At 36.9% G+C, this 72,089-nt stretch overlaps 1 long non-coding RNA gene across 1 annotated transcript; it reads left to right on the top strand.

The window, feature by feature from the left end:
* Positions 1-48,645: 48,645 nt before the first annotated feature.
* LOC110691171 lies at positions 48,646-51,892 on the top strand. The gene is made up of 6 exons (XR_002505218.1): positions 48,646-49,012; positions 49,113-49,239; positions 50,043-50,102; positions 50,189-50,266; positions 50,382-50,439; positions 51,079-51,892. It is a non-coding gene; the product is annotated as an uncharacterized LOC110691171 (long non-coding RNA).
* The last annotated feature ends 20,197 nt before the right edge of the window (positions 51,893-72,089 follow it).

The following is a 72,089-nucleotide window of genomic DNA, read 5'->3' on the forward strand; positions in this document are numbered from 1 at the left end:
TTGAGAATTCGTTTCCATCTATATCAGTTAGTCTTGCGACACCTCCTGATAGAATGGTTTTGACAATATATGGTCCAGACCAATTAGGCCTAAACTTGCCTCTTGGATCCAAAACATTTTTCCTTAATTCTTTTAACACCAAGTCTCCTACTTTGATGTTTCTTGTCTTGACTTTCTTGTTTAAGTGTCTATCCATACGAGCTTGATAGCATTGAGCATGATGTAGAGCTTCTAGTCGCTTTTCATCGAGTAGGATTAGCTCCCATATCTTGCTCTAGTCCATTAAACTTCTCCTAGTTTACTTTCCAACTCAATGCGTGAGGAAGGTATTTCTAGCTCTGCAGGTTGTACGTCATCCATTCCATAGACTAAGGAAAATGTCGTATTTCCCGTTGACTAGCGAATTGACGTGCGATAACCCTAAAGAGCAAAGTGAAGTTTGTCAGGCCAATCCTTATAATTTTCTGTCATTTTCTCAATGATAGTCTTTAAATTTTTATTGACTGTCGTAACTGCACCATTCGCTTGAGGTCTATATGGGGAAGAGTGATTGTGTTGAATGCCATACTTTTGTAGCAATTCTTTGCATTTTGCATGAAAGTGAGTTCCATTGTCACTTATCATTTCATGTGGGACTCCATATCGACAAATGATGTGTCTTTCGATAAAGTGTGCCACATTTTTTGCCGTGAGTTTTGCGTATGATGCTGCTTCAACCCATTTAGTGAAGTAATCAATTGTAACTAAGATGTATTCATGGCCTCCTGTTCCTGGAGGAGTAATTTTTCCAATGATATCTTTTCCCCATGTTGAGAATGACCATGAGGATGTGTAGGTGTAGATAAGAGATGGAGGAACATGATCAAAGAAGAGTCTCTGAATATTCAAAGTTTCCTTACTCCCAATGCCAATGTTGTTTCGAGGCCTACCACGCATACTTCATATTCTGCAGCATTGGTGGTAACGTCAAAATCTAACTTTATGGAGATTGGAATATGTTCTTCTTTAGGTGATACTTATAATACCACGACACCACATCCCTTTTGGTTTGAGGCTCCGTCGAAGTATAGAGTCTAAGTTTCATCTTCTGTGACCATCAAATCTTCTTTTGGAAAGTCTGCTAAGAAGTTCGAGATCACGAATCCTCTCATAGCCTTTTGGGGCATGAATCGTACATCAAATTGGGCTAAGTTAACTATCCATCCTGATATTCTCCCATTTAGTGTAGATTTCTCGAATAGATATTTAAGTGGATCCATTCGTGATACTACAAAGACTGTGTGAATGAGCATGTAATGTCTTAGCTTAGTCATGGCCCACACTAATGCGAGGCACAATTTCTCAAGTGGTGTATAACGTATTTCATAATTAAACATATTTTTACTTAGATAGTAGATGACATTCTCTTTTCCTTCCACTTCTTGTGTGAGCATAGCCCCCATTTTCTCTTTGGTGACTGTCAGGTACAACTTAAGAGGGATTCCTGAGAGTGCCGGTGCTAATACAGGAGGATTAGCAAGATAGGCTTTGATCTTTGCAAAGGCCTTTTGGCACTCGTCATCCCATATTACTGGCACATTTTGCTTGAGCTTCTTAAATATTGGCTCACATATTGTTGTTAACTTGGATATGAACCTACTTATGTATTGTAATCGGCCAATGAATCCCGGAATTTGCTTCTCGGTTTTGGGAGGTGGCATTGACATGATTGCGTTGATCTTGGTTGGTTCTATCTATTTTTCTCTAGAGCTAATGACGTATCCTAAGAGTTTTTTTGAGGTGACTCCGAAAGCACACTTAGATGGGTTCAACCTCATATTGTATTTCCTTAGCCTTTCGAAGAATTTTCTTAAGTCTACTAAATGGCTTGGATAATCTTTTGATTTTACATTCATGTCATCCACATAGACTTCAACTTCCTTGTGCATCATGTCATGGAGTAAGGTAGTCGCTGCTCGTTGGTAAGTGGCACCCGCGTTTTTCAGCACGAATGACATTACCGTGTAGCAATAAGTGCCCCAAGGTGTTATAAATGTCGTCTTTTTCATGTCTTCTTCTGCCATGAGAATCTGGTTATAACTTGCATATCCGTTCATAAACGAGAGAAGTGCGTGATTCGCTATATTATCCACTAGAATGTCGATGTTTGGTAAAGGGAAGTCGTCCTTTGGAGTTGCCTTATATAGATCTCGGTAGTCGACACTCATTCTTACCCTTCCATTCTTCTTTGGAACTGGGACCACGTTTGCGACCCATTCGGGGTATTTGGATACCTTGATAAAACCTGCAGTTATTTGTTTTTGTGCCTCTTCTTTTATTTTAAGAGCTACGTCAGGTTTCATTCGACGTAACTTTTAATTTACAGGTTTCATTCCTAGAATTAGTGGTATTGTGTGTTGAGCTATCTCTCTATTTATTCCTGGCATATCTTCATATGACCAAGCAAATACAATAATAAATTCTTTTAGTAGATTAATTATATCGGTTGTTTTTGTCTTTAATAAGTGCTAGTCCGATTTTCACTTCTCTTTTAATGGTTGGATCTTTTGAGATATAAATCGTTTCAGTATATTCAATTATCGGTGTTTTACTCTCAAGTGTTTCCATTGATTTTATTATTTCTTTGTCATTTACATGTTATGTAAGCAATTCTCGTCATCTTGAGTTAAAGAGTGACACGAGGAGTAAGCAAATGAAGACATATTATTAAACTCAGAAACCATTACATCAAACAAAGATATTTCCGCTGGGACTTGACTACTAACTATTCTAGGAGAAGGTGCTAAAACAGAAGAATTGGGGGAAGGTGCTACATCTAAAGACTTACTCTATTGGGGAAGACTCTGACTCAGACGACTCTTCGAGCATTTGTCTTTGTCCTGTTGTTATAGAGATCTTTCTTTCACTTGGAGTAGTCACCTTTATGGTCTTTCGCCATCCTTGAACTAATCCCTCTGCTGGAGTGATAAGTTTCGAAGGGTCAAAGTTATCACTTTATAGTACCGTTTGAATGAGCAAGGAGTTATCCTCAATATATGTTGTCTCATTCTTATCGTGCCCAAAGAGAAGTCCCATGACGTTAGAGTCAAAGCATGGAGGTGCTTTCTCCTTATGGATAGGAGTTGGGATATCATCTAGAAAGTTGCAATCCAAGAAGACTTCAAACCCAGGTTGTCTTATCCCATTCTTGACAAAGGGTTTAGGAAATTCATGGCATGGATAATCCTCTCCCTATTTTATGAATTTTCCATTTAGGGTGAGAGGATAATAATCCATTGGGATTTCTTTCTTTTGGGTACGAGCATTCCTACGTGCATTGGCTTTTTCCTGGGCTCGCTTAATGTCTTCTAGAGTCGGTTCAAAACCAAGTCCAAAAGTGTTCAATTTAGGGAGGCCAGGTGTAGACACCCAATTGTGTCTCACCAAAACCAAACCCAGTGATGAATACCTTTCACGTTATTTGATTATCGAACAAAGTGAAAGTGTAAAAGTCTAGTGATGAGGATGTCTTTATTAAAATATTTCTCATTCTGTTTTCAAAAATATTTCTTTTCTTACCCTATTTATAAAAAATATTCAGTCTAATTTGGTTTGGTCCATGATAAAGGTCCAATAATAGTGTAGTTGGATTGTGCTTGAAAAGAGCTTTGCAATGATATATTATAATATGCCCAATTCCGATGAATTATGAGGAAGTTATGGACTAAATTAAATTAAGTCCAGTGATATTACATGTGGCCCAATGATCTAAAGGAGGGCCTATTAATTATTATTCCTAAAGTGATTAGGATTGATTTTAATCTTCTAGGAATATCTAGAAGGTTTTTTTTTTTTTTTTTTTTAAATTCTAATAAGATTAGGATTGATAATTATATTTTTTTTTAAAAAGATAACTTATTTTGAATAAAAAATATTATTTATCACAAATTTGATTTTAAATTTTTTTAGACACAGAATTACTTGTTAACAGGGCTAAAAGATGATTCCGCGTACGAAAGCGCGTTGTACTTGTGAATCAGCGCGAGACGACAGAGACGTCGCTTAGTGCTGACAGCTGTCGCCTGGCGACGATCTTGTCGTCTGGCGCTGACTCCTGTCGTATTTCCCTGTTTATAATCATCATTCACAACCATCTAACTCTCTCTAAAAGTTAAAAGCTTTCCTTCTCTCTCTTCTTTTTCTAAGCCTTGCCTCTCTCGAAATTCCTCACTCATTAGTCCTAGACGCACCTAGCCAAGTTCAGAGTTGCCTTCGCACTAGACGTGAAAGGTTTGATATTTCCGAGGGTTTGGTCCCAAATCCCTATTTCAATTATTCTTTAATTTAATTGTTTAATATTTTTCTTGAAGTTACTAACGTGTGTATTTTGTTATTAGAAAGAGATACGAGGGATCGAAGTAAGTAATTTAATTGCTTTATTGATCTTTTGATAACAAAATCATGCTTAGATTATTTTATTGATTCCTAATATCATGTTAGGATGTTTGATTGATTCTTGATATCATGTTTAGGGTTAACTAAAATTTCTAATATCAAGTATGTTTATTATGATGCTTTCTATTTCTTTCCTAATATCATGTTAGTGTCATGTTAGGGCTAATTGATCTTTCATGTTTAGTGACATGCTAGGGTTTGTTATTAATCTTGTTAGTATCATGCCTAGGATTTTGCTATTTTTATTATTATTATTATTATTATTATTATTATTATTATTATTATTATTATTATTATTATTATTGTAATAATAATAATAATAATAATAATAATAATTATTATTATTATTATTATTATTATTATTATTATTATTATTATTATTATTATGATGATGATGATGATGATGATGATGATTATTATGATTATTATTTTGATGATGATTGATATTATATTGTTGCTTGATATTTATTTTTGTTGTTGCTTGATCACGCCTTTTATGCATGTTTAAAGGGAATCTGTACTTGTAATCACGCTTAATAAGATAATTAATAATATTGTTTAGGTTTATTTGATTATAATTTAAGTGATCTCCAATAATAGTTTTGTTTGTGCATTAATATTAAACCAACGTAGATTAAACAGGTTTAGGGTAAACTTATTGATTGCATGTTAGTCAGAAAGCGCACATAAATACGAGAAGAATAAAGTAGAGGCCTATTTTTAGGGCAGGTTCAATCTCTTTTAGGTTGGATTTGTACCTTCATCCCCAAACTTTCAGTCATGGTTCTAGACCTATTGGAGTTAACGATCTCCTGGATCGTTAAGGGGTGTAACCTTCACCCTGTGAACGGTTTACAAGATCCTAAAACTTGTTGGCGACTCTTTTACTCTAGCTTCCTTCCCTTTGGACGCCACCATGCTTAAATGTATGATCACAGTGGGGCTCAAGTGTGGGATGGCTTGAAATATTCCCTACAGTTTTTTGGCCACTCCGCTTGGGAGCATTTCTATTTTAATTCCATAAATTTATTTTGGCAATGATTTAGAATGAGTGGATGAGACTTGAAAAGTTCTAAGTATTTCATGTGCGTAATTTTGATTAACATTATTGGCATAAGCATAAAAAGGTTCGCATTGGAAAGACCATCCATAATGCGTCAAAAACATAGGATTTTTACACATAGGAATCTAGGGAAATATCTTTCACAACTAAGGTCGAAATAATGCTACGAAAAAACTGGAAAAATCAAGAACAGAAAGCTGCCGAGGCATGTAGGAATAAACGCTAAGAAAACAGCGTCAGCGCCAAACCATGCTGTTGTCTGGCAACAGTGCTAGCGTCTGGCGACATACGCTATTTTCTCGCGCCGAATTCTTTCAATATTGAACCAGAAATATACCTTCTTGTTTCGACTAGTTTTCTAGTACCGTTTGCTCAGTTTTACTTCCTGATTGAGTTTTTTCCCTTTTTTCTGAAACCCATATGTGCTCTACATATGTCTATAACCCTCTGAGAATTCACGCTCCATCTACCTAATAGAATGCTCCTGGAAACGAAGGGTACATCCGAGTTTGTTGAATTCACCAAACCATGGAAGCGAGTTTAACTCGCGGGGTCCCATCAACTCGCACCAACCCTTCCAAATGTAAGGCTTCCGCGTGGTGCATCCGGACTCATAACCATGAACCCTCTTTGACTAATTCATATCCTGAACTTTAGAGAACTAGAGCCATGGTTAGGTTGCAAACTCATTGCATCATATTGTGACTATATGACTACTTGTGCATTATTTGTTGTGCATATTTTTATATATGTGTTTCCCCTAAGCGTTTGTTTGACTTGTGAATGAGTAAAATAAATTAATTAATGACTAAAGGACTTTTCTAATTTAAATAATTAATTAATAAAAGATTAAAGTCAAAATAAATTGATCAAACTTGACATAGTACGACTTTTAGGCTTCTCCCTTTAGAGTAAAATACTCCTAGATCGATGTTCCACTAATGACGCAGAGATTTGGACTGTGGTGCCACGCGCTAGAGATTAGCGTCAGGCGACAATCTTGTCGTTTGGCGCTGACCTTCAGCGTCCGGTGATGGTCCTCTCGTCTGACGACAATCCGTATTTTTGCTCGAGTCTTCACGACGAGTCTAAATAATCAATTTGCTAAAACGATTTAGTCGGTTTATTAATGGCAGTAATCTTCTTCAGTCCTTAATTGAGTCTAGGCACATAGTCTCATGGTCTCACACAAGAGTTAAGGTATGTCGATCACATTCACTATCAAAGCACATACCTAATATGTCACATTTTGACCATGTCTAGAGAGTCTCGTATGCGCATATTTTCCGTCATTTGAGATGGGGGTCCACGTTATTCCTAAATTCTTCTAAATATTCCCATCTATATCTCTTTTTCAGTCTCTACATACTTTGTCCATACCTATCATTCTCCCCTTTCTTACATGATCACTTCCCATCATTTGCATGTTGAATTGAGTTTGAGTTAAAAATGAAAAACTTACCCCTAACTTCCCTTTCTGTAGCACTTGATTGAGGAGAAAAGAGTGTTTAACCAGGAAAACATCTTTTTTTGTATCACTCTTTGATATAAGAAAAAGGGTCGTAATAATGGCTAGTGAAGAAGAAGTAGTTTTCTTAAGTAATAACGAGGAAAACTCATCAAGTTTGGAAGAAGTTCATTAATTACGCAATACTGTTGTCACGCTTATATGTGCAATAGAAGGACTAGCAAACCGGATAATGGTTATTGAACAAGGTTCACATTAAATGTAGGTACAAGCAACCTTTACAAAAGATTTGAAGCAAAAGGATGCAAATGACTTAGCAAATCAACTATAGTCTGCTTGATCGCAATTAGATTGACAATCAACCTCATTGTTTGAGCACTTGTAGATTTTAATCAAGCACCTCGTTTGAAATGGATTTTTGACAGATTTTCAAGACATAGGAAGCTATCACTTCTAAAGAGCAAGCGAGCAAGGACATTCCTGGATTTTCCGCGAATATAAACGCATGAAATTCTTCCAAAATAAGAGGAGTTTGAGCAAACCTACATGAATTGGTAAATTATAGATGAAGAGATTTAATTTTCAAAAGATTTGAGAGAATTTGGTTGAAAGGAAATGACCAAGTTGAAGGTTAAGAGAGAATCCGAGCAACGAACAATAACAGCGGCGGAAATGGAGAAGAAAGGAGTTTTTAGTTCAAAAACTTGACTCTGTCGCCAAACGATAAGATTGTCATTTGGCGCTTGTAAGGAGGGTGATCCCATCGTAGTGGGGTCCTTCCTTAGATGCCCATGGCCATTTAAAAGTGTAGGACTTTACACTTGTTAAGGTGTAGTAGGATTTGAATTCTTGAGTGTTTGGGGGACCTTGAATTAGAATTGATTCTATCATTATGCTTTTTTATAAGAAACAAGTAGGAGTTGCCAATGAGTTTTAGAAAAACTCATAAATCTCGTTCATGCCTTTCTTCCATGTGGAGTTAATGGAATAATTAGCACGAATCGTATGTTTACCCATGCCCAAATTGGTCTACATAAACCAGAAATGAGTTCGGGAGCGAGGTTACTAAAATAACGTTCCCTTTAGGGGGGAATCACTATCCTAGCCCTAGTACGACCTCTACTAGCTCTTCCTTTTTTATAATTTCATCACCAAACAATATATGCAACGTGATACCTAAAACTGAAATAGTTGATTTTATTTACACACATGAATTCACGTAGGAATTACATTGCGACGTCGTTATTCTTTATTTAATCAAATTCGTGAATAGGACAAGAAATAAACAGTATTCGCCTTGGCTTAAGTGATCAACCAACAATTAATTATTCAATTCTAATCTTATTTAACGCATACTATGTGGAATTTATTAATTAAACCTTTTAAAGTGATCAAGGAACACTAATTAATTGATTTAAAGTTCTTTTAAACAAGAAAATAAAAGTGATTTATCTTAGTGCTCGGGAATTTACCACTTCTCTTTGCAAGATCTTCGTTTAGAACACTTATGGACTCCTTCTTGTTTAGGAACCTCCATCGTAGTAACAAAATATCAAAGGGGTGAGTGTTTAGGACAAGAGGGGTTAGGTAGCACAAGTTCACAAGTTTTCAACCCGAGTTTCGGGTTAATTTCTGTCTGTTTAAGCCTCTGATTAAGCCTTTATTTATAGGGAATGGGTAGGTTTAGGGTTTTGAACATTCTGTTGCAGCAGGTGTCGCGCGCAACGGGATGAGTTGTGCACGGAAACCCAGCGCAAGTGATTGAGTTGCGCTGCTATAGGTAGCGCAACTAATTGTCTTGCGCGCGGCTTTATGGAAAGATTCGATTTTCCAATTTTTTGAAATTCTGAATCTTTCACGAGCGCAACTCTGGCAGTTGCGCTGAGTGTCACATGTAACTGAATTAGTTGCGCGCGCTAGCCCAGAGCGACTCCTTGAGATGCACGAGTTATTTTCTGCGGCAGCGCTTATTTTAACCTATGCGCTCCTAAATCCGTCATTATTGGGTTTTAAGCACGGGCTTAAGCCTAATTATGATCGGATTTAGTTAATTAGACTTTGTTTGGCTTTGTTTCTTGGTTTGGGCTAGTCTTTTGTGTTTTGTGGTTTAACTAGTTATCCATAAGCATTCTTCACTTCGATCCAACATGAAGATGGCTTTATTTATCGTCATTGCACTTCAGGCCAAAAGTAGATGTTTACAATTAGCCTCCACTTTGATCGAGTCTAGAATAGACGAGGATCAAAGTAGTCAAGGAAATAAATCCAAGACTCATTCTACAAAGTTCTCAAAGTAGAGAATTTTTCAGAAATGTTAAGGATGTATAAACGATCCTCGATTCGATAAGTGTACGAAACAAGTAGCTTTTATGGCCAGAAGAAGTTATTACTAGTCTTAACTCGCTAAAGAATATAGATTGATCCTTTGCTTCTGTAGAACATTTTTATAAGTAAAGGTGTTCTGGGTGATGTCAAATCATGAGAAGAGACCGGTTTAAAAAAGGAGTAAAGGTGATGATTTCCTCTCAATCATGTCATCGTTGGTCTAAAGTCCCTCGATATGTCATTGAAACTTTAGCCTGACTTTAACAAAGTAAAAAGATGAAAAAAGATGTTTTCGGCATTCGAGCCTAAACGTTTTGGCATTCGAGCCTAAATTTTTGGAATTCGAGCCTAAATGTTTCGGCATTCGAGCCTAAATGCTTCGGCATTAGAGCCTAAATTCTTTGGAATTCGAGCCTAAATGTTTCAGCATTCGAGATGGATGTCCACAAGATAGAAATACATGTCTCCGGACTGGAGGCACATATCCAAATCCAGTGAGAGAGAAGAAAGTTAGCAACTCTCTCAGCAGTTTTGTCCGCAAGATGAGTACACGTGTCTCAGGACATGGGGCACGTGACTACATAGGTGCGACATCGTCTCGTCACTCTTTATATAGGGGGTAGACGGACACCCTAACTGCTCGGTAAGCCAGTAAGCTCACTAACTACCGTATTTGCTTCCAATCAAGAAGTGTCTGTTCCTGATGGTTCGGCACGCCTGTCTATTGGGGTTTGGTGAGTCCGACTCACCGCGGAAACAAACCCAAAAATAAGACCGCATTCGCAATAATAAAACCATAAAGATAATTAAATTAAACACAAGATTAACATAAAACGATTACCTTTAGGAGCGTGCTTCGCCTAACCGAATGGGCTCTTACTTGAAAGCTTTACCCCAAAAACATGAGAGCCTCCGACGGAGATCCACCCGCAAAAACAACTATCGACTTTTAGGTCCGTTACCTCGAGGTTAGCGAGGTCCGACCAAAACCCGAGTATTATATGAGTTTAAGAGTTTTTGCAAATGCAATGCTCACCATTCCCAAAAACCCAAGTTGGGTATTTATAGGGAATGGTGAGAGTAGGACTATGAAATTCCACAATTTATTTTAAAGCTAAAATAAAATAAATAAGAAAACTAATAATAAATCTACAAGTGTTATTAATACATGTAAAGGGAAGTGAGGACCGGAGAGGGGGGACCAAACTTGCTTCCCATTCCTTTCTCTCCTTGTGCCACATGTCCCTCACCCCTCACATGCTTCCCATATCCACGGCCGTAGCTAGCCCGCGCCATGCCCAGCCACGGCCCAGCCTTGCTTTCGGCTAGCAAGACACGCACTCCAAGTGCGGGCTGCAGCTAGCATGCCACGCATTCCAAGTGCGGGCTGCTAGCAGCTTGCTGCCCATGGATGCCGCGACTGCTAGCAATGGCGCGCTAGCACGCATTAGCCAGTCTTAGCTTGGCTTGGTGCGTATGCTAGCCACCATGCTTGTGCATTATGCCCCTAGCATTCGGATGCTTAGGGCATTCTGATGCCAGGGGTATTTTGGGAAATATTGTCGATTTATTATTATTTGCGCGTCTCGTCATTTACTATTTTAGACTCGACTTTCGACGCTCGATTTCGACGCTCTAAGCTCGAATTTCCGACGTCTAAATATTTAATACTCGGGCGACTCATTAATTTCTTTCGAATTAATTCGTCGAGTCGATTCGTTCATTGCTTGGGTGTGACCCAAAGGGTTCAGTTAAGATTAAGTTGTAATATTAAATTTAAATAATATTACTGATTGGAAGCGGCCTCCACCTAGGAATTTCGATCACTTGACCTTACTGAATATATTAGCTTTCTAATAATTCTGAACCCACTATCAGAATAATAAACTTGTTCGAAGGACACCATCCTTTCAATCTCCTACTTGTCCTTCCGGACAAGTGAGCATTCAGTGTATAACCCCTTTCCTATGTCTCTTAATGTCTTTTCATGAACTATAGGGTAAGATTATTTATCATCCCTGTTACGTTCAGAAGTGTTTCTCAAAATTCGAGTTTGTCTATTTATAAGCAGATGATTTCCAAAATCCATCTGATCACGGCCATGCATTTTCACAGTCTCGCTCTTCGAGAGGCCTTGTAGACAGCAAGACATGTTCCCTATTATTAGTAGGGGGACATTCTCAGTCCTGTAATGAAGCTTCTCTTACTAAGAGGACCTAGCCGCCTGATAGCCGTCGTTATAATCCTCAATTATGGTAGACGTTTGACCGACATCAAAAACGGACTAATACTCAAACAAGAGACCTCACAATACTCATGGCCAAGAAAAAGAGTTTCGATAGCAATAATGAGAAATATACTTATGACGATTTTGAATCTCTTAAATTATTCTCATAGGTCGATCCAGTATAGTTCTAAACCAATACCTGTGCAAATGATTCATGACAATCATGTCCTTGTGGCAAATGAAACGGTGCTATAAATCAAACTACACACTAATCTCAACTGGTCATTAATCGTCCATCATTTAAAAGACCTCGATTAGGGATAATTTTCGATTGTAATATTCAACGTTCACTTAATAGGTGTTTCCTTATAAAGACTGGTCTTGATACCGTATTTTTAATATTCCAATAATCGAATGGACTCATTATTTAATTCTAAACCACAATTAAATAGCAAACGGAGTGATAAAATTTGCATGGAATTTTAAATTACACTAAAACCTAAATGGTTCATGTTATGCTAAATGGTTTTTCCGAATGTTTTAACAGTATCACTCTTTATAAAACATCTATAGAAATCACACCCATATCCAATATGCTTGATTTCTTTCTTGCAATTATGAATGTTGTCGTTCACTTAATGCATAGGTTTAGTTATAACTACTTTGTTAATCTTAGCATCTTCATTACTGATCAATTTTATAATAAGATGATAAAATTTGAGAGTATCATGGATTATATGTGATTTAGGATTAGTCCAAGTGATGGCTCCCACTCATTTTCATGATTGAGACCTTCAACTTGACAACCTATAATCATTAACGTTCAACAACGAACTTTCCATAGAACATCTTCTTTATTATCGCCATTAGGGCAATAATATTCTCAACATATATTTTAGTAGACTTCCTGATGATGCTTTGCTTGGGTCTCCCAATGATTTAGGATACCCTAATCACTTGTGATCATGGAAATTTACTTTAAATTCTTGCACATTACACATGGATGCATGTTCATGTTACCATTCTTAAACCACGACTTATTGTCAGCTTGTGCTTATAAACGGCTTCCTTGTTAAGGATCTAATCCTTGTTAAGGTTTGTGCTTGCAACATCAATTCTCAAATTGTATTTGTTTCCACAAGTCAAGAACTCATCCTGTTACTTATCCAAGTACTTGGATGTTCTTGGCCATAATCTATCGATCTATTACACAGATTCAGGTTGATTGGTGACAAGGACTAGGTCGTTGAAACTAATCCTCCCTCGATCAAACTAAATTTATAAACACTTAACAAACTTATATACAAGTATAGAGGAAAGTCAAGGGTCGAACCCAAAGGAACGGTAATGTTCAAGAGCTCCCAATTATGCGCCTAAGCTAGGTCGAAGATAAAGATAAAGAGAGAACACTAACCAACTACCAAATAAAGAAACCAAACAAATAAAGCACTAGGAACAGATATTGTAGGCGTCGTTTGAAGTGCGCCTACGTTAAAAGCATGTTGTGAATATGCTTGGCACTCATAGGAAGTGGGAATTGACATATACGATTAGGGACAAAAAAGTAGGGAGCCGCCAACAAGTTTTTAAGGAACTTGTAAACCGTTCACGGATCATAAAAGGCAACCACGATAAAGGGACAACGAAGGCAACAACGATTGACCCGTGAAGGTTACACCCCATTCATAATCCATGAGATTACTAACTCCATATGGTTCGGAACCACGAAAGGAGGATCGGGGATGATGGTACGAAGTGAGTCATGGAGTCACATTCTCCCGTATTGGCCTCTACTCGATTCTTATATTGAAAAGCATTCCTGTGACCTCAAAGGCATACAAACAAAATATTCAATTCTCTCCAAACTATTATTTAGCTAAATTGGTTTAAAATTAATGCACACATAATTCTAAAAATTTGGTTATCACTTGAATTAATAATAAGATTAAAAGGATCCTAAACCGGTTGTCCAAATTATCTTATTAGTCGTGATTTTCAATTACATATTCCCTTTAACATTCAATATGGTGATCAATAAAATAAAATCAACATTAATATTCAAAACCAATTTAATCACAATTCCAACAACATAAAAATCGTTAGAAAAATAATAATAATAATAAAAAGAGCATGATCCTTACTTTGAATCTGTTTGTTTGCAACTACAAAATAATAAACGAGTTAGTAACTTCAAGGAAATAATAAAACAATAACTAAATTAAATTAAATACAATAAGGTTGATTTTGGGGCCAAACCCTCAAACAATTCTACCTTTCACGCCTTGACTTAAGGACAGAACCTCGAGTAAAATATGGACTCCTTTGAGTGCTTGAAGAAGGAATTTAGAAGTGAAAAGGGTAGGTTGGTGTTTAGACTAATAGCATAGAAGAGAGAAAATAATAATAATAAAATTCTGGTTGCCCCGTACATCAGAAATGAGGGGGTATTTATAGGGAAATGTACTAAGGGAGCACACGGAACCCTAAAATGATAAAAACCCTAAAATGTATCCCGTGACACGGTCAGACTGTACCGTCAGACGGTACACTTTCCCGTGACACGGTCAGTTTTGGAGTGACGCGGGAAATTTTCAGAAAACGGAATGAAAAAATGCGTTAAGGGTTTACGCGGAAAGGACACGGAACATCCCGTGTCACGGCAGACCTCCCATGTCACGGGAAGTCCCACCGTCAGACGGGAAGGTTTCCCGTGACACGGTCAGGCTGTACCGTGACACGGTCAGTTCCAGTCCATTTTTCCGTCTAAATTCATTTTTAACCCTAATTTCTTTCGGCTTTTTAAGTGCTGATTGATAATTTCGGGCTTTTTTCTGACTTTTATTATTCGGGCTAAAATAAGAAATTAATAAAATAAAAATAAATAAAATGTTCGGGCCAAAATTAAATAATAAAATAATAAAATAAAAAGGTTTGGGCTTAAAATTAATTGGGCTAAAATTAAAACTATGCTTTTACCAAACATCAAGACTAATCCATAGACCTTTCAAAAATATGAATTTAATAAAATACGATTTTTTAAGCACTCTCGGGATTAAATATTAAACCCGACCAATAGCGGCGGTGAAAGGTTATTTATCATCGGGTTTGTTTTTGGGAGACATTTTTAGGTGTCTACAGAAGCCCCCACTTTTACTGAGTTTGTAGAAACGTTAGTTTCGAAAACGATAGTCAAAGTAGTCGATAGGGACGGAGAATGATTTAAGACGTTCTGCGATCCTAAATCATTTTGTATACGCCGATACCTGCAGAAAAATGTTAATTCCACAGATAAAAGAGTAACGAGATAGAATACGTATCTGGCACCAGTGTGTCGGTGACAAACGAATTTGGCAGCTTCCTTAGCTTGAAGGAATCTACCGAGTGACATTGGTTGAAACGCTTTCCATGCTTGAGGAAAGCCGACTGAAGAGTTTGGCAGTTTTCTAAGCCTGAAGAAAGCTACCGGATAATACCTTCCATGCCTGAGGAAAGTCAACGAACGAATTTGGTGTCATTCTATGCTTGAAGAATTCCACCGATAATGCCTTCCATACTTGAGGAAAGCCGACAAAGGAATTTTGTGGTTTTCTATACTTGAAGAAAAATCCACTGATGATGCGTTCCATGCCTGAGGAAAGCCGACTTGGCGGTTTTCTATACTTGAAGAAAAATCCACCGATAACGCTTTCCAAACCCGAGGAAAGCCGACTTGGCGGTTTTCTATACTTGAAGAAAAATCCACCGATAACGCTTTCCATGCTTGAGGAAAGCCGACTTGGCGGTTTTCTATACTTGAAGAAAAATCCACCGATAACGCTTTCCAAGCGTGAGGAAAGCCGACTGATGAATATGGTGTCATTCTATGCTTGAAGAATTCCACCGATAATGCCTTCCATGCTTGAGGAAAGCCGATTTGGCGGTTTTCTATACTTGAAGAAAAATCCACCGATAACGCTTTCCAAGCTTGAGGAAAGCCGAATTGGCGGTTTTCTATACTTGAAGAAAAATCCACCGATAACGCTTTCCAAGCCTGAGGAAAGCCGACTTGGCGGTTTTCTATACTTGAAGAAAAATCCACCGATAATACTTTCCATGCTTGAGGAAAGTCAAAAGATAAGGAGCTTGCAAGTCTCTGTGTATCGAGAACCTTGCGTCATGAAATGATGGTAGTCCGATTGTCCCCGGACGTGGGCTGTAGATGGTCTGCTTGTCCCCGGACGTGGGTTGTAGATAAGACATGCAAAAATAAATTTGCCAATGGACTCGTATATACTGTGATTGACTTGACCACTAACTTGACCAAGTTTGACTTGATGTGACATGACATGTGTATGACTTGTGAGTGTGTGTGTGTGTGTATATATGTGTGTGTGCAAAAAGAAAGATACTCCATTTTCCGTCAATTTTTGTCATGAGTGGAGGGTACCGACTTTCTCCCGAAAAAGAAAGATGTGAAAACTGAACTTTTATTTTCGAACTTCCTTTGATGAAAACTTGGAAAAAGTTTTTTGAACTTCCCCAAAATAAAATAATGAAAAGGGAGAAAAGTTTTGAACTTCCTCCTTGAGCAAGACAAAATGAATCGTATGGATTGAATTGCTTGTCCTGAAAATAATGTATGCATGATGCAAGCTCTTAGGCCAGGAGGCTAAGGACAATTACATCATGTGACACGATAGATGAATGAACTTAATTCATGGAGCTAAGCATCATATATGGTGTAAAGAAGCGATTTTGAACGTCACTTAGGTCTGGAAGCTAAGCACGTATAGTGATTATTGCATAATGAACGTTGCTTAGATCAAGGAGCTAAGCACGATATGCTTTGTATGATTAAAAATCATTGATATATAAATGTTTCTTAGCACATTATGCGAAACAATGAACATTGCTCAGGTCAGGAAGCTAAGCAAGTATACAATGTTTCTTCTGTTGTCTTTAAATATGATGAAACATGCACAGTGTTGAAACAAGATTTCATGATAAAGAGCTCTTAAAGGGAAGGATGATTGATATGGATATGGATGTGTGAGTGAAGTGTGTGAATGTGAAACTAAGGTTGGCTGCAAGGGTTATAGCGATGGAAAGAGATGTGAGAAGAGTTAAAGATGATGACTCTTCAGGCTGGGTAAGCTAATGTGATTTGGGTTCAAGCCCCCAAGTCTAGCTCTAAATGGGTAGGGATAAGTTTTGGATATTCTTTGACTCGATCATGTATATATATGAATGTGAATGTGGATATGAATGTGAATGTGGCCACACCTCGATGTGAGGTTGCCTACGTATCCGTTAGGAATCAGGCCGAACGTAGCTCTAACCGAACTTTGCACAAGTGTATGTACACCTCAAAGAGGTCTTTCAAGGGTTGTAATGTGGTTAAGTTGATGGTTTAAGGAATAAAGAGGTAAAAGGCTCAAGACCCAAGAGAAGTCCCCAAGATGTGTAATTGTGAATTTGAAAATTTTGAATTTTGCAAGTTTATTTTCAACACTATTTTTTTTTTTCTTTGAACTTTTTTTTCCCATTATTTTGAATCAATGTAGGCAATCTCAGATCATGCAGTCCATCACTCACTTAGCATTCATGTTTCTCAGGCACGGTACCGAGCACTCGATGAGAGACGCAATTTGAGACGTGTTCATATCAAAGACATTGGAACACTTGCCTTTAGACATTGTTTTATTTTTGCTTTGCTACTTTTTTTTTTTTACTTGCTTTTTGAATGTTATACAATTACACATCTTCCAATCCCAGGGTTGAGTGAATGTGGGTTGAAGAAATGAAGGCCAAACGTTAGACGAGGCTCAAAGTGGTTGATGAAGAACTGGATATGTGATTGAGTGGTTAATGGGGAATGATAGGGTTGCAAAGATGCCTCAAATCATTGGTGTACCTTGTGTTTAGTTCGGCAATTTTTTATTTATTTATTTATTTTTTATTTATTTTTGCTAATCACATGATCGAATGTAAGAAAGAGATGCTCATTTATGAAGAAGGTAAGAAATGTGACACATAGACACATGGATAACGGGAACCTATGCTAGACTTATTGGGGGAGAGGGTTGAAACAAAATAATAAAAAAAAGCATGAAATCTTGCACGAAGGATCTATGTGCCTTGTATTCATTACTTCTTGCCGCCTGGAGGGACAGGAAGTTTATTTCCATCCATCAAGTCTTGAATGACGTCCTTCAAATTCCAACATTGCTCCGTAGTGTGGCCCCTTCCTTGATGGTACTTGCAATGGGCATTGGGATTGCATTTGGCGCTCCTTTCTTCAGGTTTTGGCTCTGGAAATGGCCCAATATGTGTGATCAGGCCTTAACAGTAAAGGCGATCAAAGGCCGCATCATAAGTCATTCCTAAAGGAGTGTAAGTTCTTTTCTTCTTGGGCAATGGAGTAAGAGCTAACACTTCATTGAGATCAACTTGGCTTATATTGTTGGTAGTATTTTTGTGCTTAGAAGACGAAGAAGAAGGATGGTCATTCTTCTTGTTTTTCCAAGTGTTATTATTGTTACTACCAGCAGTCTTTATTAGCTCATCCTCGATATTTATTTCGGTGTCGTATATAGCTTTGAAAGTGTTCAATGGAAGAAATTTGAGATGTTCCCTATATTTATGAGTTAGGTTTTGAATAAAGAGGCGAACCATCTCTCTTTATTTGGGGGGATCTACCAAGAGTGAAGTTGTTTCCCTCCACCTGTTTAGGTAAGCGGTGAAGGCTTCATTCTCTTTCTGTTTGAGAATGGAGAGTTCGCGTTCAGAAGTTTTAGTTTGAATGTTACACTTGTAACGATTCATGAAACTTTCGGTGACATCTTGCCAAGTCGCAGTATGCTTGGCATCTAGGGAATAGAACCATTGTTGGCAAGAATGTTCTAAGGAGAGAGGGAACACCGTAGGGAAGAGTGTTACATCCAATCCCTTAAGAGCCATGGTTGCAGAGAACGCCTTCAAATGGAATATTGGATTGTCAGTAGGCTTGAACTTTGGAATATCAGCAGTGGAGAACTTTTCAGGGAGTCTGTCCTTCACATTCAAAGGAGTGGGAGGCCGTTCCACATAAGTGAGAGCCTCAGAAATCTTACTCATTTGTTCCTTCAGTTTGTCAAGGGTGGAAACAGTGACCTTGTTTTGTTCCATGGTAGTGACCCTAGTGGTAAGGGTTTGCATCATGGAAGACAATGCCTCAATGGATTTGTTAATGTTCTCAATGTTTTCTTTAGTGGCCATTGAAAGGTGATGAGTAACGGAGATGACAAAGTTATCTTTGAACGCCTATTAGATCTGAGAGATTGTTGCGGTATTGGCTCGAACCGTATTGATCTATCTCTGTTCCTTGAACAAGTACTGTGAAATAAAATAATTCACTTAATTGTTTGACTCATTGCTCAAGATAGGAAAGGAAGGAAAAAAAAATAGACATTTGAAAACAGGTTAGAAAACTCCACTCATTTTTTATTATGACGAAAAAAGGGTGCATGAACTTAATATACGATCATAAACGACCTGGTGCACGACTCGAGTCGGAACATAAAGAAAGTGTGTGGATTTGACTCGTGAGTGACTAAGTGATATTATAAGACTCGTGGTATGATCGTATGGCTAGACATGTGAACAATAACCAAAATGACTGACGCGAGGACAAAATTAACACGGAAGACTAAACTGACGCTTTTTTTTTTTTTTTAAATTCCACCGTGTCACGGTGGAAATTTGTCGTGACACGGTAGGGTTTCTCGTGGCGCGGCAGCCATTCTCGTGCCACGGTAGATGCTGACGTGGCACAGTTTTTTTTTTTAAAGGGGGTGACGTGGCACGGGACACTTCTCCCGTCAGACGGGATAAATTCCCGTGTCACGGCAAATTTTTTTTTTTTTATAGGGGGTGATGTGGCATGGGACACTTCTCCCGTCAGATGGGATAAATTCCCGTGTCACGTTGCTTGTTTATTTTTAAAGGGATGATACCATCCGACTTACTCTAAAAAAAAACGACACAAAAACAAGACTTCCCTAAAATACGGTCAAAAACGTGGTGCACGACTTAAAGCAAAAAAGTATGTGAACACGACATGTGAGTGATTAAGTGAGGTTATGGACGCGTGTTTTGACCGTATAGCTAGACACGACTCAAAACTGGACATAGCATTCGCACAAAAATCGAGAACAAGACTGATAGGACACTTTCCTGGGCACCGTGTCACGGTGCAAACTGTCGTGACACGGTGCAGTCTACCGTCAGACGGTAGACTTTCCCGTGTCACGGCACTGTTCACCGTGACACGGCAAAACATGTCGTGACACGGTGCGCAGTTCCAGGTCAGTTTTGTGATTTTGTTAGATTTTAATCGATTTTAAGTCTGTACAAATTGCTATGTGAAAATAAAAACCCTCGGTCATGGGTTAAACAAAAAGAGCAAACGCATGACGGTTAGCACCAAATAACCACATAGCATTTAGGCACGATGATGTAAAAAAAGTTCGCAACCTAAAGTCAAGATCTATGTTCAACTATTGGTCAAGCTTTTGGGTGTCAAAAGGGTACCATGGTTAAGAGTTTGGACGTGTTAGCAAGGCAGCCTCCCTTGAGGGTGTATGCCAACGGGCGGCTCCGCGAGTTCGTGATGAAATCGAACTCAACTCCATGGTTTGGGTGGATTTAATGACTCGGATGAACCCTTATTTCCATGAGCGTTTTTGGATTGATAGAGCTTAAATCCCCCGGGGCTAAGACGCATGTAGAACACATACGTTTTTTCAGAAAAATCGAAGGAAGTCGACTGTGAGAAAAGAAAATAAGCCACCGCACTGATTTTAGGACTGCCGTGACACGACAGAAATTCCCGTGTCACGGTATAGTGTACCGTCAGGCGGTACACTGTACCGTGACACGGCAGACTCTGCCGTGACACGGCAGTCAGAAAATCTGACTGGTGCCCTGTTTGCTTTTGGGCGCAACCAAGTTATCCAATTTTTCCTACGGGACAGACCTGAATACGACGTTAAAACGCTATGCAGATGCAAAAATGCCAAATTAATCACAGGAATATTTTTTCAAGAATCTTTCAAGTCTCATCCACTCATCTTAATTAAACACCGATCACTCAAATCGATAAATAATTAAGAATCCTCCCCAGTGGAGTCGCCAAATTGTAGGCGTCGCTCGAAGTGCGCCTACGTAAAAAGCATGTTGTGAATATGCTTGGCACTCATAGGAAGTGGGAATTGACATATACGATTAGGGACAAAAAAGTAGGGAGCCGCCAACAAGTTTTTAAGGAACTTGTAAACCGTTCACGGATCATAAAAGGCAACCACGATAAAGGGACAACGAAGGCAACAACGATTGACCCGTGAAGGTTACACCCCATTCATAATCCATGAGATTACTAACTCCATATGGTTCGGAACCACGAAAGGAGGATCAGGGATGATGGTACGAAGTGAGTCATGGAGTCACATTCGCCCGTATTGGCCTCTACTCGATTCTTATATTATAAAGCATTCCTGTGACCTCAAAGGCATACAAACAAAGTATTCAATTCGCTCCAAACTATTATTTAGCTAAATTGGTTTAAAATTAATGCACACATAATTCTAAAAATTTGGTGATCAGTTGAATTAATAATAAGATTAAAAGGATCCTAAACCGGTTGTCCAAATTATCTTATTAGTCGTGATTTTCAATTACATATTCCCTTTAACATGCAATATGGTGATCAATAAAATAAAATCAACATTAATATTCAAAACCAATTTAATCACAATTCCAACGACATAAAAATCGTTAGAAAAATAATAATAATAAAAAGAGCATGATCCTTACTTTGAATCTGTTTGTTTGCAACTACAAAATAATAAACGAGTTAGTAACTTCAAGGAAATAATAAAACAATAACTAAATTAAATAAAATAAGGTTGATTTTGGGGCCAAACCCTCAAACGATTCTACCTTTCACGCCTTGGCTTAAGGACAGAACCTCGAGTAAAATATGGACTCCTTTGAGTGCTTGAAGAAGGAATTTTGAAGTGAAAAGGGTAGGCTAGTGTTTAGGCTAATAGCATAGAAGAGAGAAAATAATAATATTAAAATTCTGGTTGCCCCGTAAATCAGAAATGAAGGGGTATTTATAGGGAAATGTGCCGAGGGAGCACACGGAACCCTAAAATGATAAAAACCCTAAAACGTATCCCGTGACACGGTCAGACTGTACCGTGACACGGTCAGACTGTACCGTCAGACGGTACACTTTCCTGTGACACAGTCAGTTTTTGAGTGACGCGGGAAATTTTCAGAAAACGGAATGAAAAACGCGTTAAGGGTTTACGCGGAAAGGACACGGAACATCCCGTGTCACGGCAGACATCCCGTGTCACGGGAAGTCCTACCGTCAGACGGGAAGGGTTCCCGTGACACGGTCAGGCTGTACCGTGACACGGTCAGTTCCAGTCCATTTTTCCGTCTAAATTCATTTTTAACCCTAATTTCTTTCGGCTTTTTAAGTGCCGATTGATAATTTTGGGCTTTTTTCTGACTTTTATTATTCGGGCTAAAATAAGAAAATAAATAAAATAAAAATAAATAAAATGTTTGGGCCAAAAATAAATAATAAAATAATAAAATAAAAAGGTTTGGGCTTAAAATTAATTGGGCTAAAATTAAAACTATGCTTTTACCAAACATCAAGACTAATCCATTGACCTTTCAAAAATATGAATTTAATAAAATACAATTTTTTAAGCACTCTCGGTATTAAATATTAAACCCGACCAATAGCGGCGGTGAAAGGTTATTTATCATCGGGTTTGTTTTTGGGGAGACATTTTTAGGTGTCTACAGGGATCAACAAGTAATCATGACAATTGTAGCAACTCGAAAATACATGCAAGTCAATGGTTTTGAAGACTAATGGCAAGCTTAATCAAAAGAGTAAACAAGCTATCTCCTAGAGATCAAACTAGCGCCAACTACAAGAGACTCTAACTAGGAGCATCACTAATCAAGCTCAATTGACAATTGCAATTCCTAAATCAATGGTCCGTATCATTAGAAACTACAATGCAATCTAGCATAATTCTCAAGGCCTAATCAAATTACACACATGAAAACTTCCATTAATCACTTTAATCTCAACAACTAATCAACACAATCCCCAAATTAAGCACAATTAATCAATCATACAAGTTTCACCCAATCCCTAGCAAACAACTACTCTAACATCATCATATAATCAACAAATAACTAAAGAAATCAAGAATCAACAATATATGAAGAACAATTACACTAATCAACAATCAAACATCAAAATCAAATCAAACAAACTTGAATATTAAACAAAGCAATAAAATGAGATAGAGTTAAGAATGCTCATTGATAATAGAGAAGATCTCCAACATAATTGTCACCATTAAATCTTCAATCTCTCAATCACCATTGAAATTCCTCACTTTATCTCTCTAAAATCTACTCCTAAACTAACCCATAACTAGAGAGATAAGCTCTCAACTAAGCTAAGAATATGATCTTAAATGTGAAATGAAGCTTATTCTAAACTTGACCCAAAAATCGGGAGCCATCACTTGGACTAATCTTAAAGATCCTACTCATTTATTGAGCATGAAAGCTATGAAAAGAGGAAGAAAACAACCTAAATGCTCATCAAATGGGTTCCATTTATGACACCCATCAAATACTCCCAAGTTTACCTTTTGCTCGTCCTCGATCAAAACAAAACCAAGGGAGAAATGATGAGCTTATTCAAACAAACAAAAAGAAGAGAAGAGACAAGAATATACACTAACTCACTTTCGTAGGAATCACGGGAAATTTTATCAATAAAGACAAGACATTTAAACCCCTAGATCGCCCTAGAGGACGAGTGATGCTCTCGTAAAGTTTTCCAAAGAGATTAACCTATAACTCTTACAAACAAGGCAAAGCATGAGAAGGAAATCAAAAGAAAAGAAAAGAAAACACATGTTCATGAAAGGACTTTTCCAAATGTACAAGCACAAATGAATGCAAATCTTTCTAAACAAGTAAGGGAATGCACGTATCAAGATACCCGAGGTTGATTGAAACATAAATATTCTAAGCATAGGAACTAGAGAAACGCAATTAACTTTCGTCCCAAACGGTCCTACCGCGTTCTCCCTACTAGTCTCATATCTTCCCCTAGTGAGCATCTCAAAAGTTCCACGAAGGAACCGGAAAAAGAGATAATTTTGGGCTACTCGACGCCTTGACAATGCATCCCCTCTCCTTATGATTTTACTCATAATGCCCTCCCTCGGTATATGACTTAACCTCTAGGTCGAAAGGTCTTTCCCAATGGTTGTAACGTAAGGGCTAAAAGGGTTAGGGTAGGCTTAAATTTTTAAAATTTGGCGGTATTCCTAATTAGTGAAGCAAAGGGTGATCAATCCTGAACACCATAATCAAGAAGTCACCAAAAAAACAAACTAACACCCCCAAGCTCATTTAAAAATATAACTACAATCATATATACAAAAAGCATAAACGCTTCTCCCCCAAGCTTAAAGGAAGCATTGTCCTCAATGCTTGATAAGGGGAAAAGAATCACCTCAAAATATATATTTTTTTTGTTTTATTTTTCTTATTTTCAATTTTTTTATTGTATTTTCATTTCTTTCAAAGCAATTGTCCATGTCTTTTTAACTTAGGACGACTTTTACAATTTTTGCACGTGCATTGTCCTTGCCCTTTTTTTTTTTTTTTTTTACTTTGGACGGCTTTTTTAATTTATTCATTTTCCATTATTCACACAAATATCACAATATAAACTTTCTTTCAAGAGAACCAAATATCCAAACTCCTCCCCCACAAACTCCAACAATAATGATCAATTGCTTCACAAAAACCAAGAACGGAAACGACAATGAAACAAAAGGCTCAAGATCTAAGGATGTGGCTTGAAAAGAAGGGAAAAGGCTCAAATGGTTAGCAAGAAGGAAAATGTAAACCCAATGAACTAAAAAGTAAGAAAATTAACTTAGAAAAGAAAAATTACCAACCCGAAAAGATGCCTTTGTCCACTATAGATGGCTCGGTCTCTAGTTTGAGAATTATGAGTCAAGATTCTAGATTAGATCCGCAATAGTCAAGGATCCATGCCGCTTGTGAAAAATATGTAGAAGGCTTGAAAAATGATTGAACCTCATATGGATGTAACAAAAGCTTATACAAAGGTGCATAGCATATATGAATCAACATCCCATCAAACATGATAGAATACCCTCCCCAAGCTTGAATAAGACAATACACTCAAACATAAATCATGAAAAACATGGGAGGGGAGAACAAGGAGAGCAATTCAACAAACCAACATACGTCCAACAAGTCATCATCCACTTGAGAAAGAGCAAGGAAGGATAGTATCGGATATTAGGTGGGTGTAAATATACCCGTAAATGACCCAATTAAACCTTTCAAAGCTAATTTCCTCAAGAATTGAACCTTGCCTTCCATATGCTAGCAAAAATAGGATTCAAACTTCCTTGGTTCTTGATCCAAATCGAATCACCAAAGTATATAAAGTCATGTAACTAGCAAAAGGCACACAAACATTTCCATGAGAGAAAATCTATTCTAAAAAGAAAAGAAAATGAAAGCAATAAAACACGGGTTACTTCCCGAGAAAGGCTTGATTAAGGTCTAGGCATGACCGCTCTAGTAAAATAATAATTCAACGCACGCAAGAGCTTGTCAAATGCACTACTACACATTTCGTAAGAGAGAATGTAGGCAAATGACGGGATAAAAACGTGCAACTAGATTGTTGCACGCAAGTGAGCAGGGAGGTGTCAAAAGAAAGAAAAAGAGGGATCAAAAGGAAAAACAAGAAAATAAGAAGAACAAGAAGAAAGGGGAATAAAAGAATGGAAAGAAAAAGAAAAAGGCAAATCCTCACTAAAATATTTTTGGGTGGCAAAATCACCTTTTTCCTTAACAATAGATGAATGAGGGACATTAAGATCATCATATACAGGGGGGTCCCCAATAGGCTCATTGATATAGGAAGGGAGAAAAATAGGGCAATAGGGGATGTGGTCAAACCTTTCAGAAAAAGGGGTATGAGAAATAGGCAAAGGGGTAGCTACTCCCTCAATATAAGGTCTCACATCGCCAATGAGGGCATGAAAATCAATCATAGAGTCCTCAAATGAAGATCTCTCACAATCTACATCTCCCTCAAACTCAAAAACTTCAAAGGAATCAACCTCATCCTCCTTTGCACCACAATAAACAACCTTTCCTTCAACCAACTCAAAACCTAAGTCCTCAAAACCGTGCATGAATGGATGCAAATTAATCTCAAAATCATCTCTCTTCCATGAAGCATCGTCAATGAACTTACTTAAAAGGCTATGGCTATTCCTTTTACACTCAATAAACACATTAGACATAACCTCAAACAAGTCCAGATACTCATGGATAGAAGAGTCACATTCATACACTTGAGACTCATCACAATCAACAAAGGAAGAGATGTCTAGATTCGAAATATCATCAAAATCATCATCACTCTCGACTCCCTTTCCTTCACTCCTATGCTCAACAATAGGATCCTCACACACTCTTGGTTGCTCTAAATTATCATCATCACCCTCAACACACACATTGGATAAGGATTTTTCACGAACAAGCATCAAGGATGACAATTGGCTTTCTAACTCTCCTCTTCTTTTCAATATTTCATTTATAATACCCTCATTCTTTTTAATCAACTCCATTCGGCTCCTTGAAATATCCAACATTTGTCTCTCAAAAGGGGCAGGTTGGGATTGATCTCTAACTCCCTCAATGATACATCAATTTGGTTAAAAGGGAATAAACGCTCATCACAAGAATTTGGATAATGAAAAGATGAAGAGCTTTGAGGATTAAGAGTATAAGAAGAGCCACAACCAAAGGTAGGATCATCATCATTACAAACATGAGCATTTTCATTAAATAGGAGATTGAGATCATTTTCAAATATATGAGATTTGTTAGCTTGAGCATGCACCTCATTATCATGAACAAAAGAGGAAATAGAATTGGAAGCATTTGTTCTAGGTTCACCAATGGGATCATGTGACACATCATGGGAAATCATGCTAGCATTAGGAGAATTAGCACATTGCACATCAAAAATTGAAGCACGATTACCCCTATTATAGACTTCCCAAGCAAACCAAACATAAAAATCCCAAGCATCTTCGATAGAAAATGCTTTAAATCTACCATTATGCATTCCTTCAACTATATCCCTAGTTTGTTCATTCAAACCAAAATAACAAATCTCGCAAGCCTCCCAAAGACTACAACGATGATAGTCAAAAAATCCCTCAAGTCTATGGAAATATTCACAAAAGGCTCATTATTATATTGAGGAAATGATAGACATGCCAATTTTTTCACAAAACAAACAAAAAATCAAATAAAATAAAACTATATACAAAGACCTAGACTCAAGAAATCAAAAACACTCAAACAAAGACACCATTCCCCGACAACAGCGCCATTTTGATGAGGGGTGGAACTAGGCCGTCGAAACTAATCCTCCCTCGATCAAACTAAATTTTTAAACACTTAAAAAACCTATATATAAGTATAGAGACAAGTCAAGGGTCGGACCCAAAGGAACTGTAATGTTCAAGCTCTCTCAATTATGCGCCTAAGCTAGGTCGAAGACAAAGATAAAGAGAGAACACTAACCAACTACCAACTAAAGAAACCAAACAAAAAAAGCACTAGGAACGGGGATCAACAAGTAATCATGACAATTGTAGCAACTTGGAAATACATGCAAGTCAATGGTTGTGAAGACTAATGGCAAGCTCAATCAAAAGAGTCAACAAGCTATCTCCTAGAGGTCAAACTAGCGCCAAATACGAGAGACTCTAACTAGGAGCTTCACTAATCAAGCTCAATCGACAATTTCAATCCCTAAATCAATGGTCTGTATCATTAGAAACCACAATGCAATCCAGCATAATTCTCAAGGCCTAATCGAATTACACACATGCAAACTTCCATTAATCACTTTAATCTCAACAAGTAATTAACACAATCCCCAAATTAAGCACATTAATCAATCATACAAATTTCACCCAATCCCTAGAAAATAACTACTCTAACATCATAATCTAATCAACAAACTACTAAAGAAATCAAGAATCAACAATATATGAAGAACAATTACACTAATCAACAATCAGACATCAAAATCAAATCAAACAAACTTGAATATTAAACAAAGCAATAAAATGAGATAGAGTTAAGAATGCTCATTGATAATAGAGAAGATCTCCAACACAATTGTCACCATTGAATCTTCAATCTCTCAATCACCATTGAAATTCCTCACTTTCTCTCTCTAAAATCTACTCCTAAACTAACCCTAAAACTAGAGAGATAAGATCTCAACTAAGCTAAGATTATGATCTTAAATGTGAAATGAAGCTTATTCTAAACTTGCCCTAAAACTCGGGTTTACAGAGGTATTTATAGAGGCGCAAAAACAAAAACCGAGCAAACAAATACCTAGGAAGGCGCGCCCGCGCAGCAAGGGAGTCGCGCTCGTGGTGCAGGGGTGGCGCGCACGCATCCGTGCATTGCACGCCCTCGTATCTCTGGGTTTCTTCGATCTTCTCGCTGCTTTTTGCGTTCGCTAAGGTCTTCGAATGAACTCATAATCATGATGATTATAAACACTAAGTGAGGTTGTAGGGAATATTTCAAGCATTACCCCTAGCTCGAACCCCCCTGTGATCATACACTAAAGTACGGTGGCGTCCAAAGGGAAAGAATATAGAGCAAAAGAGTCGCCAACAAGTTTTACGAACTTGTAAACCGTTCACAGGGTGAGGGTTACACCCCTTAACGGTCCAGGAGATCGTCAACTCCAATAGGTCTGGAACCATGAATAGTAGTTTGGGGATGAAGGTACAAATCCAACCTAAAAGAGATTGAACCTGCCCTAATAATAGGCCTCTACTTTATTCTGATCGTATTCATGTGCGCTTTCTGACTTACATGCAATCAATAGGATTAAACCTAAACCTGTTTATCTATGTTGGTTGAATATTAATGCACAAATAAAACTATTATTGGCGATCACTTGAATTATAGTCAAATTAACCATAAACAAGACTATTAATTATCTTATTAAGTGTGATTACAAGTACAAATTCCCTTCAAACATGCATAAAAGGGTGTGATCAAGCAATAGCAATAAATATCAAGAAACATAATAATCATCATAAAATTATCATAATAATAATAATAATAATAATAATAATAATAATAATAATAAACAATCATCATCATCATGTTAAAGCATAATAATAGCAACATCCTAGGCATGATACTAACAAGATTAATAACAAACCCTAGCATGTCACTAAACAATAAAGATCAAAGCTTTAACCCTAACATGATACTAACAATCATAAATATTAGGAAGAACATAAAAGGCATCATACTTTTAATCATACTTGGTATTAAAGTTACCGTAGATATGATACTAGGAATTTATTGTTGTCACCCTAAACATCAAATTAAGGAAAACATCCTAACAAGATACTAGGAATCATAATAACAACCTAGACATGATTTATATATCATAATATCAATAAATCAATTAAAGCACTTACTTGGATGTCTCGTACCTCATTCTAATAACAAAATACACGCGTTAGTAACTTCAAGGAAAATAATAAACAAACAATTAAATTAAAAAATTGAAAGAGAGATTTGGGACCAAACCCTCAGAAATATTAAAAAATTTCACGTCTAGGGCGAAGGCAACTTCGAACTTAGCTAGGTGTGTCTAGTGCTAATGTATGAGGAATTGCGTTTGTAAAAGGGTTGGTTTAGAAAGAGAGAGAGAATCAAGAAATTCTTGATTATAGTTGATGAGAGAGAGAATTATAAAATTGATAATTGAAAAAGGGGAGATATCACCACTATTTATAGGGAGAAAAAAGAGGGTCGAAGAATAAGAAATAAATCCGAATTCGAAGTGAAATAAAACTCGATGGACAACAGTTTTTGCGGATTTTGTTTTTATCATATCTTATGATTCAAAAGTCTAAAAAAGGCATATGATATTTTGTTGGAAAGCTCTTGAAGTCTAATTTCCAACCCAAATATATTAAGGTTAAAATATTTTGTATATAAAAAGATATGGTCGAAATAGTGGGACAGTGTCAGTTTTGGATAGAGTTTCATATCTCATTCATATCTTTTTCGTTATAGCTCGGATTTGATATTATAATATATCATTGGAAAGATAATTTCAATATCTATCCAACCATATAAAATTTGGATAAATATTATGAGGCACGAAAATAAAATCTGACTGTCGTTGAACATCTTTAAATTCGAATAGAATTAGGATTTAAGAAAAAGGAAAGTTTTAAAAAAGGAAAGTTTTTAACTCAAATTCTTTAACCTTATCTTTTCAAAAAGGATAATTAAGATCTTTTAGAAACTTATAGAAGCTTCTTATTAATCCTAATTAGTTTAGGAATAGGATTAAACCTTTGGACCCTCCACATGATCATTGGGTCGTATGTAAAATCCGGTTTGGACCCAGTTTAGTATTTTGGCCATAACTTCCTCATTATTCATCGGAATTGGGCTTATAATATATAGTTGGAAAGGTCTTTTCAAGCCCCATCCAACTACACCATTATTGGACCCATATCAAGGACCAAACTAAAATGGAATGAACGTTTTTCAAAAATAGGGTAAGAAAATAAATATTTTCAAAAACAGAAAGAAGAGATATTTTAATAAAAACATCCTCATCACTAGACTTTTCACACTTTCTCTTGTTTGATAATCAAATGACGTGAAAGGTATTAATCATTGGGTTTGGTTTTGGGGAGACACATTTGGGTGTCTATAGAAGCCCCCACTTTGACTGAGTTTGGGGAAACGCAAGTTTCAAAAACGAAAGTCAAAGTAGCGATAGGGACGGAGAATGATTCAGAACGTTCTGCGATCCTAAATCATTCTTGTAACGCCGATACCTGCAAACTAGCGTTAGTTAAACAGATAAAAGAGTTAAGAAACTCGTATCTTGCACCGTCGAGCACACGTCTCTGAAAGTAACCCATTTACTGTTATATGCTGTAGTGACAACCTTTCGCAAGCTAGGGAACGCCATCTTGCTGCTTGTTTTGACGATCTTCCGCAATCTAGGGAATGTCGTCGATTAATGTTGCTACATCTCGAGCCTTTTTTGTTGAATCATAGTGACAACCTTTCCAATCATAACAAAAGTCATCGAAGATCGTCTCATCACGAACCGTTCTTCTCAAATCTCGGTGATAACCTCCACAATCTTAGCGAATGCCGTCGAAGACCGCCCATCTCGTGCCATCTTCTCAAATCTTGGTGACAACCTCCATAATCTTAGCGAATGCTGTCGAAGACCGCCCATCTCGTGCTATCTTCTCAAATCTTGGTGACAACCTCCGCACTCTTAGCAAATGCTGTCTAAAATAACCTCTCTTGAAGTCATCCTCAGTTGTTGCGATAATATTCCGAAGAAAACTACCGAAGACCAACGCTTGTTGCTCCTTAAAGCTCGCTTGAACTTTGCTTTAGCCGGTGCGTCGGCTCTTCTGCTGCTTGTAAACCAGTATGTCGGCGCTTTGAATTGTGAACCTGTATGCTGGTGCTTCTGAACCAGTATGTCGGTGCCTTTGTGATGAGCCAATGTTTAGGTGCTTTAAGCTAAGTGAGACGATCTTTCGTCAGGTCGATCACTTATTTGCGGTTGTAATCAAATCGACTACTCAATCATGTCAAATTTCTTATAGGGGCTAACTGGCGTACCAAGGAACCCGAAATTGCTGTTCTGAGAGGCTTCGAGCTCTGTCATTGCTGAAATATCCCTGGCGCCAAGAATTAGCTCTGTCGCCAGACGTTGGGATCTAGTGCAAGGCGCTGAAATCTGGTGCTAGACGCTAGATGTCGTTGTCTGGCGCTGGAGTCGGGTCTTCCCTATTCTGCTCATGCTGCCGCTGTTGTTCGGTTTTGCTACGAACTTTGAGCTTGGTCGTTTCCTTTCAACCAAATCCGCTCAAATCTTTTGTAAATTAAACCTCTTCATCTCTAATTTACTGATCTATGTAACTCCTCTTATCTTGGAGGAATCTCCTGTGTCATATTCGCGGTTTTTTTGAAAAAATCCGAGAATGTCCTCGCTTGCTGGGATGCACCTGCATTTATATCTTTGACCATATGACTTTGCTTATCTTTCTTTAGGGTTGACCTAAGACTTAGTGTTGCTTGACTCATTGACTTGACATGACTCAAGGTATAAACTTGACTCGCTGTGATTGACTCAAGGTTGACTCGACTCAAAGTGTTTGACACGTGTGTTAGACTCAAATCAAGGTGATATGACACGACATGACTCAATGTGTACATGACTCGTGTATGCATTGTAATGTGATCGTGCGACTCGAAAAATGCAAAAAAGCAAAAAATTTCCGTCATTTTTGTGGAGGGTACCGACTTTCTCCCGAAAAAGAAAGACGTGAAAAAAGAATCGAAGTGAAGTTTTTTTGAAGATGCATGTTGAATGAGCTTAGTCAAATGTTGTTTGGTACTATCTCTCAAGGTGCAAGGATTAATCCATCCTAGGCTATCTCAATGGTTGACTCAATGATGAAAGTATTTAGGTAACTTAGGCGCGGAGGCTAAGTAATTCATACTTTGTGATGCAATGACAATTATGATTGATGAGTGATGTTGATATGACAAGGCATGCTTCAACGTTGTGTTAAGATTCCATGACAAAGGGTTCCTAAGGGAAGTATATTTGGTCATGTATCTGTGATGTGCGTGATAGTGACACTAAAGTTAGGCCGCAAGGGCTAAGTGTGTGGGAAAATATTATTTCAAGAAGAGTCAAATGATGGTGACTTTTAGGCTAGGTAAGCTAATGATGTAGGGATCAAGCCCCCAATTCTAGCTCTAAGTGAATAGGGATGAGCATTGGAAATTTCTCGATATGATCACGGTGTGGTTATGTGAATGTGAATATGAATGTATGTTTATTACGGCCGCACCTCGATGCGAGGTTGCCTACGTATCCGTTAGGAATCAGGCCGAACGTAGCTCTAGCCGAACCTTGCACAAGTGTGTGTATACCTCAAAAAGGTCTTTTTAAGGGTTGTAACGTGGTTAGGCTAAAGGCTTGAATAAGAAGGGGATAAAGGCTCAAGACCCTAGATAAGCCCCCATGGTGTGCAACCTCGCTTTTGAAATCTTTATATTTTTATGCTTGAGTTTCTACTCTTTTTTAGCTCTCTTTTTTTTTCTTTATTTATTTCTGCCCTCTTCTTTTTTTGCTTTTTCATTTTATATTTTTATAAGTGTGGACAATCCCGATCATGCGGTCTATCACTCACTTAGTATTCATGTTTCTTAGGAACGGTAGCGAGCACTCGATAACAGATGCAGTATGAGACGTGTTCATATCAAAGACATGTTCATGTAAAAGATATTATGACACTTGCCCTTTTGTACACTTTTATTATTATTTTTTTGTTTATTTTTTGCTATTTTAATCTTTTGAAGTCACTCAAGCTCTTTATGAAATTGAAAATTGCATAAGTTGCACACCATCCTATCCCAAGATTAGGTAGATATGGGTTGAAAAATGAAAGGTCTATCGTTAGACGAGGCTCAAAGTGGTTTATCAAGAAGAGATTGTATATTTTAAGGGTAAAAGGAAATATGATTTGGCTACAAGGGGTGCCTCAAATCATTGGTATACCTTGTGCTTAATTCGACAATGATTTTTGTTTAATGCAATGTAATGAAATGATCATATGCAAGAAAATAAATGCTCATTTTAATAAAAGGAAAAATAAAGAATCTACAAAATTAATCTAAGGGGAATGAAAAGGTGTCTATGCTAGACTTATTGAGGAAAGGGTAAATAAAAAAGAAATAGAAAAGGAGGTCACGAAATCTTGTCTTGTCTTGTGTCGTCCAAGTAGGCAATCCCTTTTCAGGTGCGGGATCTTGAATAGGTCCAATGGGAGTAATGAGTCCTTTGGCATGGAGTCAATCGAAGGCAGTATCGTAGCTCATCCCAATGGGGGTGAAGTCTTTCCTTAGTTGCTTCTTAGATCCTTGGTTATCCATGATTAAAACTTCACTGAGATCAAAGGTACTAACATTATTACTAGAGTGGGCGTTTTCGGAAGAAGAAGGATTGTTGTTCTTCTTCCCTTTCCAGCCACCTTGGTTACTATTGTTAGTAGTTTTTTTCTTTGTGAGGTCGTCTTCGATCTTGATACCTATGTCATAGACGGCTTTGAATGTATTCAAGTTGTGTTGATATTTTAAGTGCTTTGAATACTTTTCTTGAAGATTCTTGATAAACATCCTCACATACCCTTTTTCGGTGGGGACCTAAATCATCTTAGCGGAAGTTTCCCTCCACTTATTGTAGAAAGAAGTAAAGCCTTCATTCTCTTTTTGTCTTAGCATTTCAAGTTGTCTATAATCAGTTTCGACTTAGATATTGCATTTATACCTATCAATGAAAGTTGTAGGGAATAGATTCAAGCGTTAACTCCTAGCTTGAACCCCACTGTGATCATACACTAAAGTACGGTGGCGTCCAAAAGGGAAGAAGATAGAGCAAAAGAGTCGCCGACAAGTTTTAGGAACATGTAAACTGTTCACAGGGTGAAGGTTACACCCCTTAACGATCCAAGATATCGTCAACTCCATAAGGTCTTGAACCAAATAGGGGTTCGGGGATGATGGTACAAATCCAACCTAAAAGAGATTGAACCTGACCTAATAATAGGCCTCTACTTTATTCTGATCGTATTCATGTGCGCTTTTTGATTAACATGCAATCAATAGGTTTAATCCTAAACCTGTTTATCTATGTTGGTTGAATATTAATGCACAAATAAACTATTATTGGCGATCACTTGAAATTATAAACAAATTAACCCTAAACAAGATTATTAATATCTTATTAAGCGTGATTACAAGTACAAATTCCCTTTAAACATGCATAAAAAGGTGTGATCAAGCAATAAAAATAAAATATATCAAGCAACATAATAAATAATAATAATAATAAATAATAATCATCATCAAAATAATAATAATAATAATAATAATAATAATCATCAAAATAATAATAATAATAATAATAATAATAATCGTCATCAAAATAATAATAATAATAATAATAATCATTATAACAATTATAATCATAATCACGTTCATGTTAATATTAAAGCATAATAATAATAGCAAGATCCTAGGCATGATACTAACAAGATTAATAACAAACCCTAACATGTCACTAAGAAATAAAAATCAATTCTTTAGCCCTAACATGTTACTAACAATCATAAATATTAGGAAGAAAATAGGAAGCATCGTAACAATCATATTTAATATTAAAGCTACCCTAGACATGATACTAGGAATATCATAATAACAATATAAAAATGATTTCTACATCATAACATCAATAAAAACCATTAAAGCACTTACTTTGATGCCTCGTACCTCTTTCTAATAACAAAATACACACGTTAGTAACTTCAAGGAAAATAACAAACAAACAATTAAATTAAATAATTGAAAGAGAGATTTGGGACCAAACCCTCAGAAATTAAACCTTTCACGTCTAGGGCGAAAGCAACTTCGAATATGGCTAGGTGTTTCTAGATCTTGTGAATGCGGAATTTTGTATGTAAAAAGCAAGGTTTAGAAAAAAGGAAAGAGAGAGATGAAACAATCAAGAAAACTTGATGAGAATTGGTGAATGATTAAGAGAGAATTAGAGAGTTAATGGTTGCGAATGAAAACTGATTGTAGGTGAATGAAAACGGAGTTTTTTAATACGTTATTTATAGAGAAATCAGCCAAAAAGATAAAATATCAAAACAGAGCACTTGGCGCACGTAAAACAGAGCTGGTGCCAACCCTGGCTAACTGGCGCCAGGCACCAACACTAGCGCCAGGCGCCAAGCCTGGTTCCAGGCGCCAATGCCTTGAGTCAGGCGCCAGGCCTGTTTTTGACGCGTTTTCGAAAATTAGATAAATTTGCCGTACTGGAGGATAAAATCTTATATTTTCCTAAAAAATGCTATTTGATTTTAATTAAAACTCTGAAAAGTCAACAAAAGTCAATTTATCAATGCTAATTGAATTAGGAATGAAAAGAACCTTCTAGAAGAATCTAGAAGACTAAAACCATTCCTAATTGCATTAGGAATGATAAATCAAATTAGGCCCTCCCCTAGATCATTGGGCCGCACATAAGGCTTAAAACGGGCCCAGTTTGGTAAATTGGCCATAACTTCCTCAATATTCATCGGAATTGGGCTTATAATATATCGTTGAAAAGGTCTTGTCAATCCCCATCCAACTACACTATTATTGGACCCATATCATGGACCAAAGAAACTGGATTGGCTGTTTTCTTAAAATAAGTTTTCAAAAACAGAGAGAAGAGAAAAGAAATTAAAACTATCCGCAACACTAGACTTTCCACACTTTCACTTCATTCGATTATGACTCGACGTGAAAGGTACTCATCACCGGGTTTGGTTTTGGGGAGACACAAATGGGTGTCTACAAAAGCGTTTACTATCGATTCCCAGGTAGGGGTTTTTTCTTTGTTCAGGGAGAAGAACCATAGTTGCCAAACAGTTTCAAGAGATAAGGAAAACAAGGAATGAAAGACTTTCTTATCAATCCCCTTAATGTTCATTATAGTTTCAAAGGCTCTTAATTGAAGGTAAGGATTATCTGTTGCCTTGAATTTTGGGATGTCGTTGGCATTGAACTTATGCGGAAGAAGTTCTTTGTCCACCAATACCCCTTGTGAACTAATGCCTTGAAACTTGTAATCACTAGATAGCTTTCTCAAGCTTTCTTGCATGAGGTCCATCTGTTGTTGCTTCATAGGGTCATTGATTTTAAGGGTTAAAACCTTCAATGCCTCAATCACGGTAGTCAATTGATTCTTAAGTTCGTTGACTTCTTCTTGAGTTGCCATTATCTTTTTAGCTTTCCTCTTTTAACGAACCGGTTTATCAAAAAGTAAGACTTGAACAAAGGTGTTGTCCTTGATTAATCGCCCTTCTCTCCTTGACCAAGTACTCTGGAAAGGGAAATTAGGGATATTCATTGTTAATTATTTGACTCAACTCTATTCAACATGCATAGATGAAAGAAGGTAGGAATAATGAAGGTTGTGATGTGAAGAAAAATGATGTAGATGGAGAGATATGAAGAATTAGGAATGGAATGTACCCCCAACTCAAACGACGGAAAAAACCAACTCATGCATGAACCTAAGACATGGTCATGGTGATATATAATCAAAGTGTGTGCTAAGACTAGTGAGTGTAGGTGACATGTTAAGACTCGTGTCATGACCATGTGACTAGACTCAAGCAAAGACTAAGTTAAGACTTCACGCATATGCATTAAACTGGACATGCTGTGGTATTTTAGTCATAACTTTTGATCTGTGAATCTGATTGGAATGAAACCAACGCCAAATTAAAGATAAAATTCTGGGCTAATAGGTTGTACGAGTTGTAGTTCTTCCTAGAACTTCGGCTATGACCAAAACAAGTTGATGTTTGTGCAGTATAGGGAATAAAATTCGGGTTGACTTATAGGGACTATAACTCGATTTTAGACATATTTATTAGCTCAAATTAATTAATTAATTAATTATACAAAGTCCTTTAGTTATAAATTAGTTTATTTAGGCTTAATCACAAGTCAAACAAACGGTTAGGAAAAATCACATAGAGTATGCACAACAAATAATGCACAATTAGTCAAGTAGGCACAATATGATGCAATGAGTTTGCAACCTAACCATGGCTCTAGTTCTCTAAAGTTCGGGATATGGGTTAGTCAAAGAGGGTCCATGGTTAATTGTCCGGATGCACCGCGCGGAAGCCTAACCTTGAAGGGTTGGAGCGAGTGGATGGGACACCGCGAGTTAAGAAAAACTCGCTTCCATGGTTTGGTGAATTCAACATTCTCGGATGCACCCTTTGTTGCTCAGAGCGTTCAATCAAGTAGATGGAGCATGAATTCCCATGGGGTAATGTCCATATGTAGAACACATATGGGTTTCAGAAAAGTGAGAAAAACTCAATCAGGAAGTAGGATCGAGCAAACTGTGCTAAAAACTGGTCAAAATTAGAACGCATATTTCTGGCTCGGTATTGGAAGAACTTGGCGCCAGCAAACAGAGGCCGGTGCCACAATTTGGCTTTAGCGCGTGGCACAGAAGCTGTCGCCTGGCGCTAACGTCAAATTGTTGGCGCTAGACTTTGTTCGCTGACGCTAGTTCCTACACGCCTCAGTAGCTTTCTGTGCTCGATAAAAATTTTCCAGTTTCGCGCAGCATTATTTCGATCCTAGTTGTAAAAGATATTCCTCAAATTTCCTACATGTAAAAATCCTATGTTTTAACTCATTACGGATGGTGAGATCTTTTTTATGCATATGACAATAATGTTAAACAAAATTACGCATATGCATGAAATACTTAGAACTTTTCGAGTCTCATCCACTCATTCAAAATCATTGCCGAAATAAATTTCAGGAATCAAAATAGAAATCGTCCCCAGTGGAGTCGCCAAAAACTGTAGGGAATATTTCAAGCATTACCCCTAGCTCGAACCCCACTGTGATAATACACTAAAGTACGGTGGCGTCTAAAGGGAAAGAAGATAGAGCAAAAGAGTCGCCAACAAGTTTTAGGTACTTGTAAACCGTTCACAGGGTGAAGGTTACACCCCTTAACGATCCAGGAGATCGTCAACTCCAATAGGTCTGGAACCATGACTGGTAGTTAGGGGATGAAGGTACAAATCCAACCTAAAAGAGTTTGAACCTGCCCTAATAATAGGCCTCTACTTTATTCTGATCGTATTCATGTGCGCTTTCTGACTAACATGCAATCAATAGGATTAAACCTAAACCTGTTTATCTATGTTGGTTGAATATTAATGAACAAATAAAACTATTATTGGAGATCACATGAACTATAATCAAATTAACCATAAACAAGATTATTAATTATCTTATTAAGTGTGATTACAAGTACAAATTCCCTTTAAACATGCATAAAAGGGTGTGATCAAGCAATAACAATAAATATCAAGCAACATAATAATCATCATAAAATTATCATAATAATAATAATAATTAGGAAAAATGGAAACTAATAATCCTACCTTTGCTATTTCTGCTCAAAACAATCCCACCTTTTTGAAATCTGGAAGCAATCTCACCTTTATACCCTATATTCTCAAAATGAGCCTTTTACCGGTTTCTGAATTTGGTAACCTGTTTTAGAAGGTAACTTGACATGTGTCCCCTTCTAATTGGTCGTTTTTAATAATTTTATATAAAAAATAATAATTTTTAAAAAAAAAAAAATCATTTTCCCCTTCATGTCGGAGCCCATTGTCCGTGCCGGAGCACCCTTCCTCTGCCGGACCTCACTGCCGTAAAACCCGGCCACCGTCGAACCTGTCGTCAGTTCCCGCTAGACCAGCCCAATCTTATTCCCCCTTCCTTGTTGTACGTCGTCGAATCCCCTTCCCTTCACCCTTCCCTATTTCCCCTTCCCTGATTGTATTACAATTTACAAACAATTAACACAATCAATCCCTTGTGATGAATTTTAGCTTTTATAATTCATACAATCAACTAGTTTTAAGAATCAGAAAACAAAGGGGATTTATCATCATTATACTTCATTAGTCAATTAATCATCTTAACCCCACCAAATTAAAGCTTTAATTTGAAAATGTGGCTATTGAAACAATTATCACAAATTTCTTACAAAAAGTCTTGATTGATTAGAAAAATGAAAAATAAAACCCAATTCCAAACTTTCGATTCAACGAGTGGGGTTGGGGTGAGGTGGGCTTTAAATTTAACGGGGTGGTTGATGGAAGGGGGACAGGTAGGATTTCGGGGTAGCAATGAAGTTGGAGGTGGGGGTTCAGTTCAAGTGGTCATTGGTGGTGGGGGTTGGGGCTAGTTTTGTTTAGGGGTGGGGGTTTGATTTAGGTGGCTGCTAGTGGTGGGGTTCCGGTTCAAGTGGCTGCTGATGGTGGGAGTTCTGTTCTGGTGGCTGATGATGGTGGGGGTTCGGTTCAGGTGGCTAATGCTGGTGGGGTTAGGCTAGTTTTGTTCTGGTTGGGCAGGGGGTGGGGGTGGTGATGAGGCGGTGACCATGGTGGTGATGGAGGGGGTTGCCATGAAAGAAGTTGTGGGGTGGAAAAAGAAATGAAAGGGGAAAATTAAAAAAATAAAAATAAAAAATAATAATAAAAAAAGGACCTGTTTTAAACAGGGTGGAGGTAAAAAGACCCGTTTGAGAATATGAGGTATAAAGGTGGGATTGTTTCCAAATTTTGAAGAGGTGGGATTGTTTTGAGCAGAAGTAACAAAGGTGGGATTGTTTTGAGCACAAGTAACAAAGGTGGGATTATTAGTTTCCATTTTTCCTAATAATTATAATAAACAATCATCATCATCATGTTAAAGCATAATAATAGCAAGATCCTAGGCATGATACTAACAAAAATTAATAACAAACCCTAGCATGTCACTAAACAATAAAGATTAAAGCTTTAACCCTAACATGATACTAACAATCATAAATATTAGGAAGAACGTAAAAGGCATCATACTTTTAAAAACATCCTAACATGATACTAGGAATCATAATAACAACCTAGACATGATTTCTACATCATAATATCAATAAATCAATTAAAGCACTTACTTAGATGCCTCGTACCTCTTTCTAATAACAAAATACACGCGTTAGTAACTTCAAGGAAAATAATAAACAAACAATTAAATTAAAAAATTGAAAGAGAGATTTGGGACCAAACCCTCAGAAATATTAAAATATTTCACGTCTAGGGCAAAGGCAACTTTGAACTTGGCTAGGTGTGTCTAGTGCTAATGTATGAGGAATTGTGTTTGTAAAAGGGTTGGTTTAGAAAGAGAGAGAGAATCAAGAAATTATTGATCAGAAATGATGAGAGAGAGAATTAAAGAATTGATGATTGAAAAAGGGGAGATATCACCTCTATTTATAGAGAAAAAAGAGGGTCGAAGAATAAGAAATAAATCCGAATTCGAATTGAAATAAAACTCGATGGACAACAGTTTTTGTGGATTTTGTTTTTATCATATCTTTTGATTCAAAAGTCTAAATAAGGAATATGCTATTTCGTTTTAAAGCTCTTGAAGTCTAATATTCAACCCAATTGGATTAACTTTAAAATCTTTTGTATATAAAAAGATATGGTCGAAATAGTGGGACGGTGTCAGTTTTTGATAGAGTTTCATATCTCATTCATATCTTTTTTGTTATAACTCGGATTTAATATTATAATATATCATTGGAAAGATAATTTCAAGATCTATCCAACCATATAAAATTTGGAAAAAGATTATGAGGCACGAAAATAAAATCTGGCTGTTTTTGAACATCTTTAAATTCGAATAGAATTAGGATTTAAAAAAAAGGAAAGTTTTAAAAAAGGAAAGTTTTTATTTAACTCAAATTCTTTAATCTTATTATCTTTTCAAAAAGGATAATTAAGATCTTTTAGAAACTTATAGAAGTTTCAAATTAATCCTAATTAGATTAGGAGTAGGATTAAACCTTTGGACCCTCCACATGATCATTGGGTCGTAGGTAAAATCCGATTTGGGCCTAGTTTAGTATTTTTGCCATAACCTCCTCAATATTTATCGGAATTCGGCTTATAATATATCGTTGGAAAGGTCTTTTCAATCCCATCCAACTACACCATTATTGAACCCATATCATGGACCAAACAAAAATGGAATGAACGTTTTTCAAAAATAGGGCAAGAAAAGAAATATTTTCAAAAACAGAAAGAAGAGTTATTTTAATAAAAATATTCTTATCACTAGACTTTTCACACTTTCGCTTTGTTCGAAAATCAAACGAGTGAAAGGTATTCATCACTGGGTTTGGTTTTGGGGAGACACATTTGGGTGTCTACAGAGCCAGTCCCAAAAGCACATGATTGTGGTTTCAACACCCCATATTCATGAGTGCACGACATGATAGCGCAAGAGCTAAGACTTGGAATTTCCACTTCTTTGCATCTTGAGCTTTCTGATTGCTTGAGCTTGCTCCAAAAGCTTCCTCCACCTTAGTAGATCACCAATATCAAGATCTGAACCTCATACAATACCTACAACCTTGAAAATAGAGAAAATAAAGGAGAAAAGAGTAGAAAAACAAACAAAATGCATAATAGCTATAAAATAAGAGAGGAATGGTAAAACCAAGACCTAATGCATAAAACTAGGCATTTATTAAGCATGAAAGCTATAAAAAGAGGAAGAAAACAACATAAATTCTCATCAAATGTGTGCCATTTATGACACCCATCAATTGGTACTAAATACATACTTCACATGCTCTAAGCAAGTAAGTTGTGCGACGATTCCATATCACAGCGTACATGATGGATTAAATTGCAGAGTAATTCTCAATCTTATTCCATCCATTTGACATTTTAGCTCATTTAGTTTCACTAAGTCTTTCTAAACTGTTTGCTGTGTGATATGGTTGAAAGTCTCTATTAGAGTCTTTCATGTTTGACTTAGTATTTAGCCTAGCTCATACTTAGTTCAAACATTTACTTAGTTTTATACATACGGGTCAAAAGTCTTTCAAAGTCCTTCACGTTCAACATGGTAAATTCCTTTACACGTTCAAGCATTTTATTAAGTCTATACAATAGAATTTAACACCCAATATGTACTAAGTATCGTCTTTTTCTTTGTCCATTGTCAAAAATACTTTCAAATCTAAGCATTTGGCATTTGATAGTTATTTCACAATAAAGTTCATAAACTTTTCGTTGGACCTTTGTATAATTTACTTTTGTTTCCCCTAAACTTCTTATTCATAAGAATTTCTATGTTTCTCCATAAGTCAATCCTCTTATTAACTTCATGAGAAAACATGTTCCAATTCCTATATGCAATGCTTCCATTTATCCCATGACAGATTCCTTGAGCTTGCTTTAAAATCTAGCATTTATTTAGATTTTCAAAACCCTTAGACTATTTTCATAGTCACTTCCAAAATCCTATTTTAGGAAGGCGGTTTTGGTATCTATTTTTCCATATTTCATATGAGCAATTTTTCTAAAACAATCACGAAAAGACTTTATCATTCCGATTGGTGAATAGGTTTTTATTAAAATCAACTTCGTGAATTAAATTGTATCCTTTTCAACCAATCTAGCTATGTATGCATATACATTCTCACATGTGTTAGTTTTCTCCTTGAAAACTTATTTGCAATCGATGGGTCTTTCACCCTTTATGCAAATTAATCAAGTTTCAAACATGATTTTCAAACATGGAGTCTATCTCAGATTTTTATGGCCTCTAATCATTATTTGGAAATTGGATTTGTCGTAGCTATCTTACAAGGAATTATTCCTTTACTATCTAATATTAAATAGTATGTTTGTAAGTCTTACTTTTATTTCTAACTTAATAGAAAATTTATAAGATTCAACCCAAGCCTTAAGTGAATTCTATACCTATACGGGGTTATTGCATCAAACACTGAGTTTCAAGGCGCTTCCAAAGCCCTTTGATTTTCTTGATCTTACTCCAAGCACTTGTAAATTCCTTTTGAGTATTCTTAATTAAATATTCTCAAGAAGCCCTTTTAAGGTCTTCCGAGATTCTCAGTTCTAGTTTGTTGCTAAGCTCGATTGTCATCGAGTTTATTTTCCTCCCACTTGCCGTTTTGGGAATGTGTTACTTTCCAAAAAGACACCACTTAGAGCAACAAATACTATGTTCTCAATTAGGTTGTGGAGGAAATGCATGTGGTCTCACTTGAATGCTTTCAAAGAGACATGTAATATTGTCTTTGGGTAAAAGTTCGTTGTAAAACAAACAGTTAGCTCCCACTTGAGCTGTCTTAGCCTTTAATGAGCCATTAAGCTCCCACTCAACCACCTAGCTCTTGCTAAGCCGATGAGCTCCCGCTGAGTCACTTAGCTCCCACTGAGCCAATGAACTCCCACTGGGGCTAAGAGTTTTAGACATATACTTGAAAAGACATTTAGAAGATAATTCTATCCATAACTGAATATGGCGTCCTTTCTTAGCTTTGACATTTGTTTAGTGTAACATTAGTCCTTCGTGAAAATCTTAAGAGCTTTATAGGAAGGGATGTGATCCATCATTGTTCGAGTCATTTTTAAATGGCATCGAGGTCTCCGTGAAGACACACAATTTTCTTTGTGGAGTTATTTATGAAAATTTCAATATCATAACTTTGTGATGGTCACGCTTGGCTTAAGCAAATATCGGTATATCTAATCTAGACATTTTGATATCTTGCCAAGTCGATTTTGTACTTCACTGAACTCTTGAACTATTTAAGGTCAAGTTTGTTCACATTTGATGAATATAGCCATATTATTTCAAATTCTTTGTGAAACTTTGAATTAAATGAATACTCTTTAGCTTTCGGAGTCAATTGTTTATGCCAAGAGCAATAGCTCTTTACTTTGTCGGTTTCAACTAGTAAGACTTGCTTGTCTTAGAACGATTCCGAATCGATCAACTATCTAGAGCCTATCTAATAGAGCCTTGAGTATGTTCTTGTCGATATGACATTGCTAAAGATGTTCGGAATGCAAATCATGCCCATAACTTTGAGCTTTTGCCAGTTTATCATGTCAAGAAAATGTTTGTTTATAATCAAGCATTCTTGACTCATGGTTTAGACAACCATGCCATTTAAATAAATTTGCAACTATTGCTCATTGCTTTGAATGTGAGTCTTTCCGTGTGTAAACGGATTAATTGCTGATTATGGAACACAATAACCATTTATTTGTTCCAGCCTTAGCTTAAAGGTCTTTAAACAAAGCATACGACCTTACAACTGATGTAGCACCACTTGCTTCATTCTAAGCTTGTAAGTTGATAACTTAGCTTATCATCAATAGTTTGTGGTCACTTTCAAAGTGGAGCACTCAAGCAGTATCCGATACTTTGTGAAGATAATGTGTTGCTAAGTTAACTTCAATAACATGAATCAGTTAATAAAATGAAATCTCATTCCTTTTCTTTGTTCCTCGTTTCCTATATTTCTTATCATACTTTATCTCATAAGCTTGGAAAATTTGCAAATTGCAGCCATTTAAAGTTCATATTTTGCAAATTGCAGTCATTTCAATTTTTTTTTTGCAAATTGCAGCCCAAAAGTTCATATAAATTGTAAATTGCAGCCCGACTCAATTTTTTCATCGGTTTATATGTTGATAAATCTTCGGTCAAGGTTTTAGAGTCATTTTAGCCCTTAGGGGCCCTAATTAAGCTCGGAATCAGCAAAAAAATAATGCAAGTATCTCGTTTTGCGTAACAAAAATGTACCAATTTGTGGGAAACTGTAAATATGAGACACTTACGTTATTTTTTTGCTAATTCCGACCTCAATTTGAGCCCTTAAGGGCTAAAATGACCCCTAAAACCTTATCCAAAGATTTTTCAACATGTAAACCGATGAAAAAATTGAATCAGGCTGCAATTTACAATTTATTTGAGCTTTTGGGCTGCAATTTGCAAAAAAAAAATTTAAATGGCTGCAATTTGCAAAATACGAACTTTAAATGGCTGCAATTTGCAAATTTTCCCATAATCTTTAAGAACCATTTCTTTAAGAGTCTTTGACTTTTATACTTCGTTAGGCATAATTGAGCATCTAATGCGCCGTAAAACAAAGTTCCATATTTTCCTTTATTTCACGCTCGAATTACTACATCAATGAGTCCTACTCATCTATATATTAAGCAAAAATATATGATGGTTATCAATATTGACAATTTGAGTTTGCAACTCAATACTTCATGTTTTATCAAAACTACCTAGTATTTTGAATACATGATGTCCAACCATTCTCAAAGATTTCCTTTACCAATCATGGAAAACAATACAGTTTGATTTGGAATTCTATAAATATAAGTGCAAAGTATAACCATTTATCAAGTAAATAACATAATAAGTTTGAAAATTAAAAGGTATTCATGCAAAATTTCAATCTTATTAAATGTCTTATCTACGCATTAAATTTGTCCCCATTTGGCGAGAATAAGTCGATTCTAAGATCCAAAGAAACAAAGAGTGGTTAAGCATGCTTTGGCTTGTATTAACACTCAATCTCCTAAGGTAAGCAACACTTTTGCTAATGGCTCTAAGCCACTCTTGGTTGAATAAATCGTCGCATCTAATGATCTCTCAACAATTTATACACTGTGCCACGACATGTTAGGACTCCATCACTCATATCGTTGAGTACAACCAAAACCAACTTGCATGCCCGGTATGCCTTATGAATCTAGGGAGTAGTAGTGATGCCTCTCTTTGGCGTAGCCCATCACTACTCTCAATAGGTCGATAAGTGTTGTTTTGGAATGACAATTTTACTCAATATTTAGGGACCTAGGGTTTCTATGTTGGTTGATTTAAGTGAACTTAAATAATCATCACAACATTTGAAATCCTAAACATGCATCTAACGTATAATTCATATATAAATAATCATGAATATGTAAAGCAAAAGCATTTTGATGCATATTGGCAACTAGCATGAAGCCTTGAATTCTTCAAGTCTTCTAAAGGTCTTCTTTTGCAACTTCATGCCTTTGTCTTCCAAGAACCTCCATCTTCAAGACTTGACCACAATTTTACAAAGTAAATACGATTAGGACTAATCTAAATATTAAGGTACAAAATAATCAACGGTACGCAGACCGTATTTAGATTTACAAAAATACATCACGGATCGCAGTTCGTATTATCTATCCTAATCGGGCCCCACTAGTTGCCATTTTTATAAAACCTGTGAGAGAATATACATTCTTCATCCATTCACTATTTGTGAATGGCCCATGCATATTACAAAAATAAAAAAGTAAAAATGCATAAACACGCGATAACTAGTAACTAATCTAGGTGGTTAATCCAATTAACACGCCTAATTAAAACTAGTCAAAGTTGTTTTAATCGATTATGTAAATAAACGCAATTAATATTTGAAGCACCCACTAAATTTCGCATCCATCTTAATTAATCCAATTATTTAAGTCGGTAAAACCCAATTATTTGCCAAAATAAAATTTGCAAATGCCGCTCTTGAAAAATCCAGGCCTAGCCTCCAAAATTTATTAAAATAATTAAAACCAAATTAGATTAATAAAATAATTAAAACGGCAAAATAAGCAAACACGAAGCCAACCGTACTCAAGTGGTTCACGCACTACATACGTGCCATATGAACGTTAAGGTTGTCTAACAACCCCGCACTATACGGCTTGGCGCACGTGCCTTCACTACCCCACGTAGCACTAGCTAGGTACACCCTAGTAGCGTTTGCTATGGGTTAACAGGTCCTAGACACAAGGCCACGACTGCTTGCTCCTTTACACCAAAACACCAAGCACATACACGCACTAAACGCTCGCACACCCCACGCACATGGCCGCACGCATCGAGCGAGCCCTTGGCAACCACATGCACGACTAGCCAAGGGAGGCTTTGCCTCAATTTGCGTGCCATAGCCTCGAGATTTTAATCCAAAATTTTGCGTGACAATTAATTAATTCTAAATTAATTTTAGAACTAATTTTCATGAGCAAAATTGAAAATTTAAACAAGTTTAACTTAATTAAAAATTAACCAAGTGCATGTAACCAATAATATTTCCAAGAACCATTCTTTAATAAAATTGGTTTAACTTGGTGCAACAAAAAATAAGAGGGCAATTACTCATTATCAATTTAATTAAAAAAAATAATCTTGAGGTTTTTACAAAATAAAATGGAGTTGGAAAAATGAACATAAATTTATATAAAAATTCCAACTTTAATACTTGTGAATCCTTGAAAAGTTATATCTTCCATTATGAAGATAAACAAATTTCTATCACAAGTTTCAAACTTTATGATTCTAATCAACTAAAAGATGATTAAATCAACAAAGTTTTACAAAAATTCATGGAATTTAGTAACTCAAAGTTTCAATCACTTAACATAATTAAATATTGAATCTTTAGTACTTGAAGCCTCAAAGAACAACAATTTCACACTTAATGCAATTAATTTGCAATTATGTGAAAAATAAGCTTTCAAACACAAATTACCACCAAGTAATCATGCATAAAGAGGTTTAAAATCGCATATAAAATATGTATTGAACCAATTCACAAGTGGAAAAATTGTCATTTGTAACACCCTATTTGTAACGGGCATGATAAAATCCGTTACAAAAAGCGTAATTGTAACGGGCAAAATATTTGATCGTTAACAGAAAAACTTATACGTAACGGGCAAACAAATGTCCGTTACGAACAAATAATAATTGTAACGGGCAAATAAATGCCCGTTACGAATAGTTATTAATTGTAACCGACAAATATAAAGCCCGTTACAACTAAATAACTCTCTAGGGTTAAATGTTCGATCTGTTCCCACTTCCCCAACCGCATTTCTTCCTCACTTCTCTTCTCTTTCTCTCTCCTCAAACCACTCTCTCTTTCCGCATCTCTCTTCTTCCTCGAGGAAGTACTAATGGAGGTCTGATATGTATTTGCAAATACATATCAAACCTTAAAATATTAAAAAGTATTGTAAGCACATGGGGGTGAGAAAAAGGAGGAGAGAGATTGACAAGTGAGACCAATTTTTAAATGTACCGCTAAAAGCTTATATAATATCATTGAATATGTAGTGATATTATTTCTATACGTAGTTGGTACCACTAAGTGAATATACAGTACCATTGAATGAATATATAGTACCACTGAATGTTCAATGATACTATTTGATCATCTAGTGATATTATTAATCACCCAGTGGTACACTTAAAACCAGCACGTGGGGGTGAGAGAAAAAGAGGAGAGAGATGGGTAAATTTCATGCGAAATGTCTCAAATGCCCCTTGATATGTATATACAAGTACCTATCAAACCTCCCTTTTGGAAGACCTCCTTCTTCCTCACTCATCTGCTCTTTCTCTCTCCTCAAATCACTCACTTTCTCTACTCAAACTAGAAAATTGTCAATAGCTAAAACTCACGAGTGATTTGCACAAGAAGATTAGGGAGAACGAGGCCGATGAGACGTTGTCTGAGCCTGAAAAGGCGAAGAAGCGTCAGAACCTTCTAGGTGCGGTTAGATCTGGAGCAAGCATCGATTGCCCACAACCACCGTCGCCGCCGTCTTCAATTTGAACCAAATACAACAACAACAACAAACTTGAATCAATTATTGATTCAAAAATCAAAAATTTGATGATGGGGTTTCTAGGTTCTTTAGCTTTGCGTTTCGGTCCAATTATTCAGGTTAAATGTCTTGATTTTTTTGGGTTTAATTTATGTAATATTGTTCGAAAAATTACTCCATTAATACTCCCGATCCACTCTTCAAATCCTATTATTTTAGGGTTAGGGTTTTCTTAATGGACCCAGTTGCTTCGGTTGTCGATAATTTAAAGTCATGTGCAAAATGCGGCCAAGATCTTATCACCGACATCACTCGCCGCCGGCAGAATTAGTCCCGTTAAAATCCGGTACGTTTTTTTGTTTCTCACTTCTGTGTTAATTTCTGTATATTATCATTTTGTTTGGCCTTATTAATTTCTCAAATTTGATGTTGCAATGATGTAAAATGCTGAATTTCATCTTGTTTCCAACTTATTATAAGCTAATTTATACATATTTTTTGTAATTATTGATTTGATAGTGTCAAATTTGATCTTAATTGCTTGACTTGCTTTAGTTTCTGCCAATTTTACTCAGCAATTATCATTTTAGCCAGTACAATTTGATCTTTATTTGAAGTTTTATGGAATATATGTTTTTTTTTGTTTTTCTTTTGAAATTTGATTAATTGATCTTAATACGTATAAAGTTCACTATGATGTACATATGTTCTTTACAGAGTATGTGTTCCCTTGGGGGCTAACTCCCTTTTTATTTGTATTGCCATTTGGAGTTTTTGAACAATTGAACCCCATATATGCACTTGAGTGCTGTTCCACATAGGGAAAAAGAGCAAAGTACCATTTTCCACTTCTAGGAAGTCACTTTATCTGTTGCCAATTGGCTTTAAGGCGAAGCCTCACTAAGTCTTATCCTAGATTGTTGCAAATTGTGATTACATATTTCATCTTCTTGCTATCAGATAATACTCGATTTCTTTATACTAGTTATGTTTTAGTTGCATTTGTATGTGTTTCCATTCACTAGCCCCTGAGGAGATCATGGATTGGACACTAAAATGAGTGTTTTGCCAGACAAATGATTTTGATGCTGATGTGCATTTTCTTCCCCAGTCTTTTGAAAATTTCTTTGCTTGTCTACCTTTTTTAAGGTACAAAGACGTCTTGCACAAAACTGTGAGGCTTCTCGCAAAAGTAGTATGTGGAAAAAGGTGGGAAGAGAAGTGTTACAAGTTTAATGAGTTGTGGTACTTGTTTTCTGTTGATCTAATTCTTCTTGGAACTTTGTTATTTATAGGTCTATATTCGGCAATTAGAGTTGAGCCATTCAAAATTGATGCAAATGGAGCAAGAGCTTGAACGAGTGAGATAACAGGTATGATGATAATTGACATAATTCTCATTGCCCTTCTTATCTATTATAGATGTGTTTCCTAAAGACTGCATCTTTAATCAAAATGCTAAACACATCCTTGAATGGTTGATTCCAGGGTACGCTTGTGAGCAATGGTATTGACCCGCTTCCTTTCTCTGCCACCGTAAATTCAGGTTTGCCTTCCAATATGTCTGCTTCTAGCATTCTTCTACTTAAAATTTCTGTCTTTTGATAAACTGCTAATTCAATTAGTTGTTTGTGTAATATATAGCTGCAAATTAAGTCATTATTTTAAGAATGCACGTATTGCTCATTCAATCATTTAAAAAATAAAAAAAATAAAAAAAACTGCTAAGTGGAGTAAGGTTTAATAAATTAAAACAGACCAGTAAAATGTCTTTTGAATAATAGCCTTCTTATTTTGAATTGTAGAATTCTACAGTTGCATAGCTTGATATATCAGCAATCTATTTTCAAACAAGATCAATTTAAGTCATTTGAAAGTTGTAAGCAGAGTGCTGAGTATAGCCTTTTATTGTTAATTGATATTGAGATGGACTATGAAACTATACTGAAGTAAAGTCAGACTATATTGCTGCAAAAAAAAAAAAAAGAATAAAGAGTCAGACTATTGGGAACTTGTGACTCCAAATTGTCTCTTGATCTCATTTCCTATCTCCATTACTAGATCCTATGCATTGATCCGGATTTACCAATATGGGGTTATTTTTAGTGCATACATATTAAGCTTACTTTAATTTTAAAACATGAGACTTATGCATTCTTTAATTATTGTTTTTTTTCGTTTTTAGGGATTGTTGCATTTGAGATGGAGTATGGACATTGGGTTGAGGAGCAGAATAAACAGATTTGCAAACTCAGAAGTGCATTGAATACCCATATAACCGATGTAGAACTTCAGATTTCGGTAGATAGTGACATGAAGCACTATTATGATCTTTTTCAATTGAAGGCAGGTGCAACAAAGGCCGACGTATTCTATCTCATTTACTGATGCATTGAATACCCATATAACCGATGTTAATCCTTGCACTGCATAGAATTATAGAAGTATTATATTGAATTTTTTGGTTTGAGGAATGGCGAGTCAAGAAGAAGTCAATGAGCTTAAGGAGCAAATGGCTAACGTTACTGAGGTGTTGAGGACTTTAACCCTCTAAATCAATGACCCTGTGAAGCAACAACGAATGGAGCTCATGCAAGAGAGATTGAGCAAGATATCCAATGACTACAGATTCCAGGGCATTAGCTCGCAAGGGGTCTCGGTGGACTAGGAGCTTCTTCCGCAGAAGTTCAATGCCAACGACATCCCAAAGTTTAAGGCAACAAACAACCCCTATTTCCATTTAAGAGCCTTTAAGACTATAATGAATATTAAGGGGATTGATAGGAAGGTCTTTCATTCTTTATTTTCTTTATCTCTTGAAACCGTTTGTCAACAATGGTTCTTTTCCCTTGAAAAAGAGAAAACCTCTACTTGGGAATCTATTGTAAACGCTTTCATTGATAGTTATAAATGTAATATTCAAATTGAAACTGATCATAGAGAACTTAAAATACTTAAGCAAAAAGAGAATGAAGGTTTCATATCTTTCTTTAATAAATGGAAAGAAACTTCTGCTAGGATGATTGAAGTAGCAAGTGAAAAGGAATATGTGAGGATGTTCATTAAGAACCTCCAAGAAAAGTACTCCAAACATCATAAGTATCAGAACAACTTGCATACTTTCAAGGCCGTCTATGATATTGGAATTAACATTGAAGACGACCTTGCTAAACAAAAAGCTGCTAATAATAACAACTCCAACAGTGGCTGGAAAGGTAAGAAGAGCGACAATCCTTCTTCTTCCAAAACCACCCACTCAAACAATGTTAGCACCTTTTATTTGAGTGATGTCCTTGCTATTAACAACCAAGGACAAAAGAAACCATTTAGGATGAACTTTACTCCTATTTGTATGAGTTGTGACACCGTATTTGACCGACTACATGCAAAAGGTCTTATAAATCCCATTGGACCATTCGGAGATCCACCTGTTGAAAAAAGGACGACTAACTGGAACCCCAGCGCACATTGCAAGTATCACCAAGGCAGGGGCCATCTCACTGATAATTGTTGGAAGCTTAAGGAAGCTATCCAATATTTAACTGACAACAATAAGCTTCCATTGCCTCCTACAAGCAAGAAGCCAAGTGTCAATAATGCACCCCTTTCTAATTCTTTAGCTATCCCTGATGAGGAAGACCATGTTGATCCCTCATCCCTCATTAAACCAATTGAAGAAATTCATGCTATCGAAGTAGAGGAGGAAACCTTTTTCGATGCCATGAGTGTTTTTCCTCCCAGATAAGAACCTGCAACTAGGGAAGAAGTGTGGATTCTCATACGATCAATGTGGGAGGGAATAGACTAGTTACGTGAAGCTATTGAATTTTCCAAGAAATAAGAAAAGGTGGTCCAAAGTAAATGTGTCAAAGTTACACCCATGGAGAAGAAGGCATTTTCTCTCCAAGTAATTGATACACTCAAGAGGAGTAACAAACCTTACACTCCAATCGGGACATCCTATGCTAACATGTTCAAAATGCTCTCTGAGAGTGGTAAGATTAAACCTCTCGAACCGAGACCATTTGAATCATTAAAGAGGACAGATAGGTTCTATTGTCCATATAATCAAGAAGGGGGACATACCATCGAGCATTGTTTTAAATTTAAAAATCTAATCCGAAAGCTGATTGATAACAAGAAGCTAGTCCAAATTCCACAAGAACAAGATATTAGCATCAATGGGTTATGGGACAACGATGACGAGGAAGTTTACCTTAAGGATATGGAAGAACATCCACTTTCAGTTATATATCCAATAAATGATTTTTGGGATGAAGAGGATTCACCCATGGACATCCTCACAAGATCTGGGAGAATGCAACCTCCCATCTCCACATAACCTATTCCTACCATGCAACAAGTTCCCATACCGATTATAAAGGACAACTATGTAGTCAATCAATTCAAGAAGACCAAGGTCGAGATGAATGTATGGAAACTTCTAGCTACATCCCGAGAACATAGGTTGGAGGTAATGAATGCCTTGGACAAAACAGGGATAGACTCTGAAACCACTCCTGAGATGTTAGCTAACTTTCTCACGAGTGATCTTCCTAGTCCCATCAACTTGATAACTTTTTCGAACAAGGATCTACCTCCGAAAGGTGACAAGCATTACAAGGCTCTAAACCTCACAGTAGTCTGCAAGAGAATGAATGTCCCAATGACTCTTGTAGATAATGGATCGGCAATCAATGTGTGTCCACTTAGAACTGCGAGGATGCTAGAAATAAAGGATGAAGATTTAATCCCGTCAACACAAGGAATAAGAGCCTACGACAATACTCGTCGCCAAGCTCTTGGAAAGATTACCATGAATGTAACGGCGGGAGCAATAGTTAATGCCACTACCTTCCAAGTAGTGGATATTAAAGCTTCTTTTAACTTATTGTTGGGACGCCCTTGGCTTCATGACCTTAAGGCAGTCCCTTCATCCCTCCATCAACAAGTAAAGGCTATAGTTGGAGGGATCCCTATTACAATCGATGCTTCACCTATGAGGATTAAGGTTGTTGAAAATCCGATTATTAATGTGGAGCACGATGAGAATGATGAAGATTTGTGGGGATTTAATGAAGAGGTCTCCCTAATCGAGGAATATGAAAAGACCCCTCTTTGCCATGACCCCCATTCTAATATGACGGTAAATGCTATTCTCAGAAAAATAGGGACACTTTCCCCGAATGAGTCTTGGAAAGAAAAAGGAGATAGCAAAGCATATGGAATTACCTGGCCTCCCTAAATTAGATATTTTCGGACTTGGTTTCAAACCGACTCTAGAATATCTAAAGCGAGCCCAGTAAAAGTCTCAGGCGCGTAAGAATGCTCGCACCTAAAAGAAAGAAATCCCAATGAACCAATATCCTCTTACTCTCAATGGACAATTTATAAGAGAAGGAGAGGATTATCCATGCCACGAATTTCCCGAGCCCTTTGTTGTAAATGGCATAAGGCAACCTGAATTCAAAATCTTTTTGGATTGCTACTTTCTAGATGAGATCCAACTCCTATTCACAAGGAGAAAGCACCCCCATTCTTTAACTTTAATGTCATGGGACTCCTCTTTGGGCGCGAGAAGGATGAGCCAAAGTATATAGAGGACAACTCCTCACTCATTCAAACGGTTCTACAAAGCGAAAACTTTGACCCTTCGAAGCTCATCACTCCAGCAGAGGGTTTAGTGCAAGGATGGAGCAAGACAATCAAGGTGATATTCCGAGTGGAAGGAAGATCTCCATAACAATAGGACAAGGACCAATGTTCGAAGAGTCGTAAGAGTCAGAGTTAGAGTTAGATTCAGAGTCATATCCTATAGAGTCTTCCAAGTCCTTAACTGTAGCACCTTTTCCCTCTCCTTCTTATATTTTAGCATCTACTCCTAGGATAGTTAGCAATCAAGTCCCAGAGGACATTTCTTTGTTTGATGTAATTTTTTTTGAGTTTAATAATATGTCTTCTTCCTCTTACTCCTTGTATTATTCTATAACCAAAGATGACAAGCATTGCTTAACTAACAATGAAAATTACAAAGAAATTATTAAAGCAATGGAAACACTTGAAAAGAAAACACCGGTAATTGAGGATATTGAAACGGTTGATATCTCAAACGATCCAACCATTAAAAGAGAAGTTAAAATTGGAATAACACTTAATGAAGTTGAAAGAACCGATTTAATTAATCTACTTAAAGAATCCATCGGTGTATTTGCTTGGTCATATGAAAATATGCCAGGTATTAATAGAGAAATAGCTCAACACACTATACCACTAATTCTAGGAATGAGACCTGTAAAACAAAAGTTGCGTCGAATGAAACCCGACGTAGCTCTTAAAATAAAAGAAGAAGTTAAAAAGCAAATAACAACAAGTTTTATCAGGGTATCCAAATACCCCGAATGGGTAGCAAATGTGGTCCTAGTTCCAAAGAAGGATGGAAGGGTAAGAATGTGTGTCGACTATCGAGATCTAAATAAGGCAAGTCCAAAGGACGACTTCCCTTTACCACACATCGACATCTTAGTAGATAATACAACGAATAACGCAATTCTCTCGTTTATGGATGGGTACGCAGGGTACAACCAGATCCTCATGGCGGAAGAAGACATGGAAAAAACGACATTTATAACACCTTAGGGTACTTACTGTTACACGGTAATTCCATTCGGGTTGAAAAACGTGGGTGCCACTTACCAACCAGCAGCAACTGCCTTACTCCATGGTATGATGCACAAAGAGGTTAAAGTATATGTGGATGATATGATCGTAAAATCAAAGGATCACCCAGGACATCAAGTAGCCTTAAGAAAGTTCTTCGAAAGGCTAAGGAAATACAACATGAGGTTGAATCCATCCAAGTGTGCTATCAGAGTCACCTCCGCCAAGCTCTTGGGATATGTCATATGCTCTTGAGGAATAAAGATAGACCTAACCAAGTGATGGGTGTCATAAATGGTACCCATTTGATGAGTATTTAGGTTGTTTTCATCCTCTTTTCATAGCTTTCTTGCTTAATAAATGCTTAGTTTTATGCTTTGTTGCTTAGTTTTACCTTTCCTCTCTTATTTTGTAGCTTTTGTTTATTTCGTTGGTTTTCTAGACTTTTCTCCTTTATTTTCTCTATTTCCGTGGTTGTAGGTATTGTACGAGGTTCGGGACTTGATATTGGTGATCTACTAAGGTGGAGAAAGCCTTTGGAGCAAGCTCACGACATTTGGAAAGCTCAAGATGCAGGAAAGTGGAAATTCCAAGTCTTGGCTCTTGCGCTCTCATGCCGTGCTACCATTAAGAAGTGGTGTTCCCACTAATCAAGAGCATTAGCTACTGCCACTCTTAGTGTTCATCAACATCATTGTCCTTAGCGAACCCACCAAGCCGCGAGAATCTCAAAGCAACCCAGGGGCACAATAGGGAGGCGCGGGAGCACCTAGGGGTGGCGCAGCCGCACCTAAGGGTGGCGCGGGCGCAGCCCTTGCGTGCGGAGGCGCACCTCCCCTGCTGCCCGGGCGCGCCTTCGTGGGTATTTTGTGCTCGGTTTTTGGTGATTTCGCGCCTCTATATATATCTATGTGTAGACACCCATTTGTGTCTCCCCAAAAACAAACCCAGTGATGAGTACCTTTCACGTCAAATCATAATTGAATGAAGTGAAAGTGTGGAAAGTTTAGTGTTGCGGAAAGTTTTAATTTCTTTTCTCTTCTCTCTGTTTTTAAAAACTTATTTTAAGAAAAGAGTCAATCCAGTTTGGTTGGTCCATGATATAGGTCCAATAGTAGTTTAGTTGGATGGGGCTTGACAAAAGCTTTCCAACGATATATTATAAGCCCAATTCCAATGAATATTGAGGAAGTTATGGCCAAATTACTGAACAAGGCCCGATTTGAGCTTTAAATGCGGCTCAATGATCTAGTGGAGGGCCTAATATGATTTATCATTCCTAATGAAATTAGGAATGGTCTTAGTCTTCTATATTCTTCTAGAAGGTTCTTTTCATTCCTAATTCAATTAGCATCATGTTAGAGCTAATATTTATTCATGTTAGTATCATGTTAGGGCTAAAGATTTGATTTTTATTGCTTAGTGACATGCTAGGATTTGTTATTAATCTTGTTAGTATCATGCTTAGGATCTTGCTATTATTATGCTTTAACATGATTATTATGTTTATTGTTTTGATGATTATGAATATTATAATTATTATTTTATTATTATGTTGCTTGATATATTTTTTTTTATTGCTTGATCACACCTTTTATGCATGTTTAAGGGAATCTATACTTGTAATCACGCTTAATAAGATAATTAATAATTTTATTTAGGGTTAATTTGATTATAATTCAAGTGATCGCCAATAATAGATGTATTTGTGCATTAGTATTCAACCAACATAGATAAACAGGTTTAAGGTTGATCCTATTGATTGTATGTTAGTCAGAAAGCGCACATGAATACAATCAGAATAAAGTAGAGGCCTATTATTAGGGCAGGTTCAATCTCTTTTAGGTTGGATTTGTACCTTCATCCCCGGACCCTTATTTGGTTCAAGACCTTATGGAGTTGACGATCTCTTGGATCGTTAAGGGGTGTGCCTTCACCCTGTGAACGGTTTACAAGTTCCTAAAAAACTTGTTGGCGACTCTTTTGCTCTATCTTCTTCCCTTTTGGACTCCACCGTAATTTAGTGTATGATCACAGTGGGGTTCAAGCTAAAGGGATTAACACTTGAAATTATTCCCTACACTATGTAAACCCGATTTTTGGAAAAGAGGAGAAGCAAGTGTTCATATTAGATTTTGATCATATTCTTAGCTTAGTTGAGAGCTTCTCCCTCTAGTTTTAGGAGTAGATTTTAGAGAGAGAAAGTGAGGAATTTCAATGGTGATTGAGAGATTGAAGATTCAATGGTGACAATTGTATTTGGGATCTTCTCTATTATCAATGATTATTTCTAAACTTTATCTCATTTATTGTTTTGTTTAATATTCATGTTTGTTTGATTTGTTTTGATTGGATTTTGATCTTTGATCTTTGATTAGAGTAATTGTTCTTCTTTGAGTGTTGATTCTTGTTTTCTATAGTTGTTTGTTGATTTGATGATGTTGCTAGAGTAGTTTGCGTGCTAGGGTGATGGTGAAGCTTATATGATGTGATGGATTGATTTAAATTGGGGATAATAGATGGAGTTGATGATGTGATTAAATTGGTTAATTGATTATGTGCATGTGTGTGTTTGATTTAGGCTTGATCACCCTAGTTATTCACGCTAGATTGCATTGTAAGTTCACATTGATACGGACCATTGATTTTTGGCTTGCATTTACACGATTGAGGTGTCTTGTGACGTTTCCTAGTTAGAGTTTATCGTGGTTGACGCTAGTTAGACCTCTAGGAGAATAGCTTGATATGCTCTTTTGGTTGCATAATTGGTTTTCCCTTGCATCACTCGACTTAGTCAACTTCCTATCCCATTTTGCTATGTTCATTGCTATTATATGTGAATCCTAGTCCCTAACACTTTATTTGCTTGGTTTCTTTGTCTTAGTAGTTGTTAGTGTCCTCTTTTATCCTTAGACTTTGACCTAGCTTAGGCACATAATTGGAAGCACTTAGACATTACCGTTCCTTCGGGTTCGACCCTTGACTTACCTCTATACTTGTATTTAGGTTAGTTAAGTGTTTATAAATTTTGTTTGGCTTAGGGAGGATTAGTCCAACGACCTAGTTCACCCCTCTTCAAAATGGCCCCGTTGCCGGGGAACGGTGTCTATGTTTGAGTGTTTTTTATTGCTTGAGTCTTGGTCTATATTCATACTTTTCTTTTATTTGTTTTTGTTTCCTTTATAAAAATGGCATGTCTATCTTTTTCTCAATATGATGATGAGCCTTTTTGTGAATATTTCAATAGACTTAAGGGATTTCTTGACTATAAGTAGTCTTTGGGAGGCTTGTGAGATTTGTTATCTTGGTTTTAATGAGCAAACTAGGGATATATTTGAAGTAATGCATAATGGTAAATTTAGAGCATTTTCTATTGAAGATGCTTAGAAATTTTATGTTTGGTTTGCTTGGGAAGTCTATAATAAGGGTAAGCGTGCTTCTATTTTTTATGTGCAATGTGTTAATTCTTCCAATGTTAGCATGATTTACCATGATGTGTCACATGATCCCATAGTTGAACCTAGAACAAATGCTTCCAATTCTATTTCCTATTTTGTTCATGATAATGTGTTGCATGTACAAGCTAACAAATCTCATACATTTGAAAATGATCCCAATCCCCTATTTAATGAAAATGCTCATGTTTGTAATGATGATGATCCTACCTTTGGTTGTACATCTTCTTCTCTTGTTGAGCATCAATCTCCTACACCTTTTGAATCTCTTATTGATACTTTATAAACTCAAATTAGGCAAGTTGAGCTTAGTGACGATCTTAGGCCTAAAAAGGAGTCGATTCTTAATTCTATGAAAAGTCAATTGGAGATGATGAAAAAGAGTGAGGAGCGTCTTGAGGAGGGAAGGAGGAGAAATGAAAAGCTGGAAAGCCAATTGTCATCTTTGATGCTTGTGTGTGAAAATTTCAAATCCAATATGTTTGTTGAGGGCGATGATGGTAATTTAGAGCAACCAAGAGTGTGTGAGGATCCTATTGTTGAGCATAGGAGTGAAGGAGAGAGAGCCGAGAGTGATGATGATTTTGATGATATTTTAAGTCTAGACATCTCTTCCTTTGTTGATTGTGATGAGTCTCAAGTGTATGAATGTGACTCTTCTATCCATGAGTATTTGGACTCGTTTGAGGTTATGTCCTATGTGTTTATTGAGTGTATAAGCAATAGCCATAGCCTTTTAAGCAAGTTCATTGAGGATGCTTCATGAGAGAGAGATGATTTTGAGTAATATTTGCATCCATTCATGCAAGGATTTGAGACTTTGGGCATTAAGGAAGTTGAGGGAGTTGTTGTTCATGAAGGTAATGGAGGAGATTATGTGGTTCCTCTTGGGAGTTGGATGTTTGAGGGAGATGGTGATCATGAGTGTTCCTCTTTTGAGGACTCTATGATTGATTTCCATGCCTTCATTGGCGATATGGGACCTTGTGTTGAGGGAGTAGTTACCCCTTTGCCTATTTCTCATACCCCTTTCTCTCAAAAGTTTGACCACATCCCCTATTGTCCTATTTTTCTCCCTACCTTTGTTAGTGAGCCTATTGGGGACCCCCTTGTCTATGATGATTTGTATGAGGCTCATTTGTCTCCAATTGAGGAAAAGGGTGATGTTGCCACCCAAAAATATTTTGAGGAGAGTTTGCCTTCTGTTTCTTTTTCTTCTTCTTCTTCTTCTTCTTTTACTTCTTATTTTGTTGAGTTTTCTTTTGATTCTCCTTCCTTCTCTTGGCATCTCTCTCCTCATAGGTGTGCACTATGCTTGTTGCATGCCTTATTTTGTCATGTGCACACTTACTTTCATATGAAATGTGTAGTAGTGCATTTGACAAGCTCTTGCGTTCGTTGCAATATTAATTTACTAGAGCGGTCAAGCTTGGACCTTAAGCAAGACTTTCTCGGGAAGTAACCCGTATTTTAGATTAGATTTTCCCTTGTTTTTAGAATAGATTTTCTCTCATGGAAATGTTTGTGTACCTTTTGCTAGGTACATGACTTGATATACTTTGGTATTTCTATTTGGATCAAGAATCAAGGAAGTTTGACTCCTATTTTTGCTAGCATATGGAAACAAGGTTCAATTCTTGGGAAATTAGCTTTGAAAGGTTTAATTGGGTCATTTGCAGGTAATTACACCCACCTAATATCCGGTAATATCCTTCCTTGCTCTTTCTCTAGTGGATGATGACTTGTTGGACATATGTTGGTTTGTTGGATTGATCTCCTTGTTTTCCCCTCCCATGGTTTCCATGCTTTATGTTTGAGTGTATTGTCTCATTCATTTATGCTATGCACCTTTGTATATTCTTTTCCATATTTCTTTTATTAAAATAAAAAATAAAAAAATAAAAATAAAAAATAAAAAACTCCAAAAAGATTTTTGTTTCTGTCAGGGTAAATTTGCAATGTGTTTTGTTTTGTTCTTGCTTTGGACATAATAACATTTGGACTTGTATAATTGAATGCTATTTTTCTTAAATGGTAACGGTGTGCACGGTTTGAGAGTATGCTTGGTTGATTCTAGGATAAAGCATGCTAAGGTAGTTGGTTAGGACTTGTGGGAACAAGAAGCCGGATTCTACTTGTTTGTGGCATGTTTGGTAATTGCTTCCTATAGTCGATTTGACACCAATAGTGAGTTTTTGCTACATCCGTGTGAGGTTCATTATTTTTCAAGCCTTCTAGACTTATTTGCATGAGCGGCATGGATCCTTGACTATTGCGGACCTAATCTAGAATCTTATCTCATATTTCTTAAGACCGAGACCGAACCATTTAGGGAGGACAAAGGCATCTTTTCGGGGTGATAATTTTTCCTTTCTAGGATAGTTTGTTTCATTTTTAGTTTTTGGGTTTACATTTGCCTATTTGCTAACCATTTGAGCCTTTTCCCTTCTTTTCAAGCCACATCTTTAGATTCTTGAGCCTTTTGTTTCTTTTTGTTCCATTTTTGGTTTTTGCGAAGCAAATGGTCATATTTTGGAGTTCGTGTTATGTTAGTATGGATATTGGTTCACAATAAAGGCAAGCTTGTGTTTTGTGTATATTGTGTGAATAATGGCAAATGAATAAATGAAAAAGCCGTCCAAAGTTAAAAAAGGCAAGGACATTATAAGTGCAAAGTTGTAAAAAGACGTCCAAAGTTAAAAGAAGCGAGGACAAATCACTATTAAGCAAGAAAAAGAAAAAACAAAAGTGAAAATTGAAATAATTCAAAAATATTTTGATGTGAGTATTCTCCCTTTTTGAGCATTGAGGACAATGATTCATTTAAGCTTGGGGAGAAGCGTCCTCACGCTTGTTGTGTATATGTTTGTCATTTATAGATTTGAATAAGCTTCGGGGTGTTGTTGTTTTTGTTTGGTGATTACTTGGTTATGGTGTAAAGAAATGCGCAATCTTTGCTTCACAATTTAGGTTAACTACCAAATTTTAAATTTTAGCCTACCCTCACCCTTTTGCCTTAACGTTACAACCTTGGGGAAAGACCTTTTGACCTAAGTGGTTGAGTCATTCATCGGGGGAGAGAAATGTGAGTTTTAGCCTAAGGAGAAGGGATGCATAGTCAAGCTGTCGAGTAGCCTAAAAATTCTCTTTTTTCGGTTCCTTCGAGGAATCAGTGGGATGCTCACTAGAGGTTGATATGAGCCTAGTGGGAAGAACGTGGTAAGATCGTTTGGGATGAAAGTGGATTGTGAAAGCTAGTTCCTATGCTTAGCATATTTATGTTTTAATCAACCTTGGGTATCTTGGAACGTGCACTCCCTTACTTGTTTAGAAAGATTTGCATTCATTTGTGCTTGTACATTTGGAAAAGTCCTTTCATGAACATTTTTTTGTTTTTCTTTCCTTTTGACTTGTTTTTCATGCTTTGCCTTGTTTGTATTATTATGAGAGTTATGTGTTAAACTCTTAGGAAACCCTTACGAGAGCATCACTCGTCCTTTAGGGCGATCTAGGGGTTTAAATGGCTTGTCTTTAGTTGCTAAAATTGACCATGATTCCTACGAAAGTGAGTTAGTGTATATTCTCGTGTCCTCCCTTCTTTAGTTTGTTCGAATAAGCTTGTCATTTTCACTCCCTTGGTTATGTTTTGCTCGAGGACGAGCAAAAGATAAGCTAGGGGGCATTTGATGGGTGTCATAAATGGTACCCATTTGATGAGTATTTAGGTTGTTTTCATCCTCTTTTTATAGCTTTCTTGCTTAATAAATGCTTAGTTTTTTGCTTTGTTGCTTAGTTTTACCTATCCTCTCTTATTTTGTAGCTTTTGTGTATTTCGTTGGTTTTCTAGCCTTTTCTCCTTTATTTTCTCTATTTCCATGGTTGTAGGTATTGTACGAGGTTCGGGTCTTGATATTGGTGATCTACTAAAGTGGAGAAAGCCTTTGGAGCAAGCTCACGACATTTGGAAAGCTTAAGATGCAAGGAAGTGGAAATTCCAAGTCTTGGCTCTTGCGCTCTCATACCGTGCTACCATTAAGAAGTGGTGTTCCCACTAATCAAGAGCATTAGCTACTGCCACTCCTAGTGTTCATCAACATCATAAGTCATGCGACCTTAGTGAACCCACCAAGCCACGAGAATCTCGAAGGAACCAAGCTAGGCGCGGGCGCACAACAGGGAGGCGCGGGCGCACCTAAGGGTGGCGCGGCCGCAAACCTTGCGTGCGCGAGCGCACCTCCCCTGTTGCCTAGGAGCTCCTTCGTGGGTAATTTGTGCTCGGTTTTTGGTGATTTCGCGCCTCTATATATATCTATGTGTAGACACCCATTTGTGTCTCCCCAAAACCAAACCCAGTGATGAGTACCTTTCACGCCGAATCATAATCAAATGAAGTGAAAGTATGGAAAGTTTAGTGTTGCGGAAAGTTTTAATTTCTTTTCTCTTCTCTCTATTTTTGAAAACTTATTTTAAGAAAACAGCCAATCCAGTTTGGTTGGTCCATGATATGGGTCCAATAGTAGTTTAGTTGGATAGGGCTTGAAAAAACTTTCCAACGATATATTATAAGCCCAATTCCGATGAATATTGAGGAAGTTATGGCCAAATTACTGAACTGGGCCCGGTTTGAGCTTAATATGCGGCCCAATGATCTAGTGGAGGGCCTAATATGATTTATCATTCCTAATGCAATTAGGAATGGTTTTAGTTTTCTAGATTCTTCTAGAAGGTTCTTTTCATTCCTAATTCAATTAGCATTAAAATCAAAGAGAATTTTTGAGGAAAATACGATTTTATCCTCCTGTACGACAATTTTTATCTGATTTTAAGAAAACGCGTGATTTTCTAAATCAGCGCCAAACGCCAATTGTAGCGCCTGGCGCCAGCTTTGGCGCCTAGCGCCAACAGCCAGCGTTGGCGCTGGTTCAATTTTACGTGTGCCAGACTCTATTTTGATATTTTATTTTTTTGGCTTATTTTCTCTATAAATTACGTATTAAAAACTCCGTTTTCAATAACCAGTTTTCAATTATAATCATCTAAAACCAGTTTTTACCTACAATCTATCAATTCTCTCTATTCATTCACCAATTCTCATCAAGATTTTCTTGATTTCTCTCTCTCTCTCTCTTTTTTTCTAAACTAGCCTTTCAAAATACAAAATTCCGCATTCATTAGATTTAGACACACCTAGCCATATTCGAAGTTGCCTTCGCCCTAGACGTGAAAGGTTTTAATTTCAGAGGGTTTGGTCCCAAATATCTCTTTCGATTATTTAATTTAATTGTTTGCTTATTATTTTTCTTGAAGTAACTAACGTGTTTATTTTGTTATTAGAAAGAGGTACGAGGCATTTAAGTAAGTGCTTTAATTGACTTATTGTTATTATGATATAGAAATCATGTTTAGGTTGTTATTTTGATTCCTAGTATCATGTTAGGATGTTTATTGCTTTCTAGTATCATGTTTAGGGTAAAGAATATAATGTCAATTGTGATTTCTATGATGCCTTTTATTGTCTTCCTAATATTTATTCATGTTAGTATCATGTTAGGGCTAAAGATTTGATTTTTATTGCTTAGTGACATGCTAGGGTTTGTTATTAATCTTGTTAGTATCATGCCTAGGATCTTGCTATTATTATTCTTTTATGCATGTTTAAGGGAATCTATACTTGTAATCACGCTTAATAAGATAATTAATAATCATGTTTATGGTTAATTTGATTATAATTCAAGTGATCGCCAATAATAGATGTATTTGTGCATTAATATTCAACCAACATAGATAAACAGGTTTAAGGTTGATCCTATTGATTGTATGTTATTCAGAAAGCGCACATGAATACGATTAGAATAATGTAGAGGCCTATTATTAGTGCAGGTTCAATCGCTTTTAGGTTGGATTTATACCTTCATCCTCGAACCCTTATTTGGTTCAAGACCTTATGGAGTTGACGATCTCTTGGATCGTTAAGGGGTGTAACCTTCACCTTGTGAATGGTTTACAAGTTCCTAAAAAACTTGTTGGCGACTCTTTTGCTCTATCTTCTTCCCTTTTGGACGCCACTGTACTTTAGTGTATTTTTATAGTGGGGTTCAAGCTAAAGTGATTAACGCTTGAAATTATTCCCTACAGTTTTTGGCGACTCCGCTGCGGAGGATTTCTATTTGAATTCCTGAATTTGTTTCGGCAATGATTTAGAATGAGTGGATGACGTTCTATGTATTTCATGTGCGTAATTTTGATGCTCTTGGAATTCATGCTCCATCTACCTGATTGAACGCTCTGAGCAACAAAAGGTACATCCGAGAATGTTGAATTCACCAAACCATGGAAGAGAGTTTTTCTAAAACTCGCGGTGTCCCATCCACTCGCGCCAACCCTTCACGGTTAGGCTTCCGCGCGGTGCATCCTGACAATTAACCATGGACCCTCTGTTGACTAAACCATATCTCGAACTCTGGAGAACTAGAGCCATGGTTAGGTTGCAAACTCATTGCATCATATTGTGCCTACTTGACTAATTGTGCATTATTTGTTGTGCATATATTCTATGTTTCTTTTAACCGTTTGTTTGACTTATGTTGAGATTAAATAAATTAATGACTTAAAGAACTTTTCCTAATTAATTAATTAATTAATTAATTAGAGTAAATAAAGTCTAATATTTTAATCAGAATTGACCTAGTACGACTTTAGGTATACCCCTATTGATTAATAACACCGAAAACAGTCTTAGATTGAAGCTCTAGCATTAGCGCCAAAGTCACAGAGTGGCGCCTGGCGACAGCTCTGTTGTCTGGCGCTACACTCCACAGTGCGACGCCGGTCCAGTCGTTTTGCCGTCAGTTCGGATTATTGATTGAGTCCTCACCTAGTGTCTAATTAACCAGTTTGCTAAGTAATTTGGTTAAATTTCGCTGTCAATAACACCTTGTCGAGTCATTAATTGAGTCTAGTCACATAGTCTAGCCACATGGTCATTACACGAATCTTAACATATCACCTACACTCACTAGTCTTAGCACACACTTTGAGTATATATCACCATGACCATGTCTTAGGTTCATGCACGAGTCGATCTTTCCGTTATTTAAGTTGGGGGTACATTCTATTCCTAATTCTTCATATCCCTCCATCTACATAATTCTTTTTCACATTCTATTCCAATCTTTCTTTGCCTCCTCCATCCATCACATGTTGAATAAAGTTTAAGTCAAATAATTAACAATGAATATCCCCAAATTCCTTTTCCACAGTACTTGGTCGAGGAGAGAAGGGCGAATAATCAAGGACAACCTCTTTATTCAAGTCTCACTTTTCGATAAACCATTTGTCAAAAGAGGAAGGCTAAAAAGATAATGGAAAGTCAAGAAGAAGTCAATGAGCTTAGGAACCAATTATTTACCGTGACTGAGACACTGAAGCTACTCACACTCAAGATCGATGACCATGTGAAGCGACAACAAATGGACCTCATGCAAGAAAGTTTGAGCAAGCTATCTAGTGACTATAAATTTCAGGGCATGAGTTCACAAGGGGTCTCGCTGGACATGGAACTTCTTCCACATAAGTTCAACGCCACTGACATCCCTAAATTCAAGGCAACAGATAACCCTTACTTCCATCTAAGAGCTTTCAAAACTATAATGAACATTAAGGGTATCGATAAGAAGGTTTTCCCCTCTCTGTTCTCTTTATCTCTTGAAACCGTTTTCCAAATATGGTTCTTCTCCCTTGACAAGGAGAAAACCTCTATCTGGGAATCGATAGTAAACGCTTTCATTGATAGATACAAGTGTAGTATTCAAGTTGAAACCGATCATAGACAACTTGAGATGCTAAGACAAAAAGAGAATGAAGGCTTTACTTCTTTCTTTAATAAATGGAGGGAAACTTCCGCTAAGATGATTGAGGTCCCCACTGAAAAAGAATCTGTGAGGGTATTTATCAAGAATCTCCAAGAAAAGTATTCAAAACACTTAAAATATCAACACAACTTGAATACTTTCAGAGCCGTCTATGACATAGGTATCGAGATCGAAGACGACCTCGCAAAGCAAAAAGCTACTAACAATAGTAACAACGGTGGCTGGAAAGGAAAGAAGAAAGCCAATCCTTCTTCTTCCAAAAACACCCACTCTAGTAATAATGTTAGTGCCTTTGACCATAATGGTGTCTTAGCCATGGACAATCAAGGATCTAAAAGGAAACTCAGGAGAGATTTCACACCCATTGGAATGACCTACGATGCTGCTTTCGATCGTCTCTATGATCGAGGATTAATAAAACCTATTGACCCTACCAAGGATCCAACGCCAGAAAATCGATCTTCGAGATGGAATCCCAACTCTTATTGCATGTACCATCGAGGAAACGGTCATACCACTGATGAATGCTACAGGTTTAAAAATCTCATTCAAGATCTCATAGAAGCAAATAAGATCCCATTGCCTCTAGCTAGCGAGAAGACTTGGTGATGATGAAGCGAATGACACGAGACAAGAGGCGAGCTTCAACGACAAGATTTCATGACCTCTTTTTCTATCTCTTTTTCATTTTTTCCTTTCCCCAATAAGTTTAGCATAGGCACCTTTTCTTTTCCTTTAGATTAATTTTGTAGTTTTTTTTTTTCCTTTTTCCCTTTTTTTTAATAAAATGAGCATTTATTTCCTTATATATGATCATTTCATTACATTCCATCAAAAAAATAAAATAAAATAAAAATAAAAATAAAAAAATCCATGTCGAATTAAGCACAAGGTATACCAATGATTTCAGGCACCCCTTGTAGCCACATCATATTACCTTTCACCTTTCTAATATACAATCCTTTCTTCATAAACCACTTTGAGCCTCGTCTAACGATAGACCTTTCTTTTTTCAACCTACATTTACCTAACCTTGGGGTGGGATGGTGTGTAACTTATGCAATTCTAAAAAGGCTTGAGTGATTTCAAAAGATCAATATAAAAATAAGCAAAAAAATAATAATAAAAGTGTACAAAAGGGCAAGTGATCCAATGTCTTTGATATGAAAATATCTTTTATATGAATACGTCTCAGATTGTGTCTCTTATCGAGTGCTCAGTACCGTGCCTGAGAAACATGAATTCCAAGTGAGTGATAGACCGCATGATCGGGATTGCCAACACTTGCAAAAATAAAATAAATGCTAAAGCAAAAAAAGGGAGCTAAAAAAGAGTAGAAACTCAAGCATAAAAATATAAAGATTCAAAAGCGAGGTTGCACACCTTGGGGGCTTATCTAGGGTCTTGAGTCTTTATCCCCTTCTTCTTCTTCTTCAAACCTTTAGCCTAACCACGTTACAATCCTTAAAAAGACCTTTTTACGATATACATACACTTGTGCGAGGTTCGGCTAGAGCTACGTTCGGCCTGATTCCTAATGGATACGTAGGCAACCTCACATCGAGGTGAGGCCGTAATAAACATGCATTCATATTCACATTCACACACTTACACCATGATCATATCAAGGGATCCCTGTGCTCATCCCTATTTACTTAGAGCTAGACTTAGGGGCTTGATCCCTACATCATTAGCTTACCTAGCCTAAGAGTCACCACCATTTGACTCTTTTAAAAAAAAATTATATCTTTCCATACACTTAGCCCTTGCGGCCTAGCTTTAGTGTCACTTTCACACACCGCACAGATACATGACCAAATATCCTTCCCTTAGGAACCCTTTGTCATGAAATCTTAACATAACGATGAAGCATGCCTTGTCACATCACTCATCAATCATAATCATCATTGCATCATGAAGTATGAAGTACTTAGCCTCCGTGCCTAAGTTACCCAAATACTTTCATCATGGAGTCAACAGTTGAGATAGCCTAGGATGGATTAATCCTTGCACCTTGAGAGATAGTATCAAACAACATTTGACTAAGCCCATTCAACATGCACCTTCAAAAACTTCGATTCTTTTTCGCGTCTTTCTTTTTCGGGAGAAAGTCAGTACCCTCCACAAAAATGACGAAATTTTTTGCTTTTTTTGCATTTTCGAGTCACACGATCACATTACGATGCACACACATGTCATGTACACATTGAGTCATGTCGTGTAATATCACCTTGATTTGAATCTAACACATGTATCATTTTAGTTTGAGTCGAGTCAACCTCGAGTCAATCACAGTGAGTCAAGTTTATTCCTTGAATCGTGTCAAGTTAATAAGTCAAGCGACGTTAAAACTTAGGTCAACCCTAAGATAATTAAAAAGATTAGCAAAGTTCTATAGTAAAAAATAAATACAGGTGCAGCAGAACAGGGAAGACCCTACTCCAGCGCCAGACGAAAACATCTAGCGTCTGGCAATAGATTTCAGCGCCTGGTGCTAGATCTCAGCGTCTGGAGACAGGTCAATTCTTGGCGCCAGAGATATTTCAACAGCGACAAAGCTCAAAGCCTCTCAGAAAGGTGATTTTGACCTCATACGACAATTTCGGGTTCCTTGGTACGCCAGTTAGCCCCTATAAGCAATTTGACATGATTAAGTAGTCAGTTTGATTACAATCACAATAAGTGGTCGACCTGACAAAAGATCGTCTCACTTAGCTTAAAGCGCCTAAGAATTGGCTCATCACGGAAACACCGACATACTGGTTTTAGCGGAAGCAAAGTTCAGGCAAGCTTTAGAGATCGACAAGCGTTGGTCTTCGGTAATTTTCTTTGGAATATTATCGTAACAACTGAGGATTACTTCAACCAAAAATTTGAGAAGATAGCACGAGATGGGCGGTCTTCGACGGCATTCGCTAAGATTGTGGAGGTTGTCACTAAGATTTGAGAAAAGATTTGAGAAGATAGCACGAGATGGGCGGTCTTCGACGACATTCGCTAAGATTCTGGAGGTTGTCACCCAATATTTGAGAAGATAGCACGAGATGGGCGGTCTTCGACGGCGTTCGCTAAGATTGTGGAGGTTGTCACCAAGATATGAGAAGAGCGGTTCATGATGAGGCGGTCTTCGACGACTTTTGCTATGATTGGAAAGGTTGTCGCTATGATTCAAGAAAAGGCTCGAGATGTAGCAACATTAATCGACGACATTCCCTAGATTGCGGAAGATCGTCAAAAGAAACAGCAAGATGGCGTTCCATAGATTGTGGAAAGTTGTCAAAAAACAACTGAAGGTGATTTCAAGCGAAGTTATCTTCGATAGTATTCCCTTGGACGTGGAATATTATCAATGCGGATGAGGATTGTTTCAAGAGAAGTAATCTTCGATAGTATCCCTTGGACATGGAATATTATCAATGCGGATGAGGATTGTTTCAAGAGAAGCAATCTTCGATAGTATTCCCTTGGATGTGGAATATTATCAATGCGGATGAGGATTGTTTCAAGAGAAGCAATCTTCAATAGTATTCCCTTGGACGTTGAATAGTATCAATGCGGATGAGGATTGTTTCAAGAGAAAATCTTCGATAGTATTCCCTTGGACGTGGAGGATTATCATAGCGGAAGAGGGTTATTTCAAGTGAAACAATCTTCGATAGTATTCCCTTGGATGTGGAGTATTATCATAGCGGAAGAGGATTGTTTCAAGTGAAGCAATCTTCGATGGTATTCCCTTGGACGTGGAATAATATCAAAGCGGAGGAGGGTCATTTCAAGCGAAGCAGTCTTCAATATTGAAAGCAGTTACAGTCGTAGCGGTTTTCAAGCGGGATGACATTCTCTTGGCAGGAAGTCATCAAAACAACAGCAAATCGGTTACTTTCAGAGACGTGTGCTCGACGGTGCAAGATACGCGTTTCTTAACTCTTTTATCTGTTTAACTAACGCTAGTTGCAGGTATCAGCGTTACAAGTGTGGCTTAGGATCGCAGAACGTTCTGAATCATTCTCCGTCCTTATCGATACTTTGACTTTTGTTTTCGAAACTTACGTTTCTCCAAACTCAGTCAAAGTGGGGGCTTCTGTAGACACTCATTTGTGTCTCCCCAAAACCAAACCCAGTGATGAGTACCTTTCACGTCGAATCATAATGGAATGAAGTGAAAGTGTGGAAAGTTTAGTGTTGCGGAAAGTTTTAATTTCTTTTCTCTTCTCTCTGTTTTTGAAAACTTATTTTAAGAAAACAGCCAATCTAGTTTGGTTGGTCCATTATATGGGTCCAATAGTAGTGTATTTGGATGGGGCTTGACAAGAGCATTCCAACGATATATTATAAGCCCAATTCCGATGAATATTGAGGAAGTTATGGCAAAATTACTAAACTGGGCCCGGTTTGAGCTTTTTATGCGGCCAAATGATCTAGGGGAGGGCCTAATATGATTTATCATTCCTAATGCAATTAGGAATGGTTTTAGTCTTCTAGATTCTTCTAGAAGGTTCTTTTCATTCCTAATTCAATTAGCATTGATAAATTGACTTTTGTTGACTTTTCAGAGTTTTAATTAAAATCAAAGAGCATTTTTGAGGAAAATACGATTTTATCCTCCTGTTCGGCAATTTTTATCTGATTTTAAGAAAACGCGTGATTTTCTAAATTAGCGCCAAACGCCAGCTATAGCGCCTGGCGCCAACAGCCAGCGTTGGCGCTGGTTCAGTTTTACGTGTGCCAGATTCTATTTTGATATTTTATCTTTTGGCAGATTTTCTCTATAAATTACGTATTAAAAACTCCGTTTTCGATAACCAGTTTTCAATTATAATGATCCAAAACCAGTTTTTACCTACAATCTATCAATTATCTCTATTCATTCACAAATTCTCATCAAGATTTTCTTAATTTCTCTCTCTCTCTCTCTCTTTTTCTAAACTAGCCTTTCATAATACAAAATTCTGCATCTTTAAATTTAGACACACCTAGCCATATTCGAAGTTGCCTTCGCCCTAGACGTGAAAGGTTTTAATTTCTGAGGGTTTGGTCCCAAATATCTCTTTCGATTATTTAATTTAATTGTTTGCTTATTATTTTCCTTGAAGTTACTAATGTGTGTATTTTGTTATTAGAAAGAGGTACGAGGCATCCAAGTAAGTGCTTTAATTGACTTATTGTTATTATGATATAGAAATCATGTTTAGGTTGTTATTTTGATTCCTAGT

Source organism: Chenopodium quinoa, unplaced genomic scaffold, assembly GCF_001683475.1.
Source record: "Chenopodium quinoa cultivar QQ74 unplaced genomic scaffold, ASM168347v1, whole genome shotgun sequence".
In the NCBI taxonomy this organism is placed as follows: domain Eukaryota; kingdom Viridiplantae; phylum Streptophyta; class Magnoliopsida; order Caryophyllales; family Amaranthaceae; genus Chenopodium; species Chenopodium quinoa.